Raw genomic sequence first — 72,089 nt, forward strand, 5'->3', positions numbered from 1 at the left:
GTCTAACTATCTTAGAAAATTTGGTAGTTCCAACAGAACCTTATAGAGACTTATAGGAACCACCTTAGGAGGCCTGGAATTCTGGGAAGGAAAAGTACATACTCTCACTAAAAGGATAATTATTCCTCCTATCTCCTTAGCATTGTTTATGGTGGATCAGTCTTCTGGAGGTATGACCCACTGACCAGGTGATTAATCTACCCATCTTGAGCAACACAAAAGGAAGGAGAACATTGAAACAGTTAATGAACTAAATGTTTGCAAAGCATATTCTGATAAGCTTTTACTTTTTCCAAGTTATTTTTTAATTTATCATTTTTTAACTTATTTTCCACACCAACCACCAATTCCCCTCCCTCCTCTCCTCCCGTTCCTTCCCCCACCCAGCCCCCTGCTACCGCACCATCTACTCCTGTCTCCATTCAGATGGAGTAAGGCCTGGGAATTAACAAAACATGGCATAACAAGTTGAGGCAGGACCAAGCTCCTATCCCCTGCGTCAAGGCTGAACAAGGCATCCCACCAGAGGGAATAGGTTCCAAAGAGCCAGCTCATGCATCAGGGACAGGTCCTGGTCCCACTTCTAGGGGCCCCACAAAAGGAAAGCCACATAACTGTTACCCATTGCAGTGGGTCTAGGTCAGTCCCATGCCGGCTCCCTAGCTGTCTATCCAGAACCTGTGATGTCCCAAAAGCTCAGGTCAGCTGTCTCTATGGGTTTACCATCATGATCTTGACCCCTCCTTGCTCATATAATCCCTCCACCCTCTCTTTAACCGGATTCCTGGAGTTCAGCCCAGTGCTTCACTGTGGATCTCTACATCTACTTTTAATCAGGTACTGTACAAAGGCTCCATGATGGCAATTAGGGTAGTTACTAATCTGATTATAGGGGAAGGCCAGGCATCCTCTCCACTATTGTGAGGTATCTTAGCTAGGGTCATCCTTGTGGATTATATATATCTATACAATGGAGTATTACTTGGTCGGAAAAAAACAGTAACATCATGAAATTTGCAGGCAAATGGATGGAACTAGAGAAAATCATCCCAAGTGAGGTAATCCAGACTCAGAAAAACAAACATGGAATGTACCCACTCATAAGTGGATATTAGATGTAAAACAAAGGATAACCAGGCTACAGTCCTCAGCCCCAGAGAAGCTAGGTAGCAAGGAGGTCTCTGAGAGGGAAGCATGGATCTCCCAGGGAAGAGGAAATTGATGAGATGTCCTGGCTAACCTGGGGATTGATGTAGGAGGGTCGTCTGTTTTGTGTTGATTTCATTGGTTAAATAAAGAAACTTCCTTGGCCTTTTGATAGGACAGCAGCTTAGATAGGCAGCATAGACTGAACAGAATGCTGGGAGAAAGAAAGCAGAGTCAGGCAGATGCCATGGCTCTCTTCTTTGAGACAGACACTGATTAGATTCATGCTGGTAAGCCACAGTCAAGTGGCAATACACATTAATAGAAATGGGTTAATTAAGATGTGAGAGTTAACCAATATGAGGCTAGAAATAATGGGCCAGACGGTGTTTAAATAAATATAGTTTCTGTGTAATTATTTCAGGTAAAGCTAGCCTGGCGGCGGGACGCAGCCCGCTTGTCTCATCACTACAGGGGGTGAAGGTGGAGAGTAGAGGAGAGGGAATGGAAGGATGGGAACATGAAGCATCAGAATGGTTGAGTGGGGGCATGAAGGAGGGGGGAGAGTAAGGAAAGAGTTATCTTGATAGAACTGGGTCATTGTAGAGTTAGGGATAAACCTAGTGCCAGAGAAACTCCCAGGAATCCACAAGGATGACCTCATCAAAGACTCCTAGAAATAGTGGAAATGGTACCCGAACTCTGAACTTTTTTTCCCTAAGTTTTAATTTCTGTTACATCTGAGATATATTTTTATTTTTATTTATTTATTTTTTTTTTTTTTTTGGTTTTTCGAGACAGGGTTTCCCTGTAGTTTCTAGAGCCTGTCCCGGAACTAGCTCTTGTAGACCAGGCTGGCCTCGAACTCAGAGATCCGCCTGCCTCTGCCTCCCGAGTGCTGGGATTAAATGCGTGTGCCACCACCGCCCGGCCTGAGATATATTTATAATGTGGAAAAAGTCAAGATCCCCAAAATAATAACATCTAGTAATTGCCATTTCTAATGGTGTATGCCCAAGGTCCTTTAAATGTTACACTATGACATAGGAGATACTGAGTTCCTTCAATATAAAGAAGTTCCTGGATAGTTCATACTCAATGATGGTAACAGAGCTCACTTTTGATCTCTGTTGCTATGTTTTTGATGAAATACAATGGCATAGTGAGTGGGTTGTAACCATTTTTTTAATGAAAGAAAGGACTTCCTATGAGTGGACTAAGGCTTCTCTTTCCAAAGTTTTGGCATTGGAAAAGTTCAACTAACTTACTTAGAGAATAAATCAAGCTTATTTGCTGAGAGGATAACTAAGAAAAGACTCAACTCTCTCCTTAAAGGAGTAAAAATATTAAAACTTCTATAATAAAATGCCACATATTGAAGATTTTAATTAGGAAAAATATCACAGACCTCAAATGCCACATTAAGGAAGAGAACATAGAAGAGAGACCAAGAATCAATACTAGATATACCACCTATATACATAAGTTGACCTCAGTAGGACCTGTTTCTAATATTTGAATATGTACATAAAATTCATGGAAAACCTATAGAGTTCACCTGGAATGTGCCCACCTATACAAAGTCCTTTGAGTATAGCGAGTAACAAAACAACACAGTTAAAAGGACAGTTGCAGATTCATGGGCACATGAATTGTTTATTTTAAAGCTAAATTGAGGAAGTTAATAATTTGGATTAACTTCATCCAAAATTGAAGAAAACCCTTAGTAGATAAGGCAACTCATAATGCCGGTAGCAGTTATGGGTGGTTGGCATGAGAATGATCCCATAGGATTGCATGTTTGCTTCTAAATCAGACGTAAGCTCTTAACTACTACTCCAGTGCCACACACCTGATGCCATGCTTCTTAATGGTCATAGATTCACCTTCTGGAATTGTAAAAAAGCCTCCAGTTAAATGGTGTCTTTTATAAGTTGCCTTGGTCATGGCATCTCCTCACAGCGATAGAAAAGAAACTAAGACAGAAGTTGGTACCAGGAACTGGAATATTGCTGTGACAGGGCAACACACTATGCTGGGTTTTGGAGAAATAAGAAAGATGTTGAGACTTTGGACTAGAAAAGTGGAGGGACACTGAATTGGGTCATCCTAGTAAAATCGTGGAAGATGGTAGTGCTGAGAGCCATGTGGACTGTGGAAACCCAGCTCCAGAGCTTTAAGAGGGAAATAATGCTAGCAACTGACTTAGAGACTATTCATGTAATATTTTAACAAAGAATGTGGTTGCTTTTGTCCTTGTCCACAGAATCTGCCTGAGCCCAAATTAAAGCATTTTGAACTAATTTTGCCAGTAGAGGAGATTTCAAGACAACCAAAAACTGTCTCTGTCTTGTGGCTATTAGTGGTCACTCTTACTCAGATCCACAGTGAAAAAAGAGCAAGCATGGAAAAGAGAAAGACAAAATTTACAATTTGAGAAGAAAAAGAGCATCAGAAAACTTAATGCTTTAGCCAAGTCTTGTGTTCAAAGAGATGAGAAATATATAGAAAGGCCCAGTGCTAAGTGGGATAGAGGGAGTGGTGCTCTCAGGGAAAGACTGCAACTTATAGGGAGGAAAAGTAACAGTCCTAAGAACAGCAACAAATCAAAGCTTGTATAAATGTAATTCAAGGAGAGGGGTCATGTTTCATCCCAGACAGGCCACAGAAATTGGCAGCATCAGCCACATTGCTCTACAGAAGTAAAGGGATGTGAAATCTTCCTCCACATATGAGGAAAGATGCTGAGGTCAACATGTGGCAGGGAAGACCCTATATGGACACTCAGAAAAGCCATTGTGTGAAGATGTTAAAGTGAATCACAATTGGGTTGGATACCCCACAATGTTTAGATGTCTTACAGGAAGAGCTACATTCAGGGAGTGGAACCAATCCAAAAGAGAAGTGTGTTATAGCCAATGAAGTTGGAAGGAGTGGGAGATCTGAAAACCCATTTATACTCTTTGACAACAGAAATAGAACTAGAGAATATGGAGTTTGCCCTGCTGGATTTTGGTCTTGCTTTGGTATGGTGTTTCCTCACTATCCCCTCTCTTCTCCCTTTCATTATGATAATGTATATTCTGTGCTATTGTGAATTGGAAGTATGTAGTTTGCTTTTGATTTTACTTGAAATTCCAGTTAAGAGATTGCCTTGAGTCTCAGAAGAGGCTTTGGATGACTTTTAAACTATCTTGAGATTGTGAAAGACTATGAGTACTTTTAAATTTGAATCAAATGTTTTTTATTGTTGTCTTTTGTTTATTTCTTTATTTGTTTTTGGCATTGTGGTATGGCCATAAGCTTATGGATTCCAGGGACAGAATGTGATGGCTTGAATGGGAATGGTCCCGGAAGGCTTATTTATCTGAATGTTTGGTCCCCAGTTGGTAGAACTGTTCTTTGAAGGATTAGGAGGTAGAGCTTTGTGGGAGGAAATCCTGTCATCACAGATCTTGGCTAATCTGAAAGCCTTTGTCCTATTACTTAAATCTCTGGGAAGTGTGTTCTGTCTTATGTCATTTTTTAATTTTTTTTAAATCTCCCCAGAAATAAAGATCTTCACAATTTCCTCTTGCTCAAGATTTCCACTTGTGAATTAGCTTCTCTACCCCCACTCCCCAGGGTCACCCTCTAATCAATGACTAGTTGAAAAAATAAACCTTAGTAGAGAACACGAACATGCAGGGAAGCAGAAAAAGTTGAAGAATATGAGCCAAAGAGACTGAATGACAAACTGAGAGGCCTTCTGCCAGTTAAACAGAAAAGGAAATGATTAATTAAGGAACGGCAGCAGTAGAGATGCTCAAAGGGTTTCAGTGAAGGTGGATGATGCAAGTGAGAGGCCAAAATAACAAGAGAATTGATTTAAGAGTGGGAAAAAAAACACTTTTCAAAACTTTGTATGTCACATACAGAAAGCTCTATTTCAAAAAAATCAAGTAATGCTTTAAAAGATCAATGCATCAACGTTAGAGGGAATATTCTTTTTATGGTACATAAAAACAATGAAATACAAAAACAGTATATTTTTTAAGATTATGAAAACAGTTGCTACAGTCACAGCTGCCCATATGGAAACATTTTACTTTGGAGTTGCCATTTTATATAAAGTTTGTTTTATGTTGGTTTCACTTGTTTTTAAGTTAGAAGCTTTGTTGATATTTTTTCCCTTTCAGCTTAGAAGAGAACTGTGTCCTCACAGGCAGAGAACTGGGTGAAATTTTTCTTTATTCTTTAGTCTGGTTCTATAAGGCAACTTGCTTCTTCAGTGGCCTTGCATTCCTAATTAGCTAGATTGCAATTCCCAGTTGGACGTTGAGCAGAAAGAGTGATGAAGTGTAGTTCACTGTCTCTTGGACATTCTAAATCAGTATGCATCCCTTTACATCACAGAATCGGGTTGGATATATTATGAGAGTTCTGCTTTAAACATGGCAGGAAGAAAAGTTTCTGATGCCACATGGGAGAAGCAGAGAGTTTACATTCCTTACAATAAGGAAACGAATTTAAATTAACCAAGAATAGCATCAAAATATGAAATATGCAAAATCTTCATCTAGAACTGGAATTTTTTTTTTTTTTTAGTCATTTATGTACAGACAGAACACGAAGGGTTTGGAAAGCAAGGCTGAAGTAATGGTAGAGGCTGAAGAGATGGCCCACCAGGTATCCACATCAGGTGGCCCACAATGCTTGTTACCTCCAATTTCAGGGGTTCCTATACTCTCTTCTGGCCTCGGAGGACACTTGCACTCATGTAATGGGTGAATAGATAATCAGGCATGCACATAGGCACACAAGCACACATACATAAATGATAAATATACGAATAAATAATAGATGAATATAAATGGAAGCAAATTGGTTTTTTAAAATAATCATCACTCTTGGTGGGCACAATTCAGAACATACATCATTATCTTGGAATATGTCTAGGACTTTAAATGAAACGTCGGTTGCCTTGTTGTTTGAATTATTGTTTTTTCTATAAATGGCAACAAAAATTCTGGTACCTAAGAGTAAAGCAACAAGGAGAACAGAATCAAACCAAAAATAATCCTCTTAACCACACCTGATGAACCAGTTCAGTTGGCTCTATATTGGAGAGAAATTGGTTAAATGTAATGTCTAAATGAACAGTTCTACAGATAACTCACTTTTCTTATGTGGTAATGTGATTATAAATAATTTCAGTCTCAACACTAGGTGCTCACTTTAGTGTTGTAGGTCAAGAAAGTGTGTGTAAAACTGGCAACAGTGATGTCTGGATCTGGCTGTGCTGTTTCGGAGCTGGCACCATGATGGAATTTTTCTGTCTTACTTCTCAACAAATTTATTTTACTCCTAAGGCTTCTATTATAGTCTCAGAATACTGGTTTCAGACTCTGTAGCATACACACATATATGTACATATATATATATACAGTTTCTACCATGAGTTATATTTTTCTCAGAGGGGGAAAACATTTCTAATAAATCTTCCAGACGTAGTTTTTATTCACTGTTTGAAATAAAGTTATATAACTAAATTTAAACATAATACCCAACTAGAATAATAGAATTATAATTCCTGGTTTATAATAATTATGTTTCCTGAACATGAGTTGCCTTCCTTATGCAACGTGTCTTCTAATTTAAATAAAACTATATCTTCATTAACATGATAGAAGTCAAAAGAAGTTGATGGGATAGTACCAAATTCCATGTGCCATAAAGACGTCCATAAAAGTCTGTTTTGGTAAGCATTAACTATTATTACATTTACACATTGGAAGTCAAAAATATTTTACAAAAACGAGACAATAAACATTCTAGTTGTTTATAAACAATCTTTATCTCAGTAGATGAGCAGTCCCAGGCAGTGTAGAATCAGATAATGTGAGCAGAAACATTTGGTTCCAGGTGTAAATAAAGAGAATGATAACCAGAGTGTATGCCTAGGTAAGGTGTCAACCTGAAAGCTTTGTTAGAGAGCCCATGCCCAGAAAAAAAGTAATGGACCAATGGACAACAGAGACATCAGGAAAAGAGATGATTAAGTGAAAGTAAAGGGTCAAAAATAAAATAAAATAATTTAATTAATGCAAACTTGACTAAATCAATAACACATTAAAGCTTTATGGACTGAACATTTTACTTAAAAGACAAACATTAGAAATAACAACTTTTTTGCTATCTTCTCTATAAGTAATAGAAACATATTTTAAAAATAAGCAGGAATAAGCTTGTACTATTTAGATATCAGTTTAAAGAACATTGTTGAAAAACCATTAATATCTGACAAAATGTATTTTAAACACAAAAAGCATTACTAGTAGCAAAGATAATAACCATGCAATGATACTAAGACAATATCATCCTGTTGTGTTAACTTTTCCTGGGGAGATACAGGCAAGTATAAATTCATGGCAGATAAAGCACTTGTGACAACTGGGAGGCACTCTGGAGGCAGAGCTAGGTGTATCTCTGTGAGTTCGAGGCCAGCCTGGTCTACTGAATGAGTTCTGGGACAGGCTCCAAAGCTATACAGAAAAACCCTGTCTTGACTTCCCACCCAACCCCCCACTACAAAAAAGCACCAATAACAGACAAAGTAATGATTCCATCAAACTTAAACTACCAAATGATCGAGTTTATTGAAGTTACTTAGAGGAATATAGAAGGGGGATTTCTTTTAGGAACACTGATGAGTCAAAGGTCCAAAAGAAGTCACTGGAAAACTCCATTTTTAGAGTTCTCTTCACAATTTGCAGGTAGCTTAATAGATTGGAGAAACTTGTCTTCCTGAAAATTACTGCCTATATAACTTTAGGGAGGGGCCTTGTAAATCTTGCACATTTCAATAACTTCCTGAGACTTGAGTGACTTCCTGGGTAGCTTCTGTTCAAGATACAATGCTTCAATTCAAATGAAATTGTTGAGCAACATCTCCCAATTGGAAAATGCAAAATTGTCCATAAGAAAATGAGTTTTGTTCCTATAAGCATTGAATAAATATGCTAACTTTTGAAATATGTTATATGATAGAGCTTAATAATAAAACAGTGCTAGTTAAAGCTACCACTCAGTTTAAGTACACATTCCTAAAGAAATTAACAAATATAGCTCATAAGGGAATGTTAGTATACCCCACCTCTTTCATAATTTAAAAAATTTCTTGTGGGGTATTTGTGTATCTCTGTGTTTGTGTGTGTGTTTACATGTGTCTGTGCATGTATATAGAAGCCAGAAGAATATGTCAGATCCCTTGAACTGGAGTTACAGGTAGTTGTGAGCTGCCTAGGATATATGCTGGGAAACAAAACCTAGTCCTCTGAAAGACAGCAAGCATTCTTAATACCCACGCCATCTTTTCAGCCCAATTTTCATCATTTTTTTTCTAGATAAAAGTCATGAGCAAGAATTTGGAATAGATGAAAAACCACAATTAGGGAAGTTTACCTAATAATACTTCCTGCATATTTAACCTTTCTGTCTCTTTCAATCTTCTTAATAACTCAGAACCTGGGTTTTGAATTCTTGACTCTACTTCTACCACATACAACACATATTTCTACCCCTTTGCTTGGTACATGTGACTGTCTAGATTGCAGATGGACAGAATGCCATACTATATATTGGCATCTATTTTTATCTACGTGCTTCTATCCTATATTTGGATGCCATTGCAACTTGTTTGATGATAGAAATAGGTTTTATTCTTACATTCACAGGGATGAATTCATAACAATATTTTTCTTTGTATTCCTTGAACTTCCAATTATTAATTTTTAAGACATGGTCTGTTATGGAGTCAAAACTGTTCTTGAACTTCTAGAACCCTTCCTCTTCAGCCTTTGCATGACCACATCTAGTCTAACATTTCATTTCTAACTGGAAACATTAAATTTTTGAAAATTATTTATTTTTTAAAGATTAAATAAAGTTATTGTTAATATTAAAATATAACATGCACACTGTTACAAGTAAAGAACCAAAATATATAAAAAGTGGTAACTTTACCATTTCCTTTTCTTAGGATAGTCAGATTAGCTACTTATTCATTGTATCTATCTATATTCTATAATCTATCATAATATATTTACTAATATAAGTTTTGTTTCTAGAGAGTGTAGAGGCATATATTTTTATTTAGAAACTTTGGTATACTTGAAAGCTGATGGAAATGCTTTCCAAATCTATAAATACAGCTTCAGTCTGTCCATTTTCATACTTATATGACACCTTATAACACAGAAATGTGATAATTCTCTATCTACCCTTGATTCAGGGTTTGAAGGTATTTTTATTCAGCATGCTTATATGTTTCTTCTTTAGGATAAACTACTAACAGGGAGTTAGAGAATCTCTTCTTTTTTTTTTCTTTTCTTTTTTTTTGGTTTTTCGACTCTCTTCTTAAAACATTTTTTTTATCTTACTCATTGTGAAATTTATTTTTCATTTAAAAAATTTTATTTTTAAAAAATAAAACAAATTATCTTTTTTCATTTTATATACCAATTTTGGTTTCCACTCCCTCTTTATTTCCCATCCCTCCACCTTCTCCCTCACCCTACCCCACCCCTATCTACTCTTGAGAGATGGTAAGGCACATTGCTTTGAGGAAGGTCCAAGGCTCTCCCTACTATATTAGGCTGATCAACGCATCTATCCAAAGAAAAGTGGGTTCCAAAATGTCAGTACTTCAATGCATGGGCACAGAAGACCGCTTTCTAAATATAACACCAGTAATACAGACACTGAGGGTAACAGTAAATAAATGGGACCCCCTGAAACTGAAAAGCTTCTGTAAAGCAAAGGACACAGTCAACAGAACAAAAAGGAAGCCTACTGAATGGGAAAAATCTTCACCAACTCCACATCAGACTGAGGACTGATCTCAAAAATATATAAAGAACCCTAGAAATTAGATATCAAAATTCCGAATAATCCAATTAAAAAATGGGGTACACCCCAGGACCCAGCAATTCCACTCTTAGGAATTTACCCAAGAGATGCCCAATCATACTACAAAAGCATTTGTTCAACTATGTTCATAGCAGCATTATTTGTAATAGACAGAACCTAGAAACAACATAGATGCCCTTCAGTGGAAGAATGGATGAAGAAACTGTAAAATATATACATATTAGAATACTACTCAGCGATAAAAAACAATGACATCTTGAATTTTGCATGCAAATGGATGGAAATAGAAAACACTATTCTAAGTGAGGTAACCCAGACCCAAAAAGATGAACATGGGATGTACTCACTCATAATTGGTTTCTGGCCATAATTAAAGGACATTGAGCCTATAATTCATGAACTTTGAGAAGATAATAAGAAGATGAACCCAAAGAAAAACATGCAGTTATCCTCCTGGATATTGGAAGTAGACAAGTTTGCCGGGCAAAAATTGGGAACTTGGGGTGTGGTGGGATGGGGGCAAGGGGAGATGGGGAGAGAAAAGCATAAAGGGGAGGATGGGGAGAGCTTAGGGGAATGGGATGCTTGGGATATAGGAAGGGTGGATATGGGAGCAGAGAAACATATATCTTAACTAAGGGAGCCATATTAGGGTTGTCAAGAGACTTGACTCTAGAGGGGTTCCCAAGTATCCATGGAGATGTCCCCAGCTAGTTCCTTGGGCAGCTGAGGAGAGGGAGCTAGAAAAGGCCAGATCTTATAGCCATACTCATGAATATCTTGCATATCACCATAGAATCTTCACCTGGCGATGGATGGAGATAGAGACAGAGCCCCACATTGGAGCACCAGACTGAGCTCCCAAGGTCCTGATGAGGAGCAGAAGGAGGGAGAACATGAGAAAGAAAGTCAGGACCGTGAGGGGTGTGTTCACCCACTGAGACGGTGGGATAGAACTAACGGGAGATCACCAAGACCAGTTGGAATGGGACTTATGGAAGAGGGGACCAAACCATACTCTCTGAATGTGGCTGACGGTGGAGGCTCACTGAGAAACCAAGGACAATGACAATGGGCTTGGACTCTATGGCATGGACGGGCTCTGTGTGAGCCTTGTCAGTTTGGTTGCTCACCTTTCTGGACCTGGGGGAGTTGGGAGGACCTTGGACTTAACATAGTGTAGGGAAGCTGATGGCTCTTTGGCCTGGAGAGGGAGGGAGTGGGGGTATGGGTGGAAGGGAGGGGAGGGAAGGGGGAGGAGAAGGGGAGGAGATAGAAATTTTTAATAAAAAAAATGAGGAAAAAAAGTAAAAAATGGGGTACAGATCTAAACAGAGAATTCTCAACAGAAGAATCTCAAAGGGCTGAAAGAAACTTAAGAAAATGTTCAACATCCTTAACTGTCACGGAAATAACAAATCACTCTGAGATAACATCTTACTCCAGTCAGAATAGCTAAGATAAAAAACACTAATGATAGCTTATGCTGGAGAGAATGTGGATTAAGGAGAACACTCCTCCATTGCTGATGGGAATGCAAACATGTATAACCACTCTGGAAATCAGTATGGTGGTTTCGCAGAAAATTGGGAATTAGCTCAGGACCCAGCAATAGCACTCTTGGACAAATACCCAAAGGATACTCAATCATACTACAAGGACATTTGCAGTACTCTTGGGCATATACCCAAAGTATGCTCAATCATACTACAAGGACATTTGCTCAACTATGTTTATAGTAGAATTATTTGTAATAGTCAGAACCCGGAAACAACCTAGATGCCCCTCAACCAAAGAATGGATAAAAAAAAATGTGGTGGATTTATACAATGGAGCACTAGTTTTACTCAGTAGTAAAAAACAATGACATCTTTTTAAAACTTTAAAGTTGATTTAACTTGCATTTCATTAATTTTTAAACATCTTAAAACTCGTTCTTAGCTATTTTTATTTCTTCTACTTGAGGACTCTCTGTTTAGCTCCTTAGCCCATTTTTAAATTTATTTTATTTTTCATATTATATTATAATCACATCATTTATCCCATCCATTTCCTCTCTCTAAACCCTTCCATACACCCCTCCATGTTCTCTTTCAAATGCATAGCCTTTTTCCCACTAATTTTTGTTACATACATATATACATGTACATGCATATTTATATATAAGTCTATACACATAAATACAGCCTGCTCAATTTGTTTGTATGCTCCTTGTACATATGTTTTTATAGAGTTGCTAACATGGACAGGGGAACATCCAAGAGGCCTCAACTCCACATAAAGGACCACAGATAAATTAAGAATGCTGAGTGTGGTAGAAATAATCTTCTCAATTGGTGATGTGATCATTTATTGTTGCTTATTAAAGTTTTATTAGAAGTTTAAACATTATACATTTAAACTTTTAAATAATTAGTTGACTTGAAATATAAAAATACATCCCTGATACATGCATTAAGAATATTCTTTTATGAGCTGGGTCATCACAATCGAGGCTAGCTGAAGACATTCACAGGCCCACCTGATGCCGTTATGATGAGTAAATATATGGTGAGAAATTGAGAGAGAAAAAGAAGCAGAGCAGTTCACATGCTGCGGAAAGAGGTAGCATGGAAAGAGCGAAGGTAGTGAGGAACAGACTGATGTGTGTTGCCTTCTTGCCACCCAAGGCCAGGGTGATTTCCTGGCCAGGCTCCTGCCAAGAGTCCAGTCTGGGTTCATGGTCCTACCATAGCCAGTGTCTTTTTTTGAAATCCATGACTCATGTTTCCAGCAAAGGCCACAAGTATGCAGGAGGCGGGGGCTACCCCCTGTGGCCATGTTGGTGGTTGGTGTCTGAGGACCATGCCGCTGCTGGTGTCATGCCGATGTGAGAGGTCTGTCCTGCCACGTGGGGCCATGATGGCATCCAGGCCTGAGCTGCTATCAAGGGCCATGTCTGGGTCCGTGGCACTACAGCAACCAGGGTCTGTGTTGATGTTCATAACTTCAGTAACCACTGAAGGTCATGTGGATGCACAGGGCCTGGTCAATAACCTGAGTCCAAGTGGGTGTCTGAGGACAATGGTGGTATCCATATCCGGGCTGAGGTGAAGGGCCTTGTCTGGGTTGGTGACCGTACCACAGTCAGGATCTGTGCTGATGTTTGTGGCCTATATTGGCACCAAAGGCCTCAAAGAAGCTCCAGGGTCTAGGGTCCGTGGCCCTGCAGCAACCAGGGTCTTAATTGATATCCTTGACTCCTGTTACTACTGAGGGCTATGAGAATGCCCAGGGTCCAACCACCTGAAACCTTGTTAGTGTCCAAGGACTGTGCTTCTGCTGGGGCCATACTGATCTGAGTGGCCTGCACGGCCACTGGGTTCTGCTGCAGCTGGGGTCTGTGTTGATGTCCATGGCCCGTGTTACCAACAGGCTGTTAACATTTCCAACATGTCCGGGGTCCCACGGTTGCACATGTGGCAGTCAGCATTCAGGCAAAATGCTTAGTCATCTAGGGCTTTACTATTCCCAGGGTCCCACAGCCTCGTGTTAGCATTTGGGCAAATGACTAGTCACTCCATGGCCTTATAGCCTATGTAATCTATAGGTATGTGTGGAATGGCTACGTAAGCCCCTATACACACGTGCTGAACTAAGAGGAATGCCTGCCCCACTCCCTGCCTCTGTCACATTTTTTCCAAACAGGGCTGCACACCCCTTCCTTTTCTCTTTCCCCACTCTTTATTAATAAAACTCTTAAAGTAGGTTTGTTGTTTATCTTGTGATCCGTTCTCGCGCATGGTAAATAACACAGGACCAATGGAACTACGTGTATTGAAATCCGAGGGCTGTGCTGAGCTGGGCCCCTCTCTTCTCTGGTTCTGGGATATCTGGCCCTGACTCTCACTGAGTTCCGCATCAGGACAGATCACCGTGCTTTTCATGGGACAGCTGCTCCTTGCCCCCATTTTTGGGAGATTACTGTACCCCTAACCATGGACATAAAAGAACTAGTCCTGGTGGCATGGGCATAGAAGAGCTGGTTCAATCCTAGTAGCCTGGACTGACCAGTTTAGTTACCATCCAGGCCCACATCCTAGGCCTTGGGTTAGTCCACCCTAACATTTACCCTATCTGCGACCTGCTGGAGTACATGAAGGAACTGATCTGGTGGAACCATAGCCACAGGATCTTCATGAACTGGGCAATAGCAGGTTATCCAAGAGGAGTTTCAGTGAGGGTCCAGTGATGATGGTGTGCTAGAGGCCAGAGGCCTTGAACCACAACAGTGAATCATTACAATGAACATTTGCAGTTGGGGCTGACCGGACAAAAGGTAGTACTGAATGATGTACTGCAGCTCCCAGTGCCCCCAGGATGAGTGAAGAGGTGTTAGAAAGGCAGGGAAAATGGAGGAACAAAGTGTGTTTTCTCTTTGTTTTGTTTTAAATTAATTTTGGGGAGTCTTTTTTGGGACACTGCAGGAGTAAGGGATATATATGGAGAGTTTGGGAGGTGAGTGGGACAGAGGTACATGATGAGAAATTTCCAAAGAATCAGTAAAGACTTATGTTATTTAAAAAAATAATATTCTTTTATGCCCTATTATCAATTCATTGTGTTTTTATGACAAGTTTTCCATATTTCACTGTCTGTGGTATCTTCTTTTCCTTTTAGAATGATTACATTTTTATTCATTTTTTCATCAGTGTTTGGGGTGGGTTTCATTATACTGTGCTGCTTTTTCCTAACATTTTTATAATTTTGTTCTTTGTAGGAGGTATTTTCCATGATTAGTAATGACAGAAATTATAATCATAAACTCTTACTAATATGACTGCCTAAACATGCTGAACACAGACAACACCAATAGACATGCCAAAGTGGGTGGGGTAAAGTCCATGAAGCCTCAACCACACACAAAGACCTACAGTCTAGGATGGAATATGAGAGCAGGAGAAACTGTCTTTCCCAGGGAAGAGCACACCAACTGGATATCCAGATCAAAAACATGAAAACAAGTGACATCATATAGACTGAGCAGGTTATATTTAGAAACGTGTGTGTGTGTGTGTGTGTGTATGTGTGTGCATGCATCCATATATTCAATAGCCCATTTTAAATTGAGTTGTTTCCTTGGCTTTTGTTTTTTGCATTTCTTGTGGTGTTGTGATGTTAATCTTATATAGGATATCAAAGAGTCTTACCCTTTGTATAGTTTTCTTCTTCCCTCAGTTGATTGTTTCCTTATTGTACAGAGGGGTTTTTGCTTTTTGAGGTCCCAGGTGTCAGTTGTGGCCCTAATACCTGAGCAAATGGAGTCCTGTTCAGAAAGTCATTTCCATCACCTGTATCATATCCAGTGCTGCCTATTTTTTCTTCCATCACTGTTTGTAGTTTGGGCTTCAGATGAAGGCTTTGAATCACATGGGTCTAATTTTTGGGCAGAGTAATCGTCACAGGTCTAATTTTATTCTTCAGCATGTAGGTATCCAGTTTCCCAGAGCCATTTGTTGAAGATACTATCATTTATCAAGAGTGTGTGTTTTTGTCTCTTTGTCAAATATCAAATGACTATATTTGCAAATACTCATATTTGGGTCTTCTATGTTGCTCTATTGGCGTGCAAGTTTGTTTGTCAGTGGCATATTGTTTTTACTACTGTTTCTCTGTAATATAAGTGAATAGCAATTTTTCTAGCATGTTTTTCCCTTCAAGATTGCTTTGACTATCTGGGAACTATTTGGTTCCATGTGTACTTTGGAATATTTTTATATTGCTGTAAAAAACATTGTGGGTAATTTTTATTGAGATTGCATTGAATGAATGTGTTTATTGCTTTGAGCAGCACGGTGATTTTTTTATAATATTATTCCTACTGTTCTATGAGTATGGCATCTTCTTCCACTTTCTAGTGTCTACCTCAGTCTCTTTCTTCAGCGACTGTGCCTTTCACCTCTGTGATTATGTTTATTCTGAGATGTTTTATTATCTTTGATGCTATTATAAATGGGGATGTGTCCTGGATCTCTTTCTCAGTGTGTTTGTTGTTGTGTAGAAAGGGTAATGAGTTTTATAAGTTGTTTTTGTACCCTACCACTTTTCTGAAATTATTTCTTGTTTCTAAATCTTCTCCAATAGAAGTTTTGGGATCTTTCATATATAATTTCATATCATCCTTGAAAAATATTATGTTATCATCTGCAAATAGTGATAAGTTGATTTCACCTTTGACTATTTGTATCCCTTTAATTTTCTTCTCTTCCCTCACTGTTCCATGCAGTTCTTCCAACTCTACGTGGAGAAAGAGAGATAGTCAGCATCCTTGCCTATTTTCTGATTTTAATGGCATTGATTCAAGGTTGCCTCTATTTAGGATGATGTTGCTTGTGGATTTGTCATATGTTACATTTATTATGTTAAGGTATGTTCCTTCCAGTTCTACTCTGTATAGAGAAAAGAAATCTTTATTCACTGTCAATGGTTATGCAAATTGCTGGAGCTCTTCTGGAAACTAGTGTTGACTTTTCAGTCAATCTGTGTAAAGGGGAAATGGGGTAGTCTACAGTCTAATGCTGTAGACAGCCTTACTTTAGTTCCAGTGCACCTTTATACATGAACAAAACAAATAAAGCAATCATCTAAGGAAGGCTGATTGAGTTCAGAAAAACATGTAAATACATGTCAGAATGCACTTACTAAATATTAACAGAGCAACCCTTCCCCAGAACTTTCTCAGGACAAACCAATTTAAACACAATTATCTGGCATGTACTATAGATGATATCTGGGAAAGTGCAAGAGCAATGCAGAAGGCTGTGTCCAGATTCAGCATACACTGCCCAGTCTGGGTTCTTTAGCTATGCTCTCACATCCAACAAGAATAAAAAATAGTTTATAAATTATATGTAAGTTTGTCACAGGAGGCATGAAATCAAGTCCAAGAACAATCCAGGGAAGAAAATGTACCTGAGGTAAAAGGCCCTCTGACATTTTTCCCTGGAGTCTTTCTCGCAGTTTCCCAAGGCATTTCACATATCATTCTTTTAAATGTATTCTGACAACCGGTACCAAGAATCCTCAAATACTAAAAATTAATCTACCAGATAATCAGGCATACAACTCTGTGGCATGTGCCAAAGGGTTTAACATTCTACTTCATAGATACTTGTTCAACAGCGTTCATTGCAACCTTATTTACAAGAGGCAGGAAAAGGAAGCAACTTAAATGTCTTTCAACCTAAGAGTAGATAATGAAAATGTGGTCCATTTACACTATAGAATACTATTTAGCCATAAAGAAAAATGAAATTGTGAAATTTTCAGGTAAATGGATGGACCTAGAAAAGATTATACTGAGTGAGATAACCCAGACCTAGAAAGACAAACACTGAATATTCTCATTTATGATTTCTAGCTCTAAATCCTCAGGTGTGAGTATACAATATGGAGAAACATATAAAGGGATTATAGCTGAAGCAGGGGAGTAGGAGGGTATTGGTGATATGATGTGAGAAATAGAGAAAATGTGAATAGGGCACCATCTAGGAAGTAGGGGGGGAATCAATACAGAAAGATGAGGGACTGGGGACAAAATATACAAAAGATGTTTGATAAAGTCTCAAATTATACACTTGGGGTAACAATGCTCCACACAAACACCATAGAAAGAAATTTCCTTTTGAATGGTTTATCAAAGCAGTCTAAGAATATGGTCCTTGATCAGAGGTTGATGTTAAAAACCCCTATTGCTTAAGAGACAGCATATTTAGGACACAAAATTCAAATAATTGAGCTGAATCCAACCTGACCAGACCAGAATATACTGTTCAAGTGGCCAAGTAAAGGAAGCAATTAATAGTCCTACCCAGCTGTGATACCAGTGAACAACAAGAATGTCCAGCCTGGCAGGATATCCATAATGGTGGAATAAATGCTGCTCACATATTGTAGAATATTTGTTTGACTATGCAAAGATGTGCTGCATTTGTTTAGTTATGTAATGATATGTTGCTGTTTCACACTGCCAGCCTAAGGCACATGATTGTTCTATAAAAAGGCTGAACAGTAATAGTGAAGGAGGAGGTATAGCTGCTGCTTCTGGGCAAGGAGAGGGGCTCAGGGGAAGAAAGAAAAAGAGATGCCAGGGAGATGTCAGGGGCCAGACAGACAGACACAGAGAAAGCATACAGAATGAAAGGTAAGAAGCCCAAGGCAGAATATAAGATGAATAGAAAAAGGTTAAATTATGTTAAAAGAACTAGTGGTACACGCCTAAGCTAAGGTCAGGTATTCATAATTAATAAGTTTCTTAAGTCTCCATGTCTTTATTTGAGAGATTTTGTAAATTTACAAATGCTGTGCAATGTTGGGCATGAATTTCTACATAGGGTCTGAAAAAGATGAAAAAAGGGGAGATACACACACACACACACAGAGAGAGAGAGAGAGAGAGAGAGAGAGAGAGAGAGAGATTCTATTACCCTCAGGCAACAGGAAACAGTCTAGAGCATACAACACCTACATTCCCAAGGGGTGGAGGTTTTTGGTCATTTGGTTATGGATGTTTAGTGGGGATATAGGAATATAAGATAAAAAGACCAATTCATCTCAAATATTTTACATTAGTATGGATTTTTGTAAATTGGTATAAATTTAAGGTAATTATTGTTATAACATATAAATGTTTCTACTCTTGTTTAAGCATAAATTCTTTATCTAAGAGAATGTTTAGAGGTTCAAGAAGATAATGTGGGATTGATAATACAAGTTAGGATAGAAAGTAAATTAGCTACACAACTTTGAACTTTCCAAAATAGAAAAGATACTGGTGTATTTTCTCTTAATTTGCCAAATGCAAATGGACTGGATATTGTTCATGCAATTCCTACTTGATAATTGTTCTTACAGTATATAGTTTTACTATGTTAAAGCTAAAATCTTTCTTTTTATTGAGACAAAAAGGGGAAATGTTCTGGAATATTTGTTTAACAATGCAAAGATGTGGTGGATTTGTTTATGTTGAGGAACAATGTTTAAAAAAGACAGATGCCCTGGAACCTTACCAGTAAACCAAGAACCTCATGGTAAAATATAAAATAATAAAAATGGGTTAATTTTAGACATAAAAAATAGTTAATTAAAAGCTTAAACTATTGACTAAGCAGTGTTGTAATTAGTATAGTTTCTGTGTGATTATTTGGGTCTGAATGGCTAGAAAACAAACAAGCAGCCTCTGCCTACAATGATGTATTACATTTGTTTAAGTATGTAAAGATATGCTGCTGCTTTACCTTGCCTGCTCAAGGCACCTGATTGGTCTAATAAAAACCTGAATGGCCAATAGCAAGAGAGGTAGTATAGGTGGGATTTCTGGACAGGAAGAGGAATTTAGATTTGGGGGAAAAAAAGAAAAAGAGACATCAGAGGCTAGCCAACCAGACATGGAGGAAGCAGGAAAGTAAAACATACAGATTGAAAGAAAGGTAAAAAGGCCCAAGGCAAAACAGAGATAAATAGAAATAGGTAAAATTAACTTAAAAGAGCTATTGGGACAAGCCTAAGCTAAGGTTGAGTGTAGGGCCCGGGTCTGCCCTTGTCCCTGGGGCTCATCTTGAGAACAGTTTCTGGTCAGATGACTAAACGTTCTGTTTGTTCCTGTGCTCCCTCTGCCCCGCCTGGTGATTTGCTGTAAAGCATTGTTGACTCTATTGTTGGTATGGTAATTTCCCACCTGCCTAAGTGGAAGTCCTTGTGCAGCAGTTAGATATGGTAATTTCCCTCCTGCCTGGGTGGAATTCCTTGGACAGGAGTGGGGTATATAAGATTTTCCCCAAGGCTAAATAAATGGCATTCAGCTGATCTTCTTTCGAATGACCCAGGTCTCTTTGTGTGTTCTTTCAATCTCCAGGCCCTTGTCCGACTCGCATAAGGTACAGTGGCACGCGAACTGTACCGAGGGGGTAACACAGAATCGGGTGTTACAGTTGAGTATTCAGAATCAATAATAACTCTCTGTCGTTATTTGGGAGCTGATTGGCAGTTCAAAGAAAATTACGACTACATTGACATGTTGGTGGCAACCAACATGAGTCTAAGTGGACATAAGACCTACTCAAAAGGAAAGAAATCCTGTCTGATACTGAAAACCTAGTCAGCTTGCTGGAGCTAGTCAGGTCATGGCCTTTAGAAAGAATCTACTTCCACCATTTTGCTAGACTAGGATACATTCTAAATCTTATTCCTAAACTCATGGATAAGTGTAACTACCATATATCATCAAAGAAGTTTCTCTTTACAGCTAGATGAGACCATCAGAGAAAACTACAATGGGAAATAAAACAAAATCAATGCACCATGTAGATTCTAGCTACCATGGGTGCATCTACATCAGAGTTTTTGTATCTATGACTCAGGGAACATCCCAGAAGGGTAGCTAGAAAGCTTGTAAGAGCCAGAATATTATGAAGTTTACTTTAAAACAGTGTATGTTAGAAATGACTGCATACTCAAGACCAGAACAATGACAATTTCAATAATGTGGAGAGGGGAACATTTCATGGATCCCATTACTAGACAAAGAAACATAAAAATTAATGACTTCTAGGAGAGGGAAACTTAGCCTCACCTAAAGATAAGTCCTTTTATTGATTATCCAATACAAAGTGATTAGCCCTAATGCCACATGAATACAAAAAACCAAAAACTGACTCTACAGGTTGTATTTATGTATTTATACATATGTATGAAACAATAATAATCAAAGAAAAGGAGGCTATCAATTTGAGGCTAGGGGAGGCATGGTAAGGGTTAGAAGGAAGTACCTGAGAGGGAACCAGAGGTAGGAAAAGAAAGGGTAAAATGATATAATTCTATTTTAATTAAAATATATTTTTAAAACAAACTTTAAAAGCTAAATGTTTATCAGCCTCTTAAAGAACAGTTGCAATTTACATCCCCATAAGCAATATTTTAAAGTGCATACTCCCTGCATTCTGACTACTATATTACTTTGTATTTTTTGTTAATGCAAAACACATAGCACACACACACACACACACACACACACACACACACACACACACCATGTTACTTTGGTTTGCATTTCCCTCATTGCCAGAAGTTTAAAGCTTCTCCAGAAGATGTTGACTCAATTTGTATGCCATTGTCTTTAAGTTATCTGTGTTTAATTTTTTTTCTTCTTCTAGCAGATATTTTGTTTACGTTTTATTTTTATAAATGATAGCATGCAGTAAAGGTCAGTTGTGTAATTTAACATTTGTCATAAACTATACACCAGTGGAAAGTCAAAACAATTTATTCTCCAGGGAATCTGATTCTTCCATATTCCATTCCTTTCTTGGGTGAAGCATCCCTCTTCTTAGAAAGACCAGCCATCTTTTCCATGTTACTTTGGATTTCCCAGGGCAGCTATACCTTCATGACATTTCAATCTGTTTTTACCTATATGTATTCTATAGATATGCCTGTCTACGGAAGCGGTATTCCTTTGTCCCTTCAGATCAGATTCTTTCACAGCTTACCCCATCTCACTCAGATTCACTTACCCAGTATCAACTTTATATATATGTGATAAGTTTAAGTAAAGAATGTGTGACTTGTATTGGACAATAAAAGTTTGTGTGTCTAGTCTTTGAGTTTCCATGTTCAGCAAGGTACTTGCATATTCATTTTATAGAAATTCTTCTTCCTCCTCCTCTGTACCCCTCTTTCCTCAGAAACATTTCTCAGCATATGCATTCATATATGAGATGAACTGATTGACCAGCCAAAATTTTCTTTGGGCTGCATTAATAGAGCTCGTCCTCAAATCCCCCTTTTATCCTAGGGTTATGGAGATATGCATAGACTTCCGCTTCTCTGGGAAGTTAAATGCTTCCACCAAAAAAGGGGAGGGAGGGATAAAAAGGAACGAAAGTCACTTCCCTGCCTTAAATAATCCTCTTTGCTATCCTCAAAGCCTGCTGTTATGGCACATGTGTGATTTATATTTCACCAAAGAGTATAGCATAAAACCCACCTGCAGGGATCCCACTGTCTGGAGTGGCAGTGTTCAGCAACCATCTGCTTAGCATCATGCTGCTCTTTTGAAAAGTGTGGACTCTGTCTGATAGTCTCACATGAGGGAATAGAAGCCCCAAGTGTGGCAGCCCAAATGACAGGGCTCCCACAATCCTCTGCACTAGGCTTTTGTCCTGCTTTTTTTAATGCTTCCACAGTGCTTGACTCTCCTTCCCCTGCCTGCACCCTACCTTTCATATTTTATGAGAGAGGCCTTTTCACATTGCTGATGTTAATGAGCTTCAAGCTGACTTTAAAAAACAAAGGAAGGAAGGAAGGAAGGAAGGAAGGAAGGAAGGGGAGGAGAAGGAAGGAAGGAAGGAAGGGGAGGAAGGAGGGAAGGAGGGAAGGAAGGAAGGAAGAAAGGAAGGAAGGAAGGAAGGAAGGAAGGAAGGAAGGAAGGAAGGAAGGAAGGAAGGGAAGGAAGGAAGGAAGAAATCCTTCTTGTCAGCCAGTATACTCTAACATACTTTCCCACAGAGAAAGGAGTGAGTCTCAAAGCTGCAGGAGGCTGATGTGGGGCAGGAGGCACCTGTCTGCTTTTATTAAAATGCACCTTGACCATAGCCTGATGTTTCTGACGGTCAATTCATAAGCCCTTTTCAGCTTGCTAGTTGTGGGGACAGAATTAACACCTTTATGGCATTGCCAGACAATCCCCACATCATTTCCCTCACTCCCTCCAGCCTCATTGGCTTGAGCAAAAGGCCTGTGCTGTACATTTAGCTCAGCAGCTTTTGTCTGTGACTTCTCTCTGAAGAAAGACAAGGCATTTATTCTTTGCCCCTCTTAAAAAATAAAAATAAAATCCTCCAGAGAATTTCAAGAGCAGAGTACCATGACTGTGCTTGCATATTGCAACCCACACAGGAACTAGCTTGAAATGTCAGATGATAGCTGTATTTGAAGAAATTTTAATTTCTTCATAAGCAGATTTCAAACCTTCAGTCATATTCCACCAAGAATAGTTTGTGCTTAGAATATTTCTTTGTATTTAACCAAATACATAATTTTTATATTTCTTTTTAAATTATTTCATTTAATATTTATGTAAGCACATAATATGTTTTGATCAAGTCCACCCCATTTCCTCCCCTCTAATTCCTAAGGTCATTGCCTAAGTAGATCATTCATGTGTTTAAAAATTTCTCTGGTGTATAGTTTAACAATGTATTTGTGTGTGTGTGTGTGTGTGTGTGTGTGTGTGTGTGTGATTTGACAAGTTTGTTGAATGTATGCAGTTGTACAGTCATCATCATGGTCCTGTTTCAGAGGAGTCCTGCTACCCCAAAGCTGCTCTCTAGCAGTATGAATGCTCAGTGGAGTTTGTTCTGATACTGTAGACAGGAACGACCCAGCTGCATGAAGGTCAGGGAGACAGAGTTCAGTGGATATAAATTCTCTTAGCATATTTGACTTCAATATTTGAAACTATGCTTAGGGGGAGGGGGATATGGCCTACACAGTTGTTCATCTGAATTCGTTTACTAATCCACCATTTCATAGCAAACTTTTCTTTGATGTATGGAATTGAAGCATCCAATTGAATCTTATCTGTGGTTATGCAGTTTTTGAATACATATGAGTCAGATGTTCCCAGGATCTAAATAGTGTCTTATAAATCAGAATGAACCCACATCATGTAGCTATATAGAGAACACCAAGAAAATCATTTTTAAAATCATGCTTAGCGGAAACCCCTTAGTGATTGTAATCCCTGTAACATTTAGAGATGAGAGATGCTGTTGAAAGCAGTGGTCATTTTTTTTTACCTAAGGAAAAGAAGGCTGGAACTGTGGATGTTTTCCTCATCTCAATGAGCTAGAAGTTTCTCAAGGTGCCTTGTCCTTGACATTTTTGCATAAGCCTCCAGCACAAAGTCCACAATCAAGAACAGGTTACACCTTCTGCCCATTGTGAAAACTCCCAACACCCAACAAAGAGAAATGACATTCATTTTTTAAGTCTGCTTTTTGTCCAAAATTACTTATTTAAAGACAAACAAAAACTTTTGTGATCACTGTTCTTGGCATTTCACAAAGAACTGAAACACATATAAAATTTCTACCCAGTTTTAAGAGATTTTTAAGACTATAGTTTCTTTGTTGCACTTTTCTAAGGATTAAAATGACGCTGTAGAAAAAGAGGAAATTTTGAAGCACTAAAGATGCATGCTCTAATCTGAGCTCTGCTCCTTTCCCATTGTGTGGAGTAGGACAACTTCCTTGCTTCTTCAACCCCCCCGTTTCTTAATAATTAAATTAGAAACTTCTTAGAGGTATTTGGAAGAAATGTCTTTAATAAATAGCAGCTCTCTTATAAATAAAGTTGCCCAGGGCTCAGAGCACACTGAGTTCACGTCTTAAAATTTAAAAGACCAACTTGAATTTGGGAAAGCACAGAAGATGATTTTCTGGTATTTTATTTATTTGTTTCTTTACTTAATTTTGTGTGTGTGTGTGTGTGTGTGTGTGTGTGTATGTGTGTGTGTGTGCTACATATATAGACATCCATCTTACATAGAGTTTCTCAGTAGTCACTCATCTTGGGTTTTTTTTTTTTTTTTTTTTTTTGTTTTTTTTTTTTTTTTTTTTGTTTGTTTCATTTTTTTGAATATGGCCTCTCTCTAGGACCAGGAGCTAGCCCCAAGAAGTTACTGGCTCTCTCTTCAGTGCTGGGATTACAAGTATCTACCACCATGCCCAGAAGAGGAATCCAGGTGGTGAGGCTGAGCTACCAAGACTAAGTTAGTCTTTACCATGTGTCAGACTTGGGACCTCGACTAAGCTGTTGATGAACCTGTGTCTTCCCTTGTTTTTATGAAGAAACAATTGTGAAAGCATTTTCTGTCTCTGTGCTGCTTTAAGAAAAAATTAATGTATGTGCCTCCAACATTATCACACCACAAGTCTCACCTATTACTATAGCATAGAATTCCTTCCTTATTGTCACTTTGAAACTTCTAAATCTGATGTTTATACTAAAATATTTTTAAGAAGTATTATTTCGCACCCTGTACAAGAGATAAATAACAGTTATGGTCTCCAAAGAACAAGCTTGTAAGTATCAGAAAGAGGGTCCCTCTTTGGAACAGATCTCGGTCATACAACCGAGGAAGTTACAGAGTTAATTATTGTAAGCTACCTGGTGATTTAAATCCAATTTAAATAGTCTGGATATTTATAAGTCCTAGGTTTTGAATTTGTCTTTGAAAAAGTGCCTTCTCAGTTTAAATAAGCCCCTGAGCTTTGTGACTCATGTCATCAGAAATCTGACCTTTCGGTGGAGGGGGAAGAACAGCTAGGCTGTTTCCTTGACAACAAAAGGTAAGCGGGATGCACTGTGTTCTAGTGCTTCAGCTATAAATAATCCATCTTTGGCCAGAGAATAGAATCTGATCTTGGAGAGAAATAAACAGGGTTGGTTACCGGGGAAGTTTGCATTTCAGGAGATCATTTTAATGATCATTTTCTATTAAGGAGTCTGTCCTAGAGGCACTTGTCTTACAATTAACCAATAAACTAGTTAAATGAGGGAATGAATTCTATTTCGAGGAAGGACACTTTATACAGATAAAGGCTGTTGACATGCTTTCCAGTGAGAAATCGTTCTACCAACCTTACTGTTGTTTTCCTTTGAATATTCATCCTCTGGCTTCCCCACAAGCTTTAACAAGGAGCAAAGGGAAGTTAACAATGCACTTTGGTCCTTTGGCCATGACCTATATACTGTCCTTCCCTTCAGTAACAGGAAAGAAAAAGTAATAAAAAAGAATGCCTATTAAAGCATTGTGGATTATTAAGAAAAAATAAAAAGAAGTAAAAGAAGGGAAAGAAAAGCAAAATTAAAAATCTTTGGGTTGAAAATAACAAATATAACATAGTTTTTTTTTTTTTTTAAAGATCTGTACTCCTGGATAGGGTTTAAGATTTACAGCTGTAATTATCCCTTGCTTGCTGACGTAAATAAGTCTTTTGGGAAGTCCAAGTTATTTCTCAATAAGTTTTAATAGTCTCTGAGTCAGACTGGGAGCTAATGATAATGAGTCTTGTAGGATTTATAGGAAGGTGACTGAGAAATTGAGGCCCCCTGTCCACCCAATGTCCTGTAAAATAGTGTATAAAAAATATTTCCTAGATGAGAGGCTTTGTTCTAGCAGAGCCCGTCTGCTTCTCAGTAAATAAAATTTACACAGGAAACTTTTCTAGAGTAAGCTTCCAGCTTAGTTTGGTCTTCCTGATAATTCATTCTTTGTATTCTGGTGGTGACCGCAGAGTTTTCACAATCAGACACAGGTACGCAGTATCAGGTAACTTGGAGTTTGTTCCTACCTATCCACTCTCCAAGGATTTTGTGTTGGTCTTGAATTTCAGCTGCGCATGATTGCAGGAGGACTTCTCTAGATTAAAAACATTCAGGAGACAAAACCAAGTAAGTCAAAGTAACTAAATTTCCATTCAGCAAGCCAGTTAACAATAAAAATAATAAAAATATGAGACAAATATTTAAGATGTACTGATCAGTAATTAATTTGTCATATAAGTATTGCTTAAGATGTGAGGATATCATCACGGCAAAAGATACTATGTCTGAGGTTTGCTGCAAAGTATTTTATTAAAAAGGGTATGTTCTATGATTCATTGTATGTTTACGGGTTCCTTGAAGAAGGACACTTATAAGAAATCCCACACTACCTCAGAATTGAGAAATAGATGGTTATTTAATTAGGGGTAGACTCACAAATCAGAATCCTCTGCTTGAACAGTGATCAGAAACCGAATCCCACAGCCAGAAAAAGAGAGCAGATGCATGCTCTACACCGGCTTATATGGTATAAGAAGCTGTGCTCCAGTACGCAGGTAACCACTGGCAGTAAGACTTCCTACAGCATCCTCCCTTTTGTTTAAATAAGAGAGTTCTAAGCCTAATTCAAAATTATATACAATAAGAATAAATATATTTAATAATTATCCTATCCTAAGTAGTTTAAATCTTATATAATAAATAACTTGGCCAGGTCGTAAGAAGAAAGTACCTACAACTATCTAGTCTTCAACCCCATTGAAGATCCGAGAAGGGAAATAATACTAAGCAGGAAGTGCAATCAAGCAACTTTCAAAATGTGCAACAAATGACAGCGACAACTGACCACCTGGCAATCACCCAAAGTGTCATTTGTAACATTGAAACAACCAACTGTGGCTAAGACTTAGAATAACTGACAGACCATTTTCAGAGGCAGGAAATTTTCAAAAACATCTTACCCTGTCTTGGCAAAATTTGCTTATCTGTAGTGTGAAGCGGCTTTACACCCGAAATAATTACATGGAAACTGTATTCTTTTAAACACTACCTGGCCCATAGTTTCAGCCTCTTATTGGCTAATTCTCACATCTTCCTTAACCCATATTTAGTCTGTGTAGCACCACGAGGTGTGGCTTACCAGGAGAGATCTTAACCTGCGTCCATCTCGGAGAGAAGCATGGAGACTCACTATGGCCAATGCCTGAAGCGTCTCCCCCACTCTACTTCCTTGTTCCCACAATTCTGTTCTGTCTACTCCACCTACCTAATTTTCTGTCTCTTAAAGGGCCAAGGCAGTTTTCTTTATTAATTAACCAATGAAAGAAACATAGACAGATAACTCTCCTCCATCACTTATCCATTACCGGATACAATGTATCTTGTCAGTGGTTGATGCATGGGAAGTTCTTTGCCCAAAGGCCAGTTTTGCCAAGAAGAAAACAAGCTCCAAGTGGAGTGTCTTCGGTGATCAACATTCTCTCGGAAATAGATTGGTGCTGCTAGAAGCAATCATGTCTCACTTCACCAGAACCCTAAGTTATTTAAATCTCATATTCTACAGCTCTTTGAAGTGGTTGAAGATTACCTATCTATGCAGAATATAATCTCTATGTATCTAAAGAACCTGATTAGTCTAACTATAAGTATGATAAACATAGATAACCGCTTAGTTTTTGGTCTTGGTACTGGTTAAATACTGAGAAATATACTTTGATTGACAAATTAAAAGCAATTAAATCAATTTCATACACAGAGTAAGAAAACCAGAACTCCCGGGTAGGTAGCAGAAACTGGAAGCTGCAGAAGTCACCACGTGGCAAGGAACCTACCACAGGAATGCAACAGTCCTGCATGCATTTGGGGAATTTCCATGTTGCCACTCACTAAACTCCACTGTGGCAGGGAGTCTACAAAAACAAACAAACAAACAAACAAACAAAAACCCACTTAGGTAAAAGCAAGCCAAGTGGGCAGGGTTGGGAGACTGTCTGGGTCATGGAATGCCTAGGCCGTTAGGCTGGCCATGCTGTAGGCGTGGAGTCCAAATATACATGGTGCCAAATGAAGAAGGACTATTGTCTGAGTTTTCTGTCCTGTCCAGTTCCTGCAGTCTCTAAGTCCCAAAGAAGTCACACAGAGGTCTACATTAGTTTTAAACTGATTGGCCCATTAGTTCAGGCTTCTTATTAACTCTTATAACTTATATTATCCCATTATTCTTGTCTATGTTAGCCAAGTGGCTCGGTACCTTATTCAGTGAGGAAGTCACATCTTGCTTCTTCTGTGGCTGGGTCACAAGTGCAGACTAGGACTTCCTTCTTCCCAGAATTCTCCTGTTATCATTGATCAGCCTCTACTTCCTGTCTGGTTGTCCCACTTATACTGCCTGGCTACTGGCCAACAACATTTTGTTAAAATACAATTGACAGAATACAAACCATATTCCCACAGCAAAGGACTCTTAAAAGAAATCCACTCTAGCTCAGAAATGAGAAATAGGTGGTTATTTATTTAGTGGTAGACTTACAAATCAGAATCCTCTGCTTAAATGGTGATCAGAAACCAAATCCAGCACCCAGAAAAAGAGAGCAGATGCATGCTCTACATCAGCTTATATAGTAAAATAGGCCATGCCCCAGTGGGCAGGTAACCACTGGCTGTAAGATTTCCTACAGCAGTTCCTAGTACTTTTCTATTCTTGAATATACTTGAAAGCACCTTTTCAAAATGTCTCTTCCAACCTAAGAGTCTCTCTGTCTTTATTACTAAAACATTGTGTTGTGAGATGACTGCTATAACCCCCTGGAGTTGGATCCTGATGTTCTCTGGTCCTCACTGGGCCTATGTCTTAAAGATTATATGTTATATAATAGAAGTAGATTGTTTTATCATGTCTTGTTTACCTCTTAAGGGTGGAGCCTTATACTGGCCTATGATGATTGGTCTACCTCATAAGGCCTGCACCTTACATAATAGAGTATTCTTGAGTATCCTGGTTAATTTATCTCTGGTTTTGTTGGTGCTATCATTACTCAAAGGCCTGGCTCTGTTTTCTAATAAACTTTTGACTGGAGTGTTCTGTATTATGGCTATCAGAGTCATATTGCCCCTTCCACAGTCTTCTGAATACATCAACTGATAATCTCAAGCTGTTTCTACATGCCATCCATGAAAAAAAAATCAATGGAATGAAGAGAATATTGATGAAATCTTCCAAAGATTTTGCTCAACCAATTTTGCTCTACTCCCCTGTGTCTTGTTGGGTACTCTGGCTCAGCACCAATTCTGGGCTTATTGGTGAACCTTTCCAGAATGGGAACAGAGAAAAGCAGAATAAAACTCTTGTTTTGAAAACACCCTAGTTTTATCTTATCTTATCATATCTCCTCATCTCCTGAAGCTTGGCTCCCAACTACAGAAAAGCAAAGACTTTTTGTCTTTATCTTTCTGTTTCTCCCAGGCAAGTTACTAATAGGGTTCCTAGAAGAAAAACAAATACTTTGGAAACATGAAATAATGCCATTTGAGTGGGGTTGTCTGTTGTTTGATATCTTATCTGCTCTCTGTCTATCTGCAATTAGAATGTATCTTTTAAAAGGACCACAGATCTCTAAATCTGTATTAGTAAATTTGTTTACTGCTGTGTCCCAAATTCCAGAAAATTTTGAGATATCAGCAGAAGAACCATAAATATACAGAGTACATAGTCAATGAATAACATTACCTTTCACTTTCCAAATATTGACCATTTTGTAAAATTTCCCAGGGTTAGTATAAATCCCTGATTAATACAATTTTTTCTCACTAAAACTGTTTCTGAAATCTGCTTGGCAGAACCTGGTTGCTGAACATAGCATCTCAATTCTTCCCCTGTGGTTCTGATTCTCTGGGTCTGAGATGGAGATTGGTACTGTTAAGGGTGAATAGGATCAAGTGTGTGCTATACTTGTCACTACAAAACCTGCAATATAGCCGGGCGGTGGTGGCGCACGCCTTTAATCCCAGCACTCGGGAGGCAGAGGCAGGAGGATCTCTGTGAGTTCGAGACCAGCCTGGTCTACAAGAGCTAGCTCCAGGACAGGCTCTAAAGCTGCAGAGAAACCCTGTCTTGAAAAACCAAAAAAAAAAAAAAAAAAAAAAAAAAAAAAGCTGCAATATATTGTACCCGCCATGCATATCAGTAGATAGGAAGATACAACAGAGCTATAGTACTGAAAACAGCCTGGTATTGGCATAAGAAGAGACAGAAAGACCAACGGAACAGAATAGAAGACCCAGATATTAATCCACACACCTTCAAACACCCGATTTTGGCAAAGAAGCAAAAAATATCAAATGGAAAAAAGAAAGTATATTCAACAAATTGTGCTGGAATAACTGGATATCAACATGTAGAAGAATGAAAATAGACCCATATCTATCACCATGCCTAAAATTCAAATCCAAATGGATTAAATACCTCAACATAAAGCCAGCTACACTGAACCTTATAGAAGAGAAAGTGGGAAGTACACTTGAACACATTAAAACAGGAGACCACTTCCTAAATATAACACCAGCAGCACAGACACTGAGAGAAACAATTAATAAATGGGACCTCTTGAAACTGAAAACTTCTGTAAAGCAAAGAACATAATCAACAAGATAAAACAACAGCCTACAGAGTGGGAAAAGATCTTCACTAATCCCACATCAGACAGAGGTTTGATCTCCACAATATACAAAGAACTCAAGAAATTGGTCATCAAAAGAACAAATAATCCAAGTTAAAAAATGGAGTAGAGACGTAAACAGAGATCTCTCAACAAAGGAATCTAAAATGGCTGAAAGACACTTAAGGAAATGTTCAACATTCTTAGTCACCAGAGAAATGCAAATCAAAACAACTCTGAGATTCCATCTTACACCCTTAAGAATGGCCAAGATCAAAAGCACTGATGACAATTTATGCTGGAGAGATTATGAGGAAACGGGAACACTTCTACATTGCTGGTGGGAATACAAGCTGGTACAACCCTTTTGGATGTCAGTGTGGTGACTTCTCAGAAAATTAAGAAACAACCTTTCTCAAGACCCAGTAATACCACTTTGGGGTATATATCCAAAGGATACTCTATTGTGCCACAAGGACATGTGCTCAACTATGTTCATAGTAGCATTGTTTGTCATAGCCAGAACCTGGAAACAACCTAAATGCCCCTTGACTGAAGAGTGGATGAGGAAAATGTGATATATTTACACAATGGAGTACTACACAGCAGAAAAAAAATAATGACATCTTGAATTTTGAAGGATAATGAATGGAGCTAGAAAACATTATTTTGAGTGTGGCAGCCCCAGACACAGGAAGACAATTATCACATCTCCTCACTCGTAGGGGTTTTTAAACATAAAGCAAAGAAAGCCAGCCTACAAACCGTAATCCCAGAGAACTTAGACAACAATGAGGACACTAAGAGAGACTCACATAGATATAATCTTAATGGGAAGTAGAAAAAGACAAGATCTTCTGTGTAAATTGTGAGCATAGGAAAGGCTGAAGGAGGAGAGGAGAGTTAGGGAGGAGAACAGAGAAAATGTAGAGCTCAATTAAAAATCAATAAAAAAGAAATATATAATAGACATCATTTTTCTATGTCAATTATGCTACTGTTTCAATCTCTCTTACTTCAGATGCATATAGCTAACAGAACAGGCAGGTGACATGAAAGTAGAACTCTCAATGGACTAGAGGCAGGAAATTGGATACAGATCTTGGCTCACCTTCTAACTGGTCCTACCCATTTATTGAGTGAGGACCTTGAAGGTACACACAGGCATGTTCATCCTGTGGCTCAGAGGACAAATGTGCTCCAGGATACCTATGAATATTGTGGTACTTTGACTATAAATTGACTCCCATAAGCTCATAGGGAATGCCACTATTAGGAGGCATAACCTTGTTAGAGTATTGTTAGCCTTATTGTAGGAAGTGTGTCACTGTTAAGGTGGACTTTGAGGTCTCCTTTGCTCAAGTTCAGTGTAGACTCAGACTACTTCCTGTTCCCTTTGCGTTATGATGTAGACTCTCAATTCCTTCTCTAGCACCATGTCTACCTGATTGTTACACCATGATGAAAATGTAAGTCACTTCAATGAAATGTTTCTCCTTTATAAGAGTTGTTGTGGCCATGCTGTCTTGTCACAGAAATATAGTCTCTAACTAGGACAAATGTAATCTGACCTGTTTGTGGATAGCAATATTATCTCAATGCTGAAAGGCTAGATGTCCTGGACAATAAAGTAAGAAAATACCTACCCTTAGTAAACTTAAAATTAAGCATTTTTTTCCTAGACACCTGCCTTCTCACCTCCCCCAAGGAACAGACGCCTAACATCTCTGGGATGACAGTACATGGGATGCCTTTCCAGCCACACTCTTTGCTGGGCAGGGACTCACCAACACCTAGCTCTCTCCTTCCCCACGTTGCCCTATGCCCACAGGAAGTAGCCAGACTTGAGTCAATGCCCCTTTATCCTAAGAGAGCCTGGATGTTAGTCAAAATATCACCTTAATTCCTGTTACCTCTTATACAAACAGTCTGGAATGTAAGTTCCAAGTCCCCGTCTCTGGCCTCCCTCTTTGGAGGCCCAATCCCTGTGAGTGCCAAGCCTTAATCCTTCCCTGGAGGACTGTCAAAATGAGGCCGCCAAAATCTTGACCACTCCCACAGTCTACTTAAACTGCTTCCCCAGAAGGTCCCCTTGTGGTCGTGGTCTGTTTTCCTTCTTCCTGGTGGTTGCATTAACAGCCTCCCAATCTTCCCTCAGGGCCATCCGAGGATGCAGGAATCCCGTTGAACCTGGATATTTTTAAAGTTGGCTTGATTGGGATTTTTGTGTCAGCAGAGAGCTTGTCTTAGGAAAATTTCTAACATCTCCATTGTCACTCAGGGCCATGTTCATGCCTTGTCCTGGGTTTCTGCTGGGATCATGTCTAGGTTCAGGCTTTGATGTCTGAAGACCTGACTTTGCAAACTCCATTTTAAAGAAGGGGTTTTATCGTAAAGCTCTATAATGAACTGGGGATGGGCGATCTCTGCTCCAGAAAGTGCTGCCATAGCAGAAATTTGAACAGATACCCTAATAATGTCCAATTAAGAAGACAGGGAACAGAGCCATAAAATTTAACGAGGTCCACATGTTCTTGGGAGGCATCCTGTCCTTGAAAATAACTTGTCAGTTATTAATGGCTCTTTGTTAGGTTTTCTGCCCAAAAACTGACCAATGGGTTCAGAAACTACCTTATTTTATGTACTCCTCACCCAATCCCAAGATGACAGGACTCAAATTCCCCTGAATAAGGCATTTCTCCTTAAAAGTTTGCCCTTTCCCTGGGTTCCAGCTGTGCTTTCCTCAGCCACTACATTGGGCTGGTGGAGGTGTGGTCCAAACTCGAGTTTGAATATTATTTTTTAAAAAAGCCTCATGTAATTTACATCGGAAATCCGGCTCCGTGAACTCATTTGGGGACCAAAAACTTGAACATAACAGATGCAGCTGTGGTCTCTGTTGATGTCTGTGGCTCCTGATAACACCAAAGACAGAGAGGCTGGGGCTGTACAGAGTTAGCCCTGGCTCCTCACTGGCGGCAACACTAGGGAGACCTGATCCTGTCTCTCAATGAGGGAGCATCCTAGACCTGGGCAGCACTGGGAAGCTGATGCTGTGTGCAGAGGCATGGGTAAACTGGCCCTGGGGGCATAAGAGTGGCAGAGCAGGTCACACTCTTGTATGCTGTGTGGTGATGCATGATTAACAAAAACTCAGAAACTGGGATTGAACCTGAAGATCCAAAAAGCAAAACAGTCAGCCACAGGCTCTTACCCCGACCTCAGTCAAAATTTCCGGCCTGCCACCCGGAATCACAGAACAAGATTGAGAGCTGCACCCCACCCACCCATCCACCTCAATTCCCCACCCCCGTTTTATATTCCTCTCTACGGCTGGGTTTAAAGGCGTGTACCAATGAGATTAAAGGCATACAAAAATTCATGTCATCGTGGCTACTGGGGTTAAAGGTGTGTGTTACCATAATCTGGTCTGTAAGGCTGACCAGTGGGACTGTTTTACTCTCAGGTCTTCAGGCAGTCTTTATTTATTAAAATGCAATTGAAATGCCACTGCAATGTAGTAGCTTGGATAAGGGACAGATTTCTTCCTGGCCTTGTCCCTCATCACCTGCAACAAGTGGGGAACCTAAGCCAACTCCTCACCAGCTGCAGCACTCCCTGCACCTTGCCAGAGCATCACACCCTGTTGACAGAGGTGAGCCAGGCACAAAGTTATGAGCATGGAAGGCTATCCCCATTACCCATTTTTCTATGGCAGCAGGAGCAGAAGAGTAGGAGAGCTGTCCCTGACCCTTTCTCCACCAGCTGCAACACTTGGGAGAGCAGGCCCTACACCTCGCCTGGGCAGCACGACAGAACTGACCCTGAAGGTGTTGTCTTGCCAACCAACCCTGAGGACATGAAAGTGGAAAAACTGGTCCCACCTATAGCTCATTGCTGCAATGGGTGAACTTGCTACAGCAATGCAGGAGAGCTCACCCTGGTGGTGAAGATGTGAGAGCTGACTTGCTGACAAACCCTGAAACTTAGGCAAGCTCAAAACCAGGGTCACGTGTTGGCCAACACCAACTTCCACCCAATCTGCGATCTGCGGTCTGCTGGATCAAGGCAGGGAGGGGGTTGGTCTTGCTGACCCAGGGCTGTAGGATCTGCATGACAAAGGGCAGCAATGTTCAGGGAGCCTCCCACTGAGGGCCCAGCATTGTAGCAGGGAGGAACAATGATTCTTTTGATGAATGCCTGCACATAAAAACATATGAATAAATGGGTTTACTGCTTGACTCAATATTTCACATTGCAGCCTCCATAACGAGATTTTCCCCTTTTTCCTTTTTTTCTTTTTCTTTTTTTTCTCTTAAATTTTGTTTCATCTTTTTTGTTTTGTTTTTGTATTTGGATGGTGGACATAGATGGGGTCTGGAGGTATGATGTGAAAGGCACAAAGAATAAATAAAAGAAAGAAAAAATTCATGAAGACAACAGAGAATTTAGGAGTCTTTATGGCCTTAAATTTTAATAGCTTCCTCCAAAACTTAAGTACTCCCTCTATTTTGGTTATTCTAGTAGATACTGGGCACTGGTGGCTTCTGCCATAAGGTTTAAACATGAAAAGATGGTTCTTGGAGATATTTTGCAGGCTTGTAATGATGCACTCTAAAAACCATAGGTATTTTTTAGAACGTGCAACTCACTCGTTCTGTTCACCCCCAAATTTCTATTATTTGATGAAAATGTTGGGTAATAATCCAGAAAAATTATATTATCAGTTGGTTAGGAAGCACAACTTGATAATCACTTAACTGTCACATCAGAACATTTCTATTTGATAAGTAAATACACTTATCATTTTTACCACGAACCAGGATGCTTCTGGGGTTAAATTCCCCACTCTGTGTTTTAAAGAAACAAAATATATGACCTAGAAGGAACTGCAACAATTGTGTTTCTACCTTCCTCCACAGTAATAAGAACGTTAGGACAAAGCATCAGTTGGCTTGTTCCACACTGACACACTGAGGAAAATCCTCATCTCTGTTTTTCTGTATCTATCCTGGTTTTATCAATCAAAGTCTCAGTGACACAAAAGCCTTGGTCAGCTTCCAAAAATAAGGTATATTAAGATCTTATGTTGATGTACTCCTGAAACAGTTTATGAGATGATTTTTGTATAAAACATATATCAGGGACTGGAGGTTTGACTGATAGTTTAGCATGAGTACAGCTCCTGCTCTTGCAGAGGCCTTGATTGGGTTCCTAGCACTCATGTCAGAGAGGTCACAAGCTCCGAGAGACTCTGACACCTTGGGTCTCAGCACTGAAACTCACATAATTGAAAATATAAAATAAATCTTTTAAAAGGGATATAAATATCATTTCACTTTATGTCCTTTCTTTTATTTTTGCAAAGTATATCTGTGTTGTTATATATGGTTAGACTGATAAATCAAATCAGTAGACATTTCAAATAAATAAACAAAATGAGTTTGAGAGGTTATAAGTGTTTCCATGTGTCACTGTGGAGACCAGAGAATGGATTGTCACCATGGAGATCTGAATAAACACTCTGATGATTGTCTTCATGTGGCATCAGAGATGGAGAGGCTTGCTGAAGGGAGATATACAAGTGGAATTGAAACTATACAACCAGAGATGATTTATGTAAGCATGATCTGAGATGTTTTTAAGGCAGGCTTTCATTTGAAATATATCTGTGTTACCATTGTTCTACCAACAAGCCAGAATAAACGCTTAGGTAAATCCCCAAGGTTAGAGGATTAGTTAGTGTGATTCATCAGCTATTAAAATATTATTGGTGATTTCCACTTTTGCACTCCTTCTCTGTTCACGTGATGGCCTGTATTGCTAGTATAACAAGTTCTGTATAGTTATTCTATGGCAATTTGCTCTCTAGTCTCAGTTAAGTGATTGTTACATTGTGGAGGCCATAATAAACCTGCTATAAGCATCATGCCATTGAGAATAAATAACACTTCAGAGAAACTTCTTGTTGCAGAGAATTTAGTTAATGCAGAGAGCTATAATTTTTCAAATTTCTGGGAGAATTGTGAGCACTTAGGCATAGAAGAGATATCTTACCAATTGCTTCTTTCCTAGAATACTAGGCTCAGAAAATATCAGAAGGGGGGCAGAAAAGACAGAAGAGCCAGAGGATGGAAAAGAGTGATGTGAAATGCTATCCTCTGCACAGTACATGAGTGTTAAAAAAAATGAACTCACTACAGCTGTGGTTATCAACCACAAGCCAGTTCAAAACTTCTGAGCATGGGCAGGGATTCCTGAGACCCACCACTAGTTGAGAGCTATTGAAAACTGATGGCTGTTGAGGGATAGAGAGTCAGTTTGCTTGGAAGGTCGCCACTTACCCATGCCACAGTAGATGTCCCACCTCAGCTACAGGCATGTGGGCAACACTACTTGCTGAATTCAGTGGGTTATAAAAATGTAAAGCGAACATGAAGTTAGGAGAGATATGTTGGGATGAGTGGGAGAGAATTGAAAAGATGAAGTAATGAAGTACATGATCAAGATATATTGTGTATACACATGAAATTTTCCCAGGTAGAGTAGTGGCTTAGCCTTTAAGAACCTTTACTTCTTTGCCCGGTATCTGAGTTCCATTCCTAGCCCTCATGTTGGGTAGCTCACAACTACAGTTGGAGGGATTTGACACCTCTATTTTACATGTACCCCTGTGCTTAGGTGTGCACACACAAACTTACACACACACACACACACACACACACACACACACACACACATACACACACACACACACACACACACACACACACACACACTTTAAAACATTTTCTTTTTATTACGGTGGATGGTACAGAACAATACAGCCAGAGGTTTTGCAGAGAACCGGTCCCCCACCATTCAAGAAAAGCTTCTCAGGGTGGGCAGATTCTTAATGCCTTTGTTTGACATGTACCTCAGCTGAGGTCATTAGGCTTTCTACCCAAGGTACTGGATTCTTGGGCTACCACCTCTCAGAAACCCAGGTAGTTCTTCAATACTCAGATGCTGCCCTTCCAGCACACCCTCTATCTGTTCTGAGGAAGAGGGAGAAGCCATGCAGACTTGCCTGAAAGCCACTCAGGCATGGGAATAGTGTTAAATTCATAGACCAAATCGATAGCTGATTTTAGGCTTCTTGCTGAAATTAGGAGCATGGAAATGTAATACCACTGAGAAATCATATGTGGAAAGTTTTATATACAGAAGACCCTTACCTTAACATTGCTTGATTAATATTCAAAACTAAACCAATAAATATTTTAATGGTTTCATTAATCTTTCAGTGTGTATTCCATTTTTCTGGTCCTACCTACTGAACTGTGAGCACAAAGGTGCTGTCTTACCTGATGTCTAAGTACCTCATTACCCAGTCCTCATGACCTAAAGATAGGCACTGCTGTCATCCTTAAACAAAAGCCAAAAGCAAACAAACAAGCAAACAAAACACTGGAGCCATGGAGACTTACAATGGTTTGATTTGCCTACCTCCACCACTTCCTCCTGAACAATGAGGTCAAGGTTAGACTCAGATACTGGCACAGTGCTGATACAGAGGGCATGGATCTGATTTTTCATCAGGTGCCCAGGAAACCATAATTCTAAAAAGTTAAAGTGAAATACAAATATAGAATAAAATCTGGAAAACAAAATAGAATCCAATAATATTAAAAATAACCTGAGACATTACAGATAAAGTACTATATTACAAAATCCTTTTTTAATTTTCATGCCCATTTATATGTGTGAACTGATTTTTTCATCATGTACAAATCATAGTTTTCTCTGGTATTCTCTTACATGCAAACAATGTATTGTGTACATACTCACCACTCCAAATTATTCTCTTCCTTCCTCACCCCTCTGCTTGATTCTTTCTTTATCCCAAAATTCTCCCTCCACCCTTTGTGCCATATTGGTCTTTTGTCTTGATCCCACATGTGAGGGAACACAAGCAACCATTGCCTTTCTGAGTCTAGCTAACTGGTTGGAAGCATCACCTCAGCCCCTAACATCCTTATCCAAAAAGTCTGGAATGTTTGATTGCAAGCATTACACCAGCTCCCTGGTATCCTTATATCTAAGGAGTCTAGAATATTTGGTGGAAAGTTTCTTTCCAAGCCCCCTCCCCTAGGAGTTGCCACAGTACAGACTCCACTTGCGAGAAAACCTGCCAAACAGTGAGCGCCCTCCCCAGGGAAAGTCAAGACCACTCCCACGGGCTATTTAAACTACCCCCAGAGAATGAACATGTAGTCTTTCCAGTTGTCCTTCTCCCTTTCTGTGTTTTCCTGGAGGTTCCCCCTCCCCGGGAGCACTGGCATCCATTAAATCTGGCCTTTTTCTAATTCAGTTTGATTTGGTCTAATTTGGATTATTGTGGATTATTATTATTATTATTTGGGTGGGAAAAAACTTTACACTAACTTTCCTTTCTATGATAATATTAAATTCCATTTATTTGCCTATAAACAACTTGATTTTCATCTCCTCTGTTTTTCTTCTTTTGATGTTTTAAAACAGGTTCTCACTATGTGCCCCTGGCTTATCTAGAACTCACTGTGTAGAAGAGGCCAGCCTTGAACTCACAAAAACCCATATCTCTGCCTCCTGAGTGCACGTGACCACACCAGAATGTCTTTGTTCTTTTTTATGACTGAAGTATATGTATACACCCAGGGACTATGTATCTTTACCTTGGCTGTTGTGAGTAGTGCTTAAATAAAGCGTCTCTGTTGTAAGATGACTTGGAGCTTTGGGTACACATTCAGGAGTGGGATAGCTGGATTATGTGGTAGTTGCATTTTTAGTTTTTGAGATATTTCCACACTGATTCCCATAAATGACTGTCTTAGTTCAGCATCCCTCCAACCACCTATTAGTGTTCCTTTTCCTTCTCTAGCATGTGTTCTTATTTTCCTGGTGACACCCATTCTGATTGGGGAACATTTACTGTCAATGGTTTCAACTTGCATTTCCTTAGTGGCTGAAGGTGTACATTTTGAGTCTTGTGTTTACTGACCATTGTATTGCTTCATTGTAAAAGTGTGTGGTAAGTTCATTTTTCCTTTTCTAGCTTGGATTGTTTCTCTCTTTTGGTGTTCATTTCTCTGAATGTCTGGATATCCCAAGAGTTTACTCCTTTATTCATGAATAGCTGGCTAAGACATCCACCCATTTTAGGTTGTTGTTTCCTTCGTTGTATGTAAGATTTTAACTTCCATACCATCCTATTGATCAGTCCTTGCTATAAGTTTCTGAGCTACAGATGTCCTATTGAGAAAGCTGATGCCAATGCCTATGCACTGACTTGTTTACCTTATATTTTCCTTTAGTAGTTTCAGAATTTGGTCTTTAACATTAAGGTCTTTGAGCCACTGAGTTGATTTTCACACAGTGTAAAGACAGGGATCTATCTTTGTTCTTTCACACAGAGATATACAGTTTCTCTTACACTGCCTTATAAAATGTCTGAATTATTTCTCACTTTGAACTCATAGAGATCTGCCTGTCTCTGACTCCTGAATACTGGGATTAAAGGCATATACCATCACTGCTCAGCTTGTTTTCAAGTTATTTTAATATTTAGTTTTAAAACAATCTTATTTTATATACAAATCCCAGTTCCCTCTCCCTCCTATACTCCCACTTTTGTCAACCTCTTCCCACCTCACACCTTATCCATTTCTCAGAGAGGGTGAGGCCTCCCATGGGGATTCAACAGATTCTGTCATATCATTTGAGGCAGGATCAAGGCTCTCCCCCCTATATCTAAGATGAGCAATGTAGCCCTCCTTAGGGAATGGCCAGCAAAGAACCAGATCATGCACCATGGATAAATACTGGTTACACTGTTAGTGTCCTTTTGTGTAATAATGGTCTTGTACTATGTAAAATTTTGTCACTTGTATTGGTTTACTAGAACACTGATTGATCAGTAGCCAAGCAGGAAGTATAGTTGGGGCAACCAGACTAGGAGACTTCTGGAAAGAGGAAAGACAGTGTCAGTCACTAGTCAGAAACAGAGGAAGCAAGATGACTGAGAAAAGTTACCAAGCCACACGGCTAAACATAGACAGGAATTATGGGTTAATTTAAGTTGTAAGAGCTAGTTAATAATAAACTTGAGCTAATAGGCCAAACAGTTTATAATTAATATAAGCCTCTGTGTGCTTTGTTGGAACTGAATGGCTGTGGGACTAGGCAGGACACAAAATTTCCTCTACAAGGTACACCCAAGTGCCCATGATATGCAACTGTCAAACACATTCAGAGGACCTAGCTTGGCCGTATGCTGCTACCTCAGCTGTCAGTCAAGGGTCAGTGTGCTCCCACTAGCTCAAGTCAGCTGTTTTTGTAAGTATCCCCACCATCGTTTTGACCCCTTTGCTCTTACTGTCTCTCCTTCCTCTCTATGAATGGACTCCACCTTACTCCATGTTTTCAATTTCCTAAGGAGATCTTGTTTACTTCCACTTCCTGGGGAAATCCATGTATGTCTCGTTTAGAGTTTATTCCTTGTTTCCTGTCTTTTCTGTGGCTGTGGACTATAGGCTGGTTATCTTTGGTTTTCTGATATTGTGAAGTATAGACTGTTTATCCTTTGTTTTATATCTAATATCCACTTATGAGCAAGTACTTCTGTGTTTTTCTTTCTTTGTCTGGGTTACCTCACTCAGGATGGTTTCTTCTAGTTCCATCCATTTGCCTGCAAATTTCAAGATGTTGTTATGTATAGAGTACTACTCTGTTGTATAAATGTACCACATTTTTTTTATCCAAGGGCAGCTAGGGTATTTTTATGCTGTGGCTATTACACGTAATGCTGCTATGAACATAAAAGAGCAAATGTTCTTGTGATATGGGTCTGCATCCTTGGAGTATATGCCCAAGAGTGGCATTGTTGGGTCTTGGGGTAGATTGATTCCCAACTTTTTGGGAAACTACCATAGTGATTTCCAAAGTTGCTGTGCAAGTTTGTACAACAGCAATGGAGGAGGGTTCCCTTTACTCCACATTCTCTCCTTCATAAGCTGTCATTAGTGTTTTTTATCTTAGTCCTTCTGACTCATTCAAGGTGGTATTTCAGGGTTGTTTTGATTTGCATTTCCCTAATGGCTAAGAATGTTGAGAATTCCTTAAGTGCCTTTCAGCCATTCTTCTTTTGAGAATTCTTTGTTAAGATGGGCAATCCATTCTTTAATTGGATTATTTGGTATTTTAATATCTATTTCATTGAGATATTTATATATTTTGGAGATTAGCCCTCTATCCAAAGCAGGGTTAGTGATTTTTTCCCACTTTGTAGGTTGCCCTTGTGTCTTGTTGATTTTGTCCTTTACCTTACAGAAGCTTTTCAGTTTCATGAGGTCCCATTTATCATTTATAAAATAATGATCTCAGTATCTGTGCTACTGGTGTTATATTCAGGAAGTGGTCTCCCATGCCAATGTGTTCACTTCCTCTTTTATGAAGTTGAGTGTGGCTGGATTCATGTTGAGGTCTTTGATCCATTTGGACTTGAGTTTTGTGCATGGGGTTAGATAAGGATCTATTTGCATTCTTCTACATATTGACATCCAATTATGCTAGCACCATTTATTGAAGATGCCTTCTTTTTTTCCATTGTATAATTTTGGCTTCTCTGTCTTAGATTCAATTACATTGGCCCACCTGGCTGTTTTTGTGCCAGTGCCAAGCTGTTTTCATTACTATAGCTCTATAGTAGAACATGAAGTCAGGGATGGTGATGCCTCCAGAAGGGTCTTTCTTGTACAAGACTGTTTTGGCTATTTTGGGTGTTTTATTTTTCTATATGAAGTTGAGTATTGTTCTTTTAAGGTTGGTGAAAAACTATGCTGGAATTTTGAAGGGGATTGCATTGAATTTGTAGGTTGCTTTTGGTAAGATTGCCCTTTTTTTTCTCTGTTGATCCTACCTATCCAAGAGCATGGGATATCTTTCTATTTTCTGATATCCTCTTCATTTTCTTTCTTCAAAAACTTAAAGTTCTTGTTGTACAGGTCTTTCACTTCTTTTGTTAGTTTACCTAAGGACATTTTAGGCTATTTGTGGCTATTGTAAATGATGATATTTCTCTGATTTCTTTCTCAGACCCTTTATCATTTGTTTATAGGAGGACTACTGAGTTTTTGAGTTGATCTTGTATACTGTTAAATTATTGAAAGTGTTTATCAGCTATAGAAGTTTCCTGGTAGAATTTTTGGAGTCACTTATGTAAACTATCATATCATCTGCAAATAGTGAAAGTTTTACTTCTTTCTTTCCAATTTGTATTCCTTTGATCTCCTTTTGTTCTTTAATTGCTTTAGTTAGAACATCGAGTACTATGCTACAGAGATATGGAAAGAGTAGACAGCCTTGTCTTATTACTGATTTTTGTGGAATCACTTTGAGTTTCTTTCCATTTACTTTGATGTTGGTTGTTGGCTTGCTCGACATTTCCTTTATTATGCTTAGGTATGTTCCTTGTATTCCTGTTTTCTCCAAGACCTTTATCATGAAGGGCTGTTGAATTTTGTCAAAGGCCTTTTCATCATCTAATAAGATGATTGTGGTTTTTTTTCTTTCAGTTTATTTATATGTTGGATTACATTGTCTGATTTTTGTATGCTGAACCATCCTTGCGTTTCTGGGATGAAGCCAACTTGATCATGGTGGATGAGTTTTCTAATGTATTCTTGGTTTCAGTTTGCCAGTATTTTAAGTATTTTTGCATCAATGTTCACGAGTGAAATTAATGTATAATTCTCTTTCTTGGTTACATTTTTGTGTAATTTGGATACCAGGGTAACTGTGACCTCGTAAAAAGAGTTTAACAGTGTCTCTACTATTTCTATTGCATAGAACAATTTGAGGAGTAGTGGAGTTAACTCTTCATTGAAATTCTGGTAGAATTCTTTGTTAAAACCATTTGGCCATGGCCTTATTTTAATTTAGAGACTTTTGATGCTGCTTCTATTTCCTTAGGGGTTATAGTTCTACTTAAGTCATTTATCTGGTACTGATTTAATTTTGGTATGTGGTACCTATCTAAAAAAATGTCCATTTCCTTTAAATTTTCCAATTTTGTGGAATACAAATTTTTGAAGTTTGACCTGATGATTCTCTGGATTTCCTCGGTGTCTGTTGTTTCGTCCCCCTTCTCATTTCTGACTTTATTAATTTGCATATTTCCCTCTGCCTCTTGGTTAGTTTGAAAAAGGGTTTGTCTATCTTGTTGATTTTTTCAGAGAATCAACTCTTTGTCTCATTGATTCTTTGTATTGCTTTGTTTCTATTTTATTGAATCAACCATCAATATGATAATTTCCTATTGTTGACTCCTCCTGGGTGAGTTTGCTTCTTTTTGTTTTAGAGCTTTCATATGTGTTGTAAATCTTATTAGTGTAAGATTTCTCCACTTTTTTATGTATACACGTAGTACTATGGACTTTTCTCTTAGTTTTGCTTTCATGGTGTCCCATAAGTTTGGGTATGTTCTGTATTCATTTTCATTGAATTCTAGGAAGTCTTTCATTTCTTTCTTATTTCTTCCTTGACTCAGGGGTGATTCAGTTGATCATTGTTCAATTTACATTAGCTTGTGAGCCTTCTGCAATTAATGTTGTTGTTGAATTCTAACTTTAAGCCTTGATGGCCCAATAAAATACAGGGGTTATTTTAATTATTTTGTATCTGTTGAGGTTTGCTATGTTACTGAGTATATGGTCAATTTTGAAAAGGTTACATGAGATGCTGAAAAGAAGGTATATTCTTTTGTCTTTTGGTGGAATGTTCTCTGTTAAATTCATTTGAATCATAACTTCTGCTAGTTCCTTTATTTCTCTGTTAAGTTTTGTCTATCAGTCCTGTCCAGTGGTGACAGTGGACTGTTTAAGTCTCCCTGTTTTAGTGTGTGGAGTTTGATAGTTTGATGTATGATTTGAGTTTTAATAGTGTTTTTTTTTTTTTTTTTTTACAAATGTGGGTGTCCTTGTATTTGGAGCATAGATGTTCATAATTGAGACTTCATCTTGATGGATTTTTACTGTGATGAATATGAATGTCCTTCATCTCTTCTGATTAATTTTAGTTTGAAGTCTATTTTGTTAGATAATAGAATAGCTACACCCACTTTTTTCTTAGGTCCATTTGATTGGAAAATCTTTTCCCAACCATTTACTCTGAAATATTGCCCATCTTTGAAGCTAAGATGTGTTTCTTGTATGCAGCAGGATGGATCCTTGTTTCCATATCCATTCTGTTAGCCTATGTCTTTTTAGAGGTGAATTGAGATCATTGATATTAAGAGAAATTAGTGATCATTCATTGCTAGTAACCATTATTTTTGTTTTTGTTGGTATTGGTCATAGTGTGAATATGTTTCTCTTCTTTCAGATTTGCTGTTGTGGGGTTATCTACTGCCTGTTCTTTTATGGGTGGAGCAAGTTTCCATGAGGTGGAGTTTTCCTTCTAGTACTTTCTGTAGGGATTTGTAGGTAGGTTTTGTTTAAATCTGATTTTGTTATGGAACATCTTGTTTTCTATGGTGATTGAAAGCTTTGCTGGGTATAGCAGTCTGTGCTGGCATCCATTGTAGTGATGAGCTGTGGGCAGGCCTGCTTTTTGTCCCACCTGGCTCCCGGCCGCCTGGCTAGCTTATGCCCTGAAATAACAAGACACAAACTATATTCATTTAAACACTGCCTGGCACATTAGTTTCAGCCTCTTACTCACATGTTGACTAACCCATATCTAATAATCTTTGTAACACCACGAGTGGTGTCTTACCAGGAAAGATGTCTGCAGAACATTTACCAGGACCTTCTGGCTTTTATAATTTCCATTGAGAAGTCTGGCATAATTCTGATGATTGTTCTGCTTTTATATGTTACTTGGCCTTTTTCCTTTTCAGCTCTTAGTATTCTTTATTTTGTATGTTTAGTGTTTTGATTGTTCTGTGGTGAGAGGACGTTTTTTTCCAGTCTATTTCATGTTTTGTTAGTTTCTTGCGTCTTCATAGGTATGTCCTTCTTTAGGTTGGGAAAGTTTTCTTCTGCAATTTTGGTAAACATATTTTCTATGCCTTTATGCCTTCTCCTTCATCTATCTTTACTATTCTTAGGTTTGGTCTTTTCATGCTATTCCACATTTCCTGGATATTTTGTGTTAAGAGTTTGTTAGATTTAACATTTTCTTTGACTGATGAGTCTATTTCCTCTATTGTATCTTCAGCACTTGAGATTCTCTCTTCCATCTCTTGTATTCTGTTGGTTATACTTTTATCTGTAGTTCCTGATTGTTTACTCAGATTTTCCATTTCTAGAATTCCCTTGGTTTGTGTTTTCTTTATTGCCTCTGTTTCAGTTTTTAACTCTTGAACTGTTTGCTTCACCTGTTTATTTTTTCTTGGTTTTCTTTAAGAGATTTATTGATTTCTTCTAATTTTTATTGCTCTTTCCCTCCATTTCTTTAAGGGAATTTTTTTCCATTTCCTCTTTAAGGGTCTCTATCATCTTCATGAAGTTACATTTAAGGTTGCTTTCTTCTGCTTTGTCTGTGTTAGAATATTCAGGTCTTGCTAGGGTCAAACCACTAGTTTCTGGTACTGTCCTATTGCTCTTTATGTTGAATTGTTCTTGCACTGCCACCTGCCCATCTCTTCCTTCCATGGTCAAAGTGGGATCTCTGCTTCAGAAGGTGTCTCTTCCTCCAATTGGTACAAGTGAGGCCCATGACTTAGGTGGTTGCTCTTCCTCTAGGAAGGAGGTCTGAGCTTCTTGTGAACACTGCTAAGCCTTGGAATCTCCTCAGAGTGTGGGTGGTGTCAAGGCTTCGGTGGGGTATGGTTGGGAGTTTAGTGAGGTTGCTCCTAGGTCACTGGAGCTCCTATAAGTGGGGTTGGGGCATTGGAAGTGCCTCCAGTGGCTATAGCCTAGAGAGTAAGGTCCTCTAGGCTCCAAGCCCTATACTCACCTCTCCCAGTAGGGGTGGCAGCCAATGCTCCCCTATTTTGTGGTTGCAGATGCCCAGGGGATGTTTGGGAGTTTGGGGAGGCTACTCCTAGGCTCTGGTGGTTAGGGGTTGGGCATGGGATCTATTGATCTAGAGAATGGGGCCCTCCAGGTAGCAAGTCTGATACTCATCATGTCTCCAGGTGAGGGCAGGGCCCTGAAACACAATTTTAAAAATAAATGTAAAAATTATCTCCATTCTATCAAAAAGAAACTGAGATATAGAACAAGATTGCACAAAAACTGGCAATGTTGTTTTATCAAATTTAATACTCTGATAAGATAAAATTCTTTTTTGAAGTCTTTCAATTCAAAACAAGGAAATAGACACATAAATGAAAAATAACACCTGATGATATCTAATGAAAAATAATAGGTTAATGTTGTGTGTTTATAGCACCCACACACATTTTTGCTTATATTTAATTATAGGTTAAATATAAATATTCCTCATAGCTTTGCCCCTTTCTGTTCAGCAGATATATATCCATAGGTATTCCAAGATGCAGAGAACAGATTTCATACCAAATAGCTAAAAAGGGAAAGGGGGATATTTAAAAGTGTGACTAAGGATACCTGGAATATCTGGGAGAGTCATGTTTGGAAAATACAGATCCCAAATTATACCATGTTTGTACCTCAGTGCACACACATAATTCTTGATAGGTATTTGAATACAATTTCCTTTTTTTTTTTTTTTTTTGGTTTTTCGAGACAGGGTTTCTCTTTAGCTTTTGAGCCTATCCTGGAACTAGCTCTTGTAGACCAGGCTGGCCTCGAACTCACAAAGATCTGCTTGCCTCTGCCTCCCGAGTACTGGGATTAGAGTGTGCCACCACTGCCCCGCAAATACAGTTTACTTTAAAACATACATTTAAGTTATCCTTGTGAATTGACTCAGAAGCTAGATTCATTTAGAATGATGCTGGTTCCTCCTTCTAAACTTAATTTCTTTTCAAACCACAGGTGATGACACCGAGCAATGACAAAGAACATAAACATTTTGGTGAGAGATTGTTAGGATCTCAAAATTTTATACTAGACCCAACAACTTTTTCTGAGATGATATATATGGTGATAGTGAACCTTGTTTGACTAAAAGAAAGGGAAGCTGCATGCCCAGAAACAAGGCTAACACATGATAAGCTAAATGCTAGTTTTGGAGATATTATGTCTAATAATATTTTCTCTTTTGCCTTTTTTTGTATTTTGCTTATCTATTACAGTCTCTGAATTTGTGTTTTTCGTGGTGTGTATGTGTGTTTCTTGTTTTTTTTCTTTGTTGTTCTTTTTTTCTTTTCTCTGTCTATTTGCTTTGCTTTATTCTGGTTTGTTTGTTTATTAACCTGTTTGTTTTCTAAAGAAAGAGAGAAAGAATGTATAGAATTGGTTGGAGGGTGAGGTAGGGAGGATCTGGGAGAAGACAAAGGAATGGAAACTGGGGACAGAATATACTATTTGAAAACCTAGTTTTCAATTAATAATGTAAAATCAAATCTTGTGGGAGATACTTTTGCAAATTGTTAATAGTCAGGTAGTTAGCTTTTATTTTACACTAATGAATAAGTAGCAAAGAGCAAGAATTTGGATAGAAACAAGGACAAGTTGTTATGGATATTGAATTAGAAAATGTAATTGTATATCCTGAGCTGAGCATATGTATTGTTATTTGTGGTCTCTTTTCTGCTCTACCACATATAATCATGTAGATCCCCTGAACATGCACAAATTTCCAGGCTGGGCTTATTTGAACAATATTAGAAGCAAATAATTTATATTTAATTCTTTTGATGCTGTTGCTTATATAAATACATAATTTCATTTCTTTATGTGATTGAAAATTTACTGAAAAATATAAATATACTTCTATCTAGGAGACATACAAAATTCTATGGTATGCTTTTCAATGTATACTATACCTACTTTAATTAGATAGTCTCATTTTTTGTTTTTCTTTGTCTTTTTTAAAAAAACTATGTTAAATGTATATGTGTTATATAAATTGTTTCTTGGGAGAGAGAGAGACAGAGAGACAATGACCTGCTTCCTTACTGCTTCCTTAGGCAGAGAGAAGAGAGCAGGAGTGGGTGGAGCTTGTTTCTTAAGGGAACCTTTGCATCTGTGTAGAATCAGGATACTTCTTGCCATGTGAAGAGGGATGACTTACTGTGCCAGGTTCCCAAGTGGCAGGGCCAATGTGTGCCAACATGCTAAATTCCTCCCTATTTTAATAAAAATTTTGAGACATTTAACAGAGGAGGAAAGACTTACCCTGAAGGTTATCAGTACTTTACTAAAGTCTGAGGTCCTGGACTGACTAGAAATGAAAAAACAAGCTGAGCATTTGCCTCTTTTTGGTTCCTGACTGAGGATACAATGGCACCAGCTTTCTCAAGCTCCTGTTTTCGTGACTTCCCCACAATGATAGACCATACCCTGAGACTGTGAGTCATAATAAATCTCTTAAGTTGCTTCTGTCAAATATTTTGTCACAGCAATGAAAACAGCAGCTAGCACACTGTTTAAGCTGTTTTTTTTTTCTCTGCAGCCTTCTGAACATGTTCAGTCAGATATCCCATAGCAGTCACAACTAGTGATGTTCAAAAGGAATTCTTTACTACAACCAAATACTGTTTATTGTATTCCCTGCTTAGCAAGAAAGAAAACCTACTGCATCCTAACAGCCCAATTTCTCTTCTCATTAAATATTCAAGTTTTAGTCATTCTATAACTTAAATCATCCTTTAATCATATCTTTAACAATATTTTGTCTCTTTTTATTGTTATCACAAAAAACCACCAACTATGTTTAGGGGCTATTACAGATAAAACCACAAGATTATATCTTAACTTTCATTTAATAAGTATTTACTCTAATAAACACTGCAATGTTTATACAGTGCCAAAAATTCTTCTGAATGTCTACGAGATTATACTCCAATAGAACATCTGCAAGACTCAGCTTAGTTTACCTTCAAATATCCTCAAGGCTTCAAGGCTGAGATGAGCTGAACATATCTACTCCAGACCATTGCTGAGTCTTGGTGTGTTGTGTCCCCAAATCATGACCAATAAATAAGATTGTGTCAAAATAGACAAATCAGGTAGGAAATTACATAGCAGTCCATGAGAATGTGTAGTAGCTTCTGTCATAAACATGCTATGCTTCCCAAGTTCGGGACTGAGCAGGAGCTCCATAAATATTGATTGAACAACTAAGAATAGTCAGCTTGATCATGTCACTCTGCTGTAAAACTCTCCAATTGGTCACTACTTCTAAAGGACACACAGTACTCTCATTCCAACACAAACCTGTTGTTTTCTTCTATTTTTCCAATCCCCCACATTTGTTTCTCTTGCTCTAGCCACACTAAACCATTTCTCATGCTCTTAAAATAATGTTCTCTATAATTTCCAGAGACCTTATATGAAATAATCTACTTAACATTATAACTTTGTTTTTGTTTTGTTTGTTTTCTAAGCCAGTGTCTGACTCTGTCACCTAGGACGACCTGGAATTTACCATGTGGCCCAGTGTGACGACTATCCATGGTTGTCAACTTGACTACATCGAGCATTAACTGAAATTTAAGTGGATAGATATAAGTGTAAGGAATTTATTTTCTTAATTAAATCATTTGAATTGAGAATACCCACTTTTAATCAGGACATTTTGAGATGAGTGATAAATTTAATCCAGATCTTTTGATTAATTAATTATTCTGAGCTGCACCTTCTGCTGGCAGCATATAAAAAGAATGCGGAAGAAGGAAGTTCTGACCTTTTCCCTATTTGATCTTGCTGGAACTGTAGTCACAGAGAGTTCCACCATGTGGGTGCTAGGAATCGAACCCTGGTCCTCTGGAAGAGCAGTCAGTGCTCTTAACCTCTGAGCCATCTCTCCAGCCCTTTGATCTTGCTGGGAAGTCCTCTAGAGTTCCCCAACTAACACCCAGATAGGGTAATCTTGAACTCATAGTGATTCTCTTACATCAGCTTTCTAACTGCTGGTTTTACAGGTGTGAGTCACCAAATCCAGCTAAGTTACTTACTTTTAATAAAGTCTTATTATCCATGATGCTGCAGCTAAGCACATCATATCCTGATTATGTCATTTTGCCACTGAGGACTTTGACCTAAACAGGTTAGAAGCTCTCAGAAGCAAGGACCCACTGACATACTGCCCTCTTGTCACAGGCCAGTCTTTTTGTCCTTGGAACAATTCACAGAACTCAGAATTCTTCTCCAAGGAAGGTCATATACACTAGAGCCCATTTTTCACAAAAGAAAGCTGTAGAACCCAGGAAGATGACCTATTCCTTCTTATTTCTCTTTTTGATGACTATTTACCCAGAGGAATCTTGTCAGAGAGAGAGAGAGAGAGATGTTACCCAGAGATATCAAGAATCTAACAAACAGGCCTTTCTAGGCTTCCTGCCTACTTAGCCCCTATAAAGCATATTAATTTTAGATCACACCATTCCATCATATTGTATTAAACATAACTGTCCACTCTTGATTAAATCTAAGCATAAAAATAACTTACCTTAGATATTTAGTTTTTATTTCTGAAGGGCTCACATCACAGAAAACTTTGATATGTCAATTTGACGTACGTTTCTCTTGTTAGTCTGTCTTTTGCTTTAAGTGTATTCATCATGACCCTTATGGTGGATTGGTGTGGGAGGTCCTTTTGTTTATGTGTTGTTTTTATTGGTTAATGGATAAAGAAACTGCTTTGGACCTATAGTAGGGCAAAACTTAGTTAGGTGGGGAAGACGGAACTGATTGCTGGAAGGAAGAAGGCAGAGTCAGAGAGTTGCCATGCAGCCACCAGAGTCAGACATGCCAAATTGTTGCCAGTAAGCCACTGCCATGTGGTGATATACAGATTAAGTAGCTAGAGCTAATGGGCCAAGCAGTGTTTTAATTAATATAGTTTCTATGTGGTTATTTTGGTTCTGCGCAGCAGGGATGAACAAGTGGCCTCCTTCTACAAATTGACACCCACATGGCCAACTAAATCTATGTAAAACTTGAGAGGGCTTAAAAAGGAATTCTAGGAAAAATTAGAGTTTAACATAGCTTCTTGTTATTTGCTGGTGGCATGCCACAACACCTTTAAGAGAGGTTTTCTTGACTCAGCAACAGCAGCAGCAGAAAAAAAGCCATGCTGTTTTGAAATGCAGGCTTTTAGGAACTTACTGCCAGCATGATCTCTGGCTCTTTTGGAAGACCAAGTATTTGGATGGGTTTTGTGAGAAGCATGCTACGTCTTGCTTAATGGCAATGTGGACTGGATGTGTGCCTGGGAGTGGGGCGGTGTGTGGTTCTCAGAAGCAGAGAGCAGCTACGCCATGTTGGAATAGGCACGGCAAGCAGGAAGTACCATATGTAGCCTAGTAATATCTCAGCTTAGATTCTTAATCACTTAGCATTTTAAGAAGTGCTTCTGATCAGAAAATCATTACAGATATGCAATAAAGACAAATCCAGATGAGTCGTAGTGTTGAATAAATGTACATAGGCTTGGAAGAGAGAAGAAAAAGAGTGTAAAGAGTCATAAAATAAAATTAATTCTTTAAAAAAGGATAAAGTCTTTAAAGAGACAGAGTACAGACAGTCATAGATTAAAAGGAGTAAAGAAAAATAAGCTATGTAAAGATTGAAAATTCACAGAGAGTCTGGATTATATATATTATTGTGTTATCTTTGAACTTTTTGACTGTGAAGAAGCTAAGTACAGAGAGGCATTTCATTGTATGGGCTGCTAAGTTAAACCAACATAAAGGTATCTTGATTTCAAAATTTGAGCTTTGGAAAAGAGGTTCTTCTTTTGTTTCCACAGAAGATGAAAACGTGTGGATTGCTTCCAGACCAATATAGTTTGATAGAGCATGACCCCCTGAAAGGTTACCATGAACACCCTCAAAAAATTATTTTACCCATCTGCTGACTGAGCTGAACCTAGCACACAGGATATACCAGGAAAGACCTAATTAACAGTACCCCCAAATAGCAGGAAGCAATATGGACAGAACTACTCCCATATTCCCAAATACTGTTTATAATTGTTTCTTTACATTTAAAGGTGGGTATGGTATAGAGATAAATAATTTGCATTGGTATGGATCTTGGTTTATTGATGCAAATTTAAGATTAATTTTATTATATGTATATGTATTTCTGAACTTGATTAAGATACTGTGTTTGTGAAGCTCATTTAAAAATGTAGTATATATAAGTTAATAGATACTCATCTATAATAGCCAAGCTTGTAGTCGTATTCGATTTTCTAGATGTATAGATATATATTTCAGTTAAAAAGGTGGTCTTCAAATTTTTCAGAGACTAAAAGATCACATATCTGCATGTGTCACACATTTCCCATAGACTTTTTATTCTGGTATTATAGTCACTGAGATCCATTTGTCATATTATCTTGCAATGATTTGTTACACTTACATCTTTTTTCTTCCCCATTTAATACCCTAAGGAACAAGGGTTATGGATCACTGAACTTTCCATTCTCACTACCTTTATACCTTTATATGATAAATGTCCTACTCCTAGAAAACAACACATTGTAGGTAATGTTGGAGAATATATATATATATTTGTGTAGCTCTTCAGTGCATTGTGTAAGAAAGCCAGAGAAAGAACAAAACTCAAGATACTTCCAACTGCTGCAGAAACTAAGATTCAAAGCCTTATTGCCAAAATAAATTAGGAAACTTTCTTTTCAAATAAAACACACTTGTTTTATTGGATGGTCACCCACTCTCCATTTTTGTTACTCTTTAAATGTAAAAGGTTATTGTCCTTAGAATGTTCTCTCCATGTTTATAGTGGAGTGATACAGCAGTGCCACCACCTACAGACTACCTCCTACATAACCTATATGTAAGACAGCATTAACTTCATGAAGTCAAATCTTTTTGTATAAAACTTTAAATATACCTAGATTATTATTGGAAAGTACTATTTTGACCTGACTCAAGTCCAGATATTAACAAAACAGATGGTTTCCATTGGAAAACATCCATTGTCTTCTGTAAATGGTCTTAAAGAGAATACAGTATGTGTTTTCCCCATGCCACACATATCATTGACCTGCTTCTGCACCCATAGCAATATGGGACAGGATGATGTATAGAAAGCTTGTGTTTTCTTCTCACTAAGATGAATATATGTCCCTCATCCACTAACTGAGACAACTACTAAGATATTTTCCCCATGCCAAAAAGACCTTCAATTGTGGGGATAAAATGAGAAGTTACAGGTACTGAGCAGTTAAACCAAGCCCTCAGCATTTGTTTCTGAGGCAGAGTGCAGAGGGGAGAGTGCTGTAGGAAATCCTACAACCAGTAGCCTTTAGTTACCTGCCCACTGGGGCATAGCCTCTTATATTATTTGTGCTAATATAAAGTGTGTGTCCAGTCTCTTTTCTGGCTGTGGGATTTGGTGGCTGTTCTCCATGCCAACAGAGGATTCTGATTTGTGAGTCTACCTCTAAATAAATAACCATTCTCAACTCTGAGCTAATATGGGATTTCTTTTAAGTGTCCACGTGTTCGAGGTGAATCCAAGTCGACTCTTTGGAACTTACAAGAATTTTTTGAGTTTTTGAAAACATAAATTATAGAAACATTAACATTATCACTGTTTATAGTCTGTATTGAAATTTACATTAGAGAAACAATAGTATATTCATGCCAGAAATGACTGCTGTAGATTTTTTTTTCACAATGAAATATCTTTGAGATTTAGTTAGGAAGCCACCAAAGGGAATTTAAAATCTTAAGTTTGTGGCCATGATGATAGTGGTATGGTGTCTAGTGCTCTATCAGAATTGGATTAATAGCTTATTAATTGGATTAATAGCTTTATTGATTAATACTAAGACTATGAACAGTAGCATAATGTGAGAGAAATCTGATGACTTGCATTTGTACACCTTAAGTCACTTTCTTATCCCCTGAAACATTCTCAGATCCTCACATCTTAAACTGTGCATATTAAAACACCTTTTATTTAAACAAAGGAATGGTAAGAAGTTATGCTGAAATCTGTTTTGAGAGTCTGTCCTTTTAAAACCGTCAAACCTACCAGTCATCAAAGTGTATCAGAGTTCTTGAAAAGAATAAATTTTACCTGAGTTATTTATTAAAAATAACAGAGACTTACTTGTCTACCTAGACAGCCACTACAGGTTCCTTCATGGTCACTGAGGGCAGGTTTTAGGTCAACATCCATCCTTCATTTGGCACAGGTAGGCCTACAAGGCCCTACAAGATCCCACAGGCTTCTGTGGAGTCAGGACTCATGGGAGGACTTTCCCTATGTCTTAGTTAACTGAGGCAGTTGGTTCCCCAGTGTCCTGTTGTCCACAGTCTGAAGAGGGCTTTTACAGCTGTTGAGGTGAATGGTAGGTTTGGCAAGAGGCTAGCGCTGCCACTTGTGAAGTGAATTCTGAGTAGAGGTTCTTCTGTTCCAATCCATCTTCTTTGGAGGAAATGGGGGTGGTGTGATGTACGATTAATAAAAAATCAGGGAGAGAAACTGGAGTTCGACCCAACGATCTGAAAAGCAAAGCACACAGTCACTGGCTCTTACCTCAACCTCAGTCCGAAACAGCAATCCTGCCTGCAGGAATCTCAGAATGAGACTGAGCCTAAGAGCTGTCTCTTCCCATTTTATATTCCTCTCTGGGATTAAAGGTGTGTGTCATTGTTGCCTGGTCTGTAAGGCTGACCAGTGGGGTTGTTTAACTTTCTCAATCCCCAGGCAATCTTTTTTTATTAAAATGCAAGTGAAATGCCACTGCAGTTGTGCCAGGAGCTAATCTGTCTCTCTGTTATGAAAAGTTTATTAAACATTTTAAATGTCATATTCTCCAGACCTCTGAGCATTTGATGGCTGTGTATTGGATATATATGAGTAGAAATATTTTGTTTTTAGTTGCTTAAGTGTGTAGGTGGCTAGTTAAGGCTTTATTCCTATAATTAATTGCATCAGTCCCCAGCATGACCACAACTAAATAGCTTGATCATTTATAAGAGAACTCTTAACTAGCATTCCTCAACGGTTTATAATAGGTTACCAGCTTCCATAAGATTAGGACTTTACATTACATTCCTGTAAGGTTTAGCCTTAAAAATAATGATTTTTAGTTGAAACTCCTTTAGTGTCAAAATAAAACCTTTTAATGAGTCAGGAAAGAAATCAAGATAGTCATTCTGTGGGTATTAAACATACATTGTTACTTATTTAAATTCTTTAGAAGCTTGGTGTTGAACTCTTGTCAAAAACATAAGCAGTTAGCTTTTGTTAATCTGAAATATATCTTTATAACCTTTAATTTTTATCAGCATATAGAATATGTTTTAAAGCAGAATTGAATCACATAGACAGTATGTTGTAACAGATCTAGCCATATATTTATCATCATTTAAAAGTACACACCAATTTACAGTATTTGAGACGTGTTTTCTTAGTCTTGGTAGAGCTACAATGAACAGAGCTCATTAGGACTGTTTAAAACATTTTTAACAATAAGTAAATGTACACATACATGCAGTTGAGTTTAAATTGCATACATACATACACACACATTCAGAGTTAAAGCTAGCTTGCATTAACACATAAGTTAAATCAAAAGCCACATGTATTCACACACATATATTAAACAGGAGTTGAGTAAAATAAGAAAAAAGGAAAAACTGGTGTGTGGTGAGTGAGAAGCTTGTTTTTCCATTTCTGACTCCCATGTTGCAGACCCAGCTACCAGCACTGAATGAAAGGCAAAGCAGATTTGTTACAGGTGGGAGAGAGTAGAATCCCTGTGTGAAGTGGGTGCTCTGGCGGCCCTGCCAAAAAGCACATCAATGCACAAACAAACCCATGCAACAGAGTCAGTAAGAGGAATTTAGAGACAAAGGAGACATAAGTAAAAGACAAGATAAGGTCATGGAACTGCTCTGGCTGTGTGAGCAGGCTGTAGCTGGCACTGCTTGGTTTAGGGCAAAACAGCATGGAGCCTGCGCTCCCCCCTGACCCAGTCCCTACCCTGGACTGAGTGGTGCAGGGCGGTTCCTCATGTGGTCACCCTTGGTAAGGCAGGCGACTAGCCAAGATGGCGCCTGCTCACGTGTTGTAACTTCTTCCATTTACCTGTCCACTGGCGGAAGTAAAGGAGCCGTAAAACTTTGGGATATGCTTTTGTCGGCTTCTTTCCCATGGGTGAGGCAGAAAGATAAACAACTGGCTCAGGTTGTTTCCTGTCTCATCAGCCAAAAAAAAAAAAAAAAAAAAAAAAAAAAAAAAAAAAAAAAAAACAAGAGCCAGGGCAATAACCCTAAGGACTCACAGTCTGAAAAGGCATGAAACTGAAGGCACAAAGTCAAAGGAGGACTGTAGCCCGAGGAAGGCTGCTGAAGGAGGGCCATAGCCCAAAAAGACCTATAGGTGGCAGAAACAAAGGTACTGCTCAGTGAATGCACTCGCTCGTGGGAAAGTCGGATAGGGTGTTGGAAAGGGGGCTACCCGGGTCCATGATCCCCATGTGTCTCAGGCCACCTACCCTTGGGCGGGAGGGAACACAGAGAGACCCTGGCTGTGTCAGACAGCAATCCCAGTTGTTGCAGCCAGGGATATTGGTAAGGGACAGGGTACTAGGTGGGACTGTGGATCCCATGGCAGGTTGCGGGGAGGCAAACATGCCATCAGACAGAATTTATGTAGGAAGAAAGTTTATTGGGGAAGAGGAGGAAGAGAAGAGAGAAAAAGAGGGAAAGAGACCGAGAGACAGTGATCTGCCTCCTTAGAGAAAAGGCAGAAAGAAGAGCCGGAGTGGGCAGAGCTTTTATTTCAAACATCAGAGCTTTTTAAAATTCTTCATTTACTTAATCTGCGCATTATTGGTATATCTGTCATGCTCTAAAGAGCAGAGCTGAAGACAGAGCTCAGCCTTCTGTCAAGAAACTTTATGTGTTATTCTCATGTAGTTTTGCTAATTTGAAGGCTTAAGGATAGATATAGGAACAAGATTCATCACTAAAGATTTATTTGTCTTAATTCCTCATATTTTTGTTTGATTGATCTTCTGTTCTTTTTTTGTACATAGAACTAATATTACTTGACTGCGTTTCAGAATATAAGCGTTTGGCCAGATGCTCAGTCTGTTATGATATATGAACCACAGGTATAATAGTTGATCCCAGAGTTCATCGTCCTTTGTCAGGTAATTAAGAATGCTAGGTCACTGACCAGGATTCTGTTATGTTATTTTATTTTTAAACTGAATTTTCTGAAATTAGGCAGAAGAGAGCTCTCTCTTGTTACAGCTGTGTGTATGGGGAAAAATACTGTCTGTTGGCACGCACCAGGATTTTTTCCTCTGTACCTGGGGTTGGTTGCAGATTTATAGGCTGAAACTAAAAGAAATACAAGTTGTTGCAGCCAGGGATATTGGTGATTTAGTAGATAATGTTCTTTTTCTGAATGTCAAATGAAACAAGGGTATTATGAAGAAATATTCTTCTGCTGAGTCATAACGACAAGCTCCTGGACTATTACAATAAAAAATTCATGAAGCATTTTCCAAAAAGCTATTGAAAAATCCAGCTTGGTTATATTCCTTCTCCGTGCCTATTTAAATATTATGCATATAACTAAAGACTATGAGAGATCTTCTTGTTTGTCAAAATCTGCTGCTTCTGATAATCAGATATAAATAATGGACCTGATTATATGGTTACTGAATTAAGCTTAAAAATATAGGTATTGTGGGTAACCAAGCAATAAAGTCACTATAAATGTCAGTTAGCTTTATGATTCTTTGCTGTAGGAGCTGGCAATCTGAAAATTGGCATGGCAAGACTTTCTCCCAAACATAGATAAACCTAATTGTGTCTGGGAGCCTGGAAATATTTGGCAGCTGCTGCATCTACTGTCTGGTGTTAATTGTTTTCAGCATGAAGATCTTCAAACCAGGAGAAAGAGGAACATGGGCAGAGTAGTAATTGATGGCCCAAATAATGAAAATTTCTCTATGTCTCACAACTAGCCCACATGTAGGTTTTGGAACTTGCATTTGTAACCTTATAACTGACTTTAATGTAGCAAGAATTGCAACCATGGTATCGTTAGAGACGTTATTGCTTTTAAAAACTTACCAAAAGCCTTCAGAACATTTTCTGTTGTGCTGGCCATGTTGTAGGGAGAAAGGCAAGGATCTTCAAGAACTCATTTTTTTGAAGGTTTTAATGTCCCGTAGAAAAACACCTCTTACTTTTCTAGGTTATTTGGCTAGTCTAAGAATTAGATTAACATAAAACAAAGTATAGAAGAAATATATAATAACATAGACATCCATGATAACAAACATATACATATGTGTGTGTGTGTGTGTGTGTGTGTGTGTGTGTGTGAGAGAGAGAGAGAGAGACAGACAGACAGACAGACAGACAGACAGACAGACTTGGGAAGCAACCAGGTGATGGACACACAAAATCCTGCACAAGGGAAAGTAAAAGGGATTTCAGATTTGGAGGTTTAAGAACTAACTACAGAAATGGGGAGGACATTTTTGAATAGAGGTTGTTTTTCATGTGAATAAAAGAGTCTCAGGCAATGCTTTCTTTCTGGTGTAGTCATCTATATGAATGAAAGCTTCATTTAAAAATATGCATGCCCAAGCCGGGCTGTGGTGGCACACGCCTTTAATCCCAGCACTCGGGAGGCAGAGGCAGGCGGATCTCTGTGAGTTCAAGGCCAGCCTGGTCTACAAGAGCTAGGTCCAGGACAGGCTCTAAAAAAGCTGCAGAGAAACCCTGTCTCGAAAAACCAAAAAAAAAAAAGAAAAGAAAAGAAAAAAAAATATGCATGCCCTTTACTAAAATGCAAAACTTTGCCCTGAAGATAGTCTTCCCAGAGGAGGAGAGCTTTTTCTGCATTCATTGACGCCAGGTTGCTTAGCACCCTGACCGTGACTTAGAAAGTCTATTTTGGAGTCATCCATGACAGCAGCATTCCTGCACCCAAGAAAATGGGAAACTCAGTTAATCCTCCTGGTTTCTTTAGTGTGTGGCTCTTCCCTCTCTGTCTGAAATAGAAAACTGCAGCAGTCATAGTCATGATAACATAGCATCACTAACAATGGCACTGTCCCTCTGAAATATCTGAATGGAATATTCTTTTTCTGAAGCCCAGATTCACCCTGAAAATCACTGCAAGTTCCCCCAGTAACCATGGTCAGGACGTGTGATTCTGCTATTACTTTAAGCCTTAATTCAGTGCCCTTGATTAGCACAGAGAATATATTAGTCATAGCCAGGAGTATGTAGAACTTTATCTAAAGCTAAAAAAAGAATACAAAGTCCTTCCTGGGATGACTCCCCACAAACACAAAATAGGTGAGGGAGTTGTTGAGAGAAAGAACAAGAGCCCCTTGATGGAAAAATAAGCACCAGGTCTATAGCAAATAATAATAATAATTAGTACTCATTTATTTCCATTTTTTTAAAAGAACAGTTTCATTTAATTCTCATGAACAAAACACAAATGTAGAGAAAGGTTCTAATTTCATGTACAGAGGTTAAATAACTCATTGAAGTCATATCACTGGGGAATGTCTGAGCTAGTCAGAATTCAGTCATCTGATATCAAAGCTCAGAATTGTTCAGCCTCCCTCATCACAAAGCATTTTGAAGTTTAGCCAGAGCACAATGAGGGCGGCAGGTGTCATTCTGGGTCAAGGAAGTAGGATTCAGTTAATTAGCGAAGTTTTCTTCACACCCTTCACACCCGTGGTTCTGTCAACAGTCACTGCTGGCCAAACACTGATCCCCTACACAGGGCTTTTCCCTGGAGACCAGAGGAAGACATTGCAACTATGATTCTGTGAAAAACAGCTTTGCAGGATAGGAACAGCATATAGAAGAATATCAGAAATGTTTCAAGTGTCTCTCAAGACACAGGAGACAAGAATAGATGCTCTTCCAAGCAACTGATTTCTCGTTTGGTCTTATTAGTACACAGAGATATGGCCTTATTAGTACACAGAAAGTGCTTTCATTGCCACATCAAATGTGTACTCTACTTCAAAACTGAATAAAATGTTCATTTAAAAGATATTTTCCACTACATTCAAGAAATATAGCATTAGCTTCTAACATCTGTAAGGTTAGTCACACATGACTATTTCTAGTTTCCATGGATAAGAGAAGGCTCTAGTAGAGTCAACTAGAGTGGTAATGGGTAATGGTCTTTGTCATCAATGATGTCTTATTCTGTCAGTTCCCAAGTCTGAGTTTTCTTTATAACTATATGCCTTAATTCCACCTCTATTTTTCTTGGAAGAAGAATGTGTTGAGAACCAAGTCAAGACTCTGTAGTGGAACAACTGGCATCTGTTTGGTGGATGAAGCTCATCCTGATAGTGAGATCTTCTCATCTCTGTCTCCTAGATTTGCTGGCATTCTACCTGGCTGGTTTAAAGGCATGAAATACAGTTGTCTGGATTGAGCAATAAATTCTTGTTTCTTGATTATTCTTATGTTTTCAGGTGGTTCACATTTCTTTTAGAACTGAATGCTCATAAGCTATCAAACAAATTATGTTCATTTCATAAAGCTGAATGAAGTATGGGTATAAGGAAACAAGCGAGGGAAAAGTTGTAAGTTCACCAATAGTTAATCATCGTTCAGGACACAGTACATTTCAGTTGAAAGGTATCCATGTTGTTTTCTGGACTAAACTACATTAGTAAGCACCCTAAGGATTTCTGGAATTTTGTCTGTTTGTTAAATGACTTTATTGAATATAATTAACAAAAGTTAAATTTTATTTGAGCCAAAATTTCAGGTTTCGATTCAGTGTTTAAAAAGCAGTAAAATAGATTGTTACAGCATTTTAAGATCTACTTAAGAAAGCAATTTTGAGTGATAATAAAATGAGCATGGGTATTCATTTTAAACTATTTTGCTCTATTCTATTTTTATTTGGTCTGTTCCACCTTTGTGTCCCTTTTCTGCTGGAACAGAAAAGGCAGTGATAAACCCTACTTCTCTTGGATCTGCCTACATAAGAGCAAGAGAAAAGCAAACTAGTGAATACTTTCTAGTTTGAAAAGTTTTATATGGACTAATAACAGAGAGACCTGTGAACAAAATAGACATGGGTAGAGAGAAGGAGAGAGCATCTTGGTATAATCATGTAAGGCTTCTCAGAGAAGACTTGAGAGTAGAGGTCAGCAGAGGTTCTTGCAGAGGTAGAGAGGACTCCTCAGGGAACACTGACTGCAGTAGGAGATACTGGAGACCCACATGGCAGTGTAGGCTTAAGTACACAACAGGGTACACAATCTTGTATTAATAGTAAGGTCTTGGTATAAGAGGAGCAAGGAAAACAGTCAGGAACAGAAGGAAATGAGTAAAACTGAAAACAACACAGGGCTGTCTCTGGCCAAGAACAGGGGACAGAGAAGAAAGAGGCCACAATATCAAGTTGGTAGAGCAGAAGGAAGATTCCGTTGAGTAAATCCTCTAAGAAAGAGGAGTTACAAAGATTATTGAAGCTAGAAGGGGTGGAAGACACCAAGGAAGCAAGGTGTTCCAAACACAATAAGACTCACATTTGAGCTCACAGAGAATTTGGTACATGCACAGGGCCTGCACCCGTCAAAGCCAGAACAAGTCCCAGCACTGAAAGGGGAAGTGGACACAAACCCCTAGCCCTCAATCAGAAGCTATCTTCAATTAATAGGCACTAGCAAGGGAAAAATTAGCTTTCTCCAGTGGAGTATAATGGGATACATGAACCATACTTGAGGGCAGGCTCCATACCCAGCAATACACGGCCAACACAAGGCAAACTCAATTGTAGTTTAGAGAGGTTTTTTGTTTGTTTGTTTCTTTTGTCTCACAGCGCTTTGTTTGAGTTATTTTTCACCTTACAGATGTTTTTGTTATGTATTATGCTTTCCAATTTATATGGGTTTTCTGTGTGTGGGAATGTATGTGTCTTGGTTTCTGTATGTGTTTCTTGTACTTTTTCTTTGAGTTTTAATAATTGTCTCATCCTATTCTTGGTTTCTTTTTATTTTATCTTATTATTTAGTTTATATATCTATTTTATTCAAGAGAGAGACAAAGACACAGAAAGCCACAGAAACAGAGAAAGAGAAAGGATATGAATTTAGGTAGGTGGGGGTTGGGAATGATCTGGATGAAGTTGTGGGATGAGAAACTATAATAAGAATATAATGTATTAAAATAATTTCCAATAAAAAGAGATTATATGTAGTCAACCAGTCAGAAAAAGAATGGAGGAAGAGTTTCTCAGAGAAGATCGAGGAGAGAAATACTGGCTAAAATGTGCTATTATGAGCATGTCTTTTTCTGACCTTTTTATATTAATACACTATTAAATGATGGAAAAGTAATGAAATAAATGAAGACACAAACTTGCAGCAACAAATTTATTAGGAAAGGAACCAGTGTCTGTACTTCTGGAGAAGTGCTTTTTGGATGGTTGGAAGCAAATAGTAGTTGACTGTGTATGATAGAGGAGATCACAACTCAGAGAACATCAAAGAGACCTCAGGCTATAGAATCCAGAAACTGCCCAGAATATGCCAGGAGCTCAAGACAGAAAGCACACAAGGATGACAGACAATTGGTGCTGTTCTATCTCCATTACTCTTACTCCTCTGATTTTATAGTATTCAAAACATGTGTCTCCTTGTATGGCAGTAGGAGAACTATATCCGTACCTCCAGCCTCTCCTTCTTCTCTAGTGATTTCCAAGGTTAAATAATGACTACTTTTCTAATAAACACATTAGTGTCAGATCTGTTAGTTGATGAGGCTGAAATAAAAACTGTTTCCAGAATAATGGCATAAAAATTTCTTTTCAGCACTTTGATAAGTGCAATGATGGTGCATCAGCAATGGTGGAAAACTGCAGACACTTTAGCCTGAGTCAGTAAAATAGTGGGAGAAAAGCCTAACATGACACTTCTCATTTTAAAATGCCATTGCAGACAGCAAACTTTGCTAACTTTATTGATCTTGACCTCTGAGTATATGTCCTCTTAAGATCCCACAAAAGTGGGATGCTAGAGACATGGTTCAGTAATCAGAAGCATTTGCCACTCTTACAAATGACCCAGTTTCAATTCCCAGTATCCACATGGTGGCTTATAACCATCTGTAAGTCTAGTTCCATAAGAGTTGATCCCTCTTCTGACTTCAAGGGCACCAGGCATGAATGTGGGCCACATGCACAATGCAGGTAAAACATGCTTATACACAAAGTAAAAATAAATTAATCTTTCAAACAACAACAATCAACACGTGTGTGTGTGAGAGAGATAGAGAGAGACAGAGACAGAGACAGAGAGAGACAGATAGGGGGGATAGAGAGACAAATCTCTGCGAGTTCATACAGCCAGTTCCAGGCCAGATAGGTCTCACATTGAGATCTTATCTCAAAACATATATAAATGATAGATGGTGATAAAGATGATAATGATGATGAAGAAGATAGCTGGATGGATGATAGCTAGCTAAATGATAGATAGACGGATTGATAAATGATGATACATTATTGATAGCTGATAGATAGATGATAGATAGATAGATAAATAGATGATAGGTAGATGATAGGTAGATGATAGATAGATAGATAGACAGACAGACAGGCAGGCAGGCAGGCAGGCAGGCAGACAGACAGACAGACAGACAGACAGATAGATAGATGATAGGTAGATAATAGATAGACAGACAGACAGACAGGTAGATAGATAGATGATAGATAGATAGATAGATAGATAGATAGATAGATAGATAGATAGATAGATAGGCAGGCAGGCAGGCAGGCAGGCAGGCAGGCAGGCAGGCAGGCAGACAGACAGACAGACAGACAGACAGACAGACAGATGATAGTGATGTTTTTCTGACAGCTTATGAGATGTGCACAAATCTACTGATACTTCAGTTATTTTCTGTGACCCCATGGCCAGGCAGTCAGCATTCCACCAGCCACTCAGGCCATGACCTGGAGACACTTCTTGTCCTTCAGCCATGGCATGTAGGTTTAAAACAAGTCTCTATTGTTCTGTTAACCAACAAAGACTAAGAAGTCAAATGTGTGTGTGAAAACCTGCTAGATAAGATAAGCCAAGGAGCAGACAACTGACTTTCCTTTTTAACCAGAGACCCAGCAAGAGATGCATCTCTTCACTCATCCAAACAAAAAGAAGTACCAAACTCCAAGTCCACCCCTATCATTCTTGTGTGTCTTCTTTATCCCTATTACTGGCTTCTCTGTGGCTAATTCCCATCAGTTAGTTGCTGTCCTGCCCCTTAATTCAAGGTTAACTCTATTAACATAGTCTCAGAGTGTCACAGTGTGATCAAATATCCCATAACAAGATAAATGATGACTACATAGATAGATGATAGATAGATAGATAGATAGATAGATAGATAGATGAATAGATAGATAGATAGATAGATAGATAGATAGATGATATGTAGGTAGAATGATAAACAAGTAGTGCCCCTAGTCTTCTGCTTACTCAAATAGATGAGTATTCTTATACATAAACATTTGAGTAATCATTTCAATTCTAGTTGAATTAGGTGTTTTTGTTATCGAATGCCTTTTAGACAAGCCATGGTTACTTAAACTTAGAGTTCTAGGATTTGCTAAGTGATTTTAGTAAAATTTGCTAAAATGATTGAAATATACTTTTTACTTCAATAAAAACATATCTACTGCCAATTCTAAAACATAAACATTCAAGTAGAAATTAAGACTTTGAAATATATATTTACCACTATGAACCTTATAGATTTTCACTCCTTAAAAGCTTTGATGAGATTGATGATGATAGGTAATAATATCAACAAATGTTATCTCTTGATATTATAAAACAAATTGTGACAATACTCTGAAAATCTGTATAACAAATTGAAACAATATTTTGTAAATACTCAATGTATTAGATTATAAAATCATATAAGCAAAAATGATTCACTTATGGTGGGAGATAGAGTAATAATCTTTTATGCAACAAAATATGAAATGATTATGACATTATGCCATATGCTATATAGCAATTAATAGTGTTAACTTTGTGTATACAGTGAGACAAATGTGAAAAATGGGAAGCAGAAATGGTAGCAGACATACATCATGGAGTAAAAGAACTAATGCCTTTGTCTTCTAGAAAACCCAGAGATACTACCTTGAGTGTATGGGTTATAGTACAAAATTGTTTGCATTCTACTAAATATTTAAGGAAACAACAAACAACACAGGAAGTATACACTACTGACTGAATAGAACAAGGAGAGTACGAACAGTGCAAGGAAGCTACATCTTCATTTACCACCAAAGCAGCTGAAAGATAATAAAAGAGTAGGGAAAACTGCTTAGAAATGTAGAGTTGACCACTAAGAACAACAGTCCCCAAATTTAGAAATTATTGACTTTGGGAAAAATGAAGAGGAGACATTGGACATGGTGTTGTTTGTTGTCAGATAAAAATCCAACAAGTTCAGCTAAATTTTAATTTCAGAAAAATAATAAACCCTTTATTAGTGTATGTGGAACTCGTATTTACAAGTATAACAAATCTGAAATTCAGGTTTTTAAACTGAATGTCCCAATTTTTATTTGACATACAGCTAAAGAAACTATTTTGTTATGATGGGCCTTTGAGATGGTTAAGTCATTTATTCATGTATTAAATAATCACATGTTGTACACATAAGATCAACTTTTAAAAGTGAAATAAAGAAGGCAAGAGAGACAACATCTAACTATTAGGAAACTGAGCAGAAAAGGTTTGGATGTATTTACTGTATTTGGTGACAGGCACATCATATTGTCTTTGCCAAAAATACTTGAAATGAAGTGGTGGGAATGCAAACAGGACTATAATGGGTTAATGAGAGAATAGACTGGAGGAAAGAGAACCCCAACAGTGGGAAAGAGGAACTCAAGCACAAGCTACAAATGTCTATCCACGATCAATCTCAAAGTGTTCCTATTTTGCTTGTCCTATCAAGCCTGTGTGTTACTATGGATACATATTTTTTTGCTTTTGGTTTATTTATTACATAGAAAATTTGTACAGTACATTTGACTATATTCACCATCAGCTCCTCATAAATACCCTTTCCCTATCCACTCAACTTTGTGTCATCTTTGGCTTTTGTTTTGTTTTCAACATAACATTTCTATTGATTCTATAGGACTGTCACATCATGTACCCTGCTACACTCACTTCCTGGTTCTTCCATGTCTGTACTCCCCTTTTGACTTCCCCTCCAAAAAATGGTAAAAATAAAATAAGAATAAAAAAATAGGAAAAAAATGTGTTATCTCACTGGATAATATGTATTATACTCAGCGAATCATGATCAAACTCTTTAGTTTTGGCCTCCCCCTTAAATAGAATTGAGTCCTTTCCCTACCACACCCCTACCAGAAGCCATCAATTGTAGAGAGCTATATATACTTTAGATTCCTAACCACGCTTTTTTAAAAAAAAGTTCTTTTTGATGGTTTCCTGTCTAGGCTGTTGGAGAGAAGGGGTTGGAGGAAGGGTATAGATGCCTCCCATGTCCCTCTCTCTCAAATGTGTGTCTGCAGTCAATAATATCACAGCAAAAGTAGCCTCTTTCCTCTTCCCAGTCAGCAGGAAAATGAAACGTGGGCCTCCACATGGTTTCTGGTGATAGCACAGACCACGAACACAGCCTCAACTGCAGTAGGACAACTGACCTAAACAAGGTCTTGGGAGGTAGCTCAGTTAACAGACATCAACATGGTCTCAGGTAGCAGAGCAGGCAACTCACAGTAACAGACCCTGCCTGCACCATGTTTCTTGAGACATGAACATGGTCTCAGTCTGTAGTGCAGACCATGAACATGTGCATGTCCTTGATGTGGGAGGGTCTTCTGTTTTAATAAAGAAACTGCCTTGGCCAGCCCTTAGGTGGGTGGAGTTGACAGAACAGGAAGAAGGAAGTGAGGTAGATGGCTCAGTCAGATGCCATGCCTCTCCTAAATTAGTCAGACTGCCGTGCCTCTCCTCAGAGAGATGCCAGACACGATGAAGCTCCAGCCCAAGATGGACGTACGCTAGAATCTTTCCGGTAGGACACCACTTCGTGGTGCTACACAGATTATTAGAAATGGGTTAAAGCAAGATGTGAGTAAGAGGCTGAAAATAATGGGCCAGGCAGTATTTAAAAGAATACAGTTTCCGTGTAATTATTTTGGGTAAAGCTAGCTGGGTGGCCAGGAGCTGGGCGGCGAGAAGCCGGCCCGCAGCTACCTCACTACAGAATGGCACCCAACGTGGATAACTGGATCCACAGAAAGCTTGGGAAAGCTAGGGAAGGAATGGAGTGAAGCATGTGTTCTTGGTCGCAGCAATTTCTTGGGTTTGGATAGCAAGCACTCTCATCTAAGAGAGGCTTCCTGACTCAGCTTTAGCTGCAAAACCGTGCAGCTCTTTTAAGAGGTCCTGCCATGAAAAACTTAAATGGTATTGATGAAAAGCTGAACGTGTGTTTTTCGGTTTTCAGCTGTAGCAGGAAAAAAGTTGTGCTGTTTTAAAATGCCGGCTTTCTGGGCTGTCCTGCCAGGGCAAACTCTGACTCCTTCAAGCAGGCGGTCCTGACTATGGAGCTTTTGATTGTTGTTTGATACTGTTGCAGCTTGCTTGTTGCCAGGGACCTTGAACCGTCACAGAGTTGTGGCGATAAACATGGGTACAGCTGGTACCTCTACCATGAGGCTGGAAAGCTAAGGAATGGGATGAATCTAGCTGGCAAAGCCGCGGCTTGAATCCTACCCATATTGCTCAGTAATTTAAAGGCTCGTGGTCAGAAAAAGAAAAAGAAAGATATACAGTAAAAGAAAGATTCAAAGTTAATGAAAACGTCAAAATGGTTTACTATGTGTTAAAAATCTATGCAGGCTAAAGGTTAAAGTTCTTAAAAGTAAAAAAAAGGAAGTAGTTTGTTGTGGTAGTACACACCTTTAATCCCAACACTTGGGAGGCAGAGGTATATTGACCTCTGTGACTTCAAGGTGTGGTAGCACACGCCTTTAATCCCAATGCCTGGGAGGCAGAGACAGACAGATCTCTGTGAGTTAAAGGTGTTGTAGCACACACCTTTAATCCCAGCATTTGGGAAGCAGAGACTGTGGATCTCAGTGAGTTCAAGAACAGCCTGGTTTACAGAGTTATTCCAGGATGAAGATATACAGAGAACCCGTCTAAAAAAATAAAAGTAAAAATAAACAAAATAGTAAAGGTAAAAATAAAGCTGCACAAAGATGGAAAATACACAGAGAATCTTGATACTGTATACTATTATGCTCTTTTTGAATTGTTTGAATACTGAGGAAGAAGCAACAGCTGCTAAAAGATATTTGTTTATAAATGCTGCTGAACTAATCCAAGAAAGATATTTTGAAAATACCTTGACTTCAGAATTTGAATCTAAGGATATGATACTTTGGAAAAGAGATTCTTCTTTTGTTTTTACAGAAAATGAGACCCTATGGATTGCATCTATCCCAATATGGTATGATAGACCATGCCCTCCAGAAAGGTTGCTGTGAACACCTTCAAAAAATTACTTTACCCAACTGCCGACTGAGATGAACCTGGCACACAGGTTATACCATGAAAGACCTAAATAACAGCGCCCCCACTCAGCAGGAAGCAGTTTGGAGAGAAAAAACTGCGCCCATTTTCCCAAATATTGTTTATAAATGTTCTTTTACATTTAAAGGAGGATATGATATAGATATGAATAATTTGCATGGATATGGATTTTGCTTTAGTGATTTAAAATTAAGGTTAATTTTGTTATATGTATTTCTGATACTGATTAAGGTATGATTGTGTTGTTCATTTAAAAATGTAATGTGTAATTAAGAAATATAGGTTGTTAATGGATAATCATCGATAATAGTAAAGCTTATAGTCATGTAAGTTAGATTTTCTAGATATATAGAGATATATTTAAGTTAAATAGGCATTCTTCATATCTTTCAAAGACTATGGAATATGGCATTTAAAATGTTTTAATAACTTAGGGCTTTTCATGACAATGAGACACATCTGCTCCTGGCAGCACCAGCTACCTCAAGAGGAAGATGGGCATCGAAGAGGCTACTTATGGAGTTTGATAGCCATTTGGGCAAGAAACTGCTCTTGCCTGAACTATTGCATAAACTGGACACAGAGAACCCTCAGAGAGATGACTGCTGAACTTGCCTATAGATGAGATGATCTTTTGGGGTTCCTGATTCAAGAAAAAGTCTGTGAGACATTCTGAAGGACACAGCAGATACTGACTGAACTACCTTTGAAATTTCCTGCTTCATGGAAATGTCTGCTGGAAACTATGGGCCTGTAGGCCAAAGATGGATGCCCCAAAGGTACAGAGGAACTTTGGGTGACTGTCCAGGCAGCAAAATGTCTCTGTGATTTCTAGAATTTTGTAAGTTGCTTACTTCTCATTTACTTAGGTAATAGTATATCCTTCTGGAGTCTTTGATGGAGTTGAAGAATAGATAGATAGTTATAGTTTTCCTTAGTTATGATAAAAGATAAAGTAGATATAAATATTGTAACTGTAATTCTTGCTTGATAACTGTTTTGTTATATGTAATTCTGCTGTTAAAGTTAAGGCCTTCTTTTTTGTTTAAACAGAAAAAGGGGAAATGATGTGGGAGGGTCTTCTGTTTTAATAAAGAAACTGCCTTGGCCAGCCCTTAGGTGGGTGGAGTTGACAGAACAGGAAGAAGGAAGTGAGGTAGATGGCTCAGTCAGATGCCACGCCTCTCCTAAGTTAGTCAGACTGCCGTGCCTCTCCTCAGAGAGATGCCAGACACGATGAAGCTCCAGCCCAAGATGGACGTACGCTAGAATCTTTCCGGTAGGACACCACTTCATGGTGCTACACAGATTATTAGAAATGGGTTAAAGCAAGATGTGAGTAAGAGGCTGAAAATAATGGGCCAGGCAGTATTTAAAAGAATACAGTTTCCGTGTAATTATTTTGGGTAAAGCTAGCTGGGTGGCCAGGAGCCGGGCGGCGAGAAGCCGGCCCACAGCTACCTCACTACATGTCCTTAACATGTGTCATGCACATCAGCACAGATACTGTCTATAGCAGGACCATGGACCCAGACATGGCCCTCAGCAGCTACTCAATACACAGGCACTAACATGGGCTCAGGTGGCTCCACAGGACACCCATATTGACATGGTCCCTGGCCTGCAGCATGCCCTTGGAGCATCAACATGACTCCAGGCAGTATCAACAACCACAGATATCTGTATGGCAACAAAGGCCACAGATATCAATGTGTCCCCCACTGTATCAGATCCACAAACCTACTCACGACCCTCAATGGCATCATGGACCGCAGACCTAAATATGTATTCAAGTGGTAACACAGGACACTTACATCAACATGGCTTCCAGGAAGCAGCAAAGCCAAAAGACATCACCAAGGCTTCACTCGGCAGCACAGACCATGCATATTCAGATGGATCTCAGGCTTTATCGTGGTCTGGGGCTACAGCAAGGACTATGTACACCAATATGGCCTCTGGTGGCACCATGAACCACAGTGGTCCTTCAAGGAGATCTATCCAGAAAGTGAAACTAGTCAGGCAGTGGTGAGGCACACCCTTAATCCCAGTGCTTGAGAGGCAGGGGCAGGCAGATCTCTGTGAGTTCAGGTCAGCCTGGTCTACAGAGCAAGTTCCAGGAGAGCATCAACATGACTTGATGTTGTTATACAAAGAAACCATGTCTTGAAAAACAAAACAAAATAAGCCACAAAACCAAAAACAAACAAACAGAAAAAACGTGGCCTCCATCATTGCCCAGAGCCAGGGCAATCCTGTAGTGGTGTGTCTGGGGTCTGATTATACATCTGCCTAACC

This window comes from Arvicola amphibius, chromosome 3 (genome assembly GCF_903992535.2).
Source record: "Arvicola amphibius chromosome 3, mArvAmp1.2, whole genome shotgun sequence".
Taxonomy (NCBI): Eukaryota; Metazoa; Chordata; class Mammalia; order Rodentia; family Cricetidae; genus Arvicola; species Arvicola amphibius.